At 41.4% G+C, this 72,089-nt stretch overlaps 1 protein-coding gene and 1 pseudogene across 1 annotated transcript; both read right to left on the reverse strand.

The window, feature by feature from the left end:
* Positions 1-383: 383 nt before the first annotated feature.
* On the reverse strand, positions 384-1,218 carry LOC136329475 (small ribosomal subunit protein uS2 pseudogene; annotated as a pseudogene).
* A 26,108-nt stretch (positions 1,219-27,326) lies between these two features.
* NRN1 (neuritin 1) lies at positions 27,327-36,470 on the reverse strand. Its single transcript, XM_066268424.1, has 3 exons — positions 36,148-36,470; positions 31,809-31,953; positions 27,327-28,527 (listed from the first exon to the last, which is right to left on the reverse strand). The coding sequence occupies exons 1-3, from the start codon at positions 36,200-36,202 to the stop codon at positions 28,299-28,301; spliced, it is 429 nt and encodes a 142-aa protein (XP_066124521.1). The 5' UTR covers positions 36,203-36,470; the 3' UTR covers positions 27,327-28,298.
* Between the last annotated feature and the right edge of the window lie 35,619 nt (positions 36,471-72,089).

Here is a 72,089-nt window from a genome sequence, read left to right on the forward strand (position 1 = left end):
GACCTTGCATTTTCTCTTCCACACCATCCAGCCAACACCTGGACCAGAGACCTGGGAGGGGTCTTGACAGTCACCCCTCTCTCATGTGTACTTCATACTTTTGCAATAGTTCCTCACTTCTCACCTAATCCATTCTTGCCTCCTCAATTCTGCTCTCCTCTACTTCATGCAATCTGAAAAATCATTTAAAAACAAAAAATAATATGACTGTCTTTTCTCTTTTTAAAAGTCTTCAATGTCTTTACTGTGCTTTTTGTTGTTGTTGTTTGGTTTGGGGCTGTGTGTGTGTGTGTGTGTGTGTGTGTGTATATATATATATATATATATATAAAATTATTTTCTATCAACCTTACTTCCATTTTAAAGGTTTGTGGAAAATCAGTTTAAGACCACTCAGTGGTTGTTCCCACTCACTCAGTGGCCTGAGCAGGTGGTGCAGACCAGTCTTTAGTGGTAGATTGAGCACTCCAGGCTTCAATAGAGAACTGCTGGACAGGCACAGGGCACCTGCACACCTTCAGACAAGTCTGTGACCTCAGGCTGAGCAGCAGTGAACGTGGGAGCTGAAGCGACCTGAAATTCCTCCTTGGTCACACCTTTTCAGCAGTGGCCTGCTCTTCCTTTCTGATCTCTTCAGGATCTTTATAGAAGTAGAGATCAGTCATGCCTCCCTGGGTATTCACAGGTGATGGGGCTATGCATGTGCAGAACTTTCCTGGGCCAGCATTCACTACATCAGACCCACCACATGAGCCTGCTTGATGGTCGTGTCCACACAGCACAGAGGAGAGCATATGTTACACAGAGCAATGATCAGCAAGTTAACATAAATGAGAGGCTGATGGTCAGCCCTGCGATCAATAACCACCAGGAGTCTCGCCTCCCAGAAGGAAGGCTGCCTGGATCTGATGAGTGAGGGTCCTCGGGGTGAACAGCCGGCAATAGGACTGGTGCCAGTGGCAGCAGCACACTTCAGCCCAGCTCACTGGCCAGCATTTCTGGACCAGACGACACTGGCATCAGTGGGGTTTTCAGTGGCAACAATGGCACTAGGTTTTCCCAGGTTATCTTCAGACTCATGATGTAGATGCCATCACTTTCCCTTTGGTAGATGGGCTTCCATTTGGAAATCAAGGTGGATGCCACCTAAGGGGGTTCCTGAGCAAGGAATTTGAGATCCTCCTCCTTCATTTGCAGGACATCAAGGGCTCTGGACATTGTGAAAGTTTTCCTTTAAGCATGGCATGTGAACGTCCCGGGTTTGATTCCTGGTCAGGGCACACAAGAGAAGTGACCATTTCCTGAGAGCAATTCTATACGGGTTCCTCTCTGGGTAGCACAGAAAGGCTGCATTTTGTTTTTATTATTATCATTATTGTTTTGGATAAAGATTGAAATCTTTGACACAGCTGCAGAATATAAATGTGTGCTTTGCCTGCTCACTTCCTGCTTTACTACAGTCACTTCTTCCTTCACTCTCTGACACCCAAGACCCTCCTGGGGCCCCAAATGCTCCTCATGTCAGGCCCCTCACAAACTGTTCTCTCCCAGCTGCCCCTATGCATCCTTCATAGTGTGGTTGAAACATTACTTCCTTAGAGGAGAGCTTTCTCTAACCCTCAGGAGAAGTTCTAGGCCCTGTCTTAGTCAGTTCAGGCTGCTTTCACAGGGTACAACAAACTGGGAGGCTTAAATAACAGAAATTTAATTCTCACAACTGTAGAGTCTGGAAGCTCATGATTCAGGTGCTGACAGAGCTGGTGTCAGATGAGAGCCCTCTTCCTGGATTACAGACAGTCATCTCCTTGTGTCCTTACATGACTGAGAGGAAGTGATTATCTCATATCTCTCTGTTTCTTTTTATAAGAGCACTATCCCATTCATGAGAGCTCCACCCTCATGACCTAGTCCTTTCTAGAGCCCTCATCTTTTAATTATATCTCATTAGAGGCCAGCATCTGTGGGGGACATGAACATTTAGTCCATAATGGTCTATACTATAGACTATCCTTAAACACTTCATTTCAGTGTGTGTGTGTGTGTGTGTGTGTGTATGCACTATTATTTAATATCCTGATTGACATTTTCATTCTAAGCCTCATTAGACAGAAGTAGCATTTTGTTAATAGTTGAATTTCTAGCATTAACATAGTATATAACATAGAAAAAACTTAATAAATAGTTGATAAATAAAAGAAAGAAAAGAGAATAAGGAAAGCAAGTGAGAAGAAAGAAGCTAATAATCTCAATCAAGCTCATTCACTATGGTGAAGTTTGTAGGACATGGAAATATTTTGTTATATCAAACTTTTTAGCCCTGGCAAGTTGGCTCAGTGGTAGAGCATTGGCTCAGCATGTAGATGTCCTGGGTTCTATTCCTGGTCAGGGGGCCATCTGCTTCTCCACCCCTCCCCCTTCCCTTTCTCTCTCTCTCTCTCTCTTCCTCTCCTGCAGCCATGGCTTGATTGGTTTGAGGGCATTGGTCCCAGGGGCTGAGGATTGCTTCAGGAACCTCTGCCTCAGGCATGAAAAGTAGCTAGATTGCAAGCAGGACCCCAGATGGGCAGAGCATCAGCTCTAGATGGGGGTTGCTGGGTGGATCCTGTTTAGGACACATGTGAGAGTCTGTCTATCTACCCTCTTCTCACTAGGAAAAGAAGAAAAAAAACAAAATAACAACAACCAACAAAAAAATCTATTTATTATATACTTGACTACGATTCTAAACCTGCGTGGCCACAATGCACAACTGACTGGTGTCTGAAGAATGTGATTCACACACATAGCATAGCTATAACTTAAGCATAGACTTATTTTAAAAATTGAAACATTAAATTTAGAAGTTGGGTTTAACCAGACAAAGTCTAACAAACAAGCTAACCAAAATATTTATAAATGCAGCTACCAGCTGCCCAACTGAGATCATTTAATATCTCTTAGTTTGGGCCAGGCAAAGCATTCAGTACACAGAAAAAGATCAACAATCAAGAAAAACAAAGAAAATTGTGTTTCACAGAATTTGTGTTCTTTCTTTCACTCCACAAAAGGCATAAAATGGTTGCACAGTCCAGCCTGGGAGAATGTTGAGTGGCACTCAGGGAATGTCATGCATCCAAGCTTCAGAGCAAATTGGACTCTATTTTCAGCAGAGGTTCCATTTAAAAATTTAGTCTTCCCACAAAACAAACAAACAAAAAGGAACAGTATATAACCTATGTGTGGGCAGAAGTCTTGTTTGCAGAGACATCTGAAGTGGTGACATTCAAACACTGGATTGCTAAGACCCCATGAACAGAGAGAAATCCTTGTTTGTGACCTAGTCAGAGGCAAATGCAGGGCCACCAACATCTTCAAATCAAATTTTGCCTTTGAATCATGACCCACGATAAATTCTTTTTCAGTTTTAAAAGGTGCATTTTACTTCAAGACATTCATTCTGCATGTAAAAATTTCACATTTCAAATATTTGATCTTATCTGGGCCTACATGGTAGGGAATATCTGATAAGAGTTGTATTCATTTTCTATTGCTTCCATAGCAAATTACCACAACACAGATTTGTTCCCAGTTCTGTAGGTCAGAAAACCCATCTGGGTCTTTCTGACCTAAAATCAAGGTGTTGGCAGACTGCATTCTTCCTGAGGCTCTCAGGGAGAATCCGTTCCTATTCATTTGGCTTGTTGGCAGAACTCCATTCCTTGCGATTGTAGAACTAGGTCCCAGTTTCCTTGCTGGCTGTTAGTTCAGGGCCATGCCCAGCTTTTAGAGGTCCCTCTCTTCCTTGGCTCAGGGCCTCTTTTCTACATCTTTAAAGCCTATAATGGTGGATTGAGTTACTTTTATGTTTTGAATCTTTCCTCCTTGTCCCCTCTCATCTGACTGCAGCTGGAACATGTTCTACATTTTTTAGGATTCATCTGATTAGATTGAGCCCAGCTGTATAACCTAGGATAGTCTCCTGACCTCAAGGTCTTTAACCTTATCTGCAAAGTAAGGTATCACATTCCAAGGAGGTAAACACCTTTGAGGGTCCATTATCTTGCTTATCTCAAAAGAATTTATTTGATTTAGGTATGGTGGATGTTAAACAGATTTTCTTTCTTTTTTTTGTTTGGTAATTTGCCTCTTTGTCTTTTTTAATTCTTTTTTTTTAATTAACTGAATTTATTGGAATGACATTGGTTCAAAAAACCATACAGATTTCAAGTGTACAACTCAGACCTGGACAAATAGCTCAGTTGGTCAGAGCATCATCCCAAGATGCCAAGGTTGCAGGTTCAATCCCCAGTTAGAGCACATACAAAATCCAACCAACAAATACATAAGTAAGTGAACAATAAGTTGATGTTTCTCTTTCTCTCTCTCCCTTCTCTCTAAAAAATATCAGTCAATTTAAAAAAATGTGTACAACTCAATAAACGCATCTGTACACCATATGGTGCACCCTCTGCCCCAAGCAAAGTCTTTTTTCCCTTTCTATTTTCTCCCCTTTTGCCCAACTCCACCTTACCCTCATCCCCCTTTCCCTGTGGCTGTTGTCTGTGTGTGTGTGTGTGTGTGTGTGTTGACAAGACTTTCACTATTTTTCATGCAGTCTCCTCAACCTCCTTCTCCTCTGACAGCTGTCTACCTGTTTCATATGACCCTGCCTCTCTTTCTATTTTTTACCACAGTTTATTGTGTTCATTAGATTCCATATGTAAGTGAGATGATATGTTATTTGTGTTTCTCTGACTGGTTTATTTCACCTACCATAATATTAGGGTCTAGGTCCACCTATGCTGTAAGATTTCCTTCTTTTCTATAACCACATAGTATTTCATTGTGTAAATGTATCACAGGGTTTTTATCCACTCATCCACTGATGGGCACTTGGGCTGTTTCCAGATCTTGGTTATTGTAAAGAACACTGCAATGAATACAGGGGTGCATATATTTCAAATTAGTGTTTTGAGATTCTTAGGATATACTCCCAAAAGTGGGATCACTAGGTCAAAAGGCAGATCCATTTTAAATTTTTTTTAAACATTTTTTTTTTTTTTTACAGAGGAGAGGGAGAGACAGAGAGAGGAGAGACAGAGAGAGAGAAGGGGGGAGGAGCTGGAAGCATCAACTCCCATATGTGCCTTGACCAAGCAAGCCCAGGGTTTCGAACCAGTGACCTCAGCATTTCCAGGTCGACGCTTTATCCACTGCGCCACCACAGGTCAGGCCCATTTTAAATTTTTTGATTAAACTCAAAAAAATTCTGTGAACAGATTTTCTTTAGAATTTTGAGTGGGCTTCTCTGTGAACCAAAAATATATATTACTAAGTCTGTAGCATTATATTTCTGCTATTTAAGAGACTTTTCTATCCCTAATTCTTGAAGAATGAGTTTATACTTTAATAAACTCTCAAAATACATTATTTCCCTGCCCTCTCTGAGCTTTGCACAGAGTCGCAATATCATTATCTTATTCCCTGAATTCTATGTTTTCCCTTAGTCAAGTATAAATGAGTTACTTTTCTTTGTTGTATATGTTTACTTTCCTTCTGTTAGGTTATTTGGAGAGGGCCCAGATCACAAATTTTTCCAGAGGGAAAGGAAGAGTCCAGGAGAGGGGGAAGATTTCTTACTTGTCCTCCATATTGTTTTTCTGGACTTTTGAATTTGTATACAGTCTTTGGAATCTGATTTTTCCATAGCAATAGTTTTAATTAAATTTTTTTTATTAATTTTACTAGGGTGACATCAATAAATCAGGGTACATATGTTCAAAGAAAACATGTCCAGGTTATCTTGTCAATCAATTATGTTGCATACCCATCACCCAAAGTCAGATTGTCCTCTGTCACCTTCTGTCTAGTTTTCTTTGTGCCCCTCCCCCTCCCCCTTTTCCTCTCCCTCTCCCCCCCTGTAATGACCACACTCTTATCAATGTCTCTTAGTCGCGTTTTTATGTCCCACTTACGTATGGAATAATGCAGTTCTTGGTTTTTTCTGATTTACTTATTTCACTTCGTATCATGTTATCAAGATCCCACCATTTTGTTGTAAATGATCCGATGTCATCATTTCTTATGGCTGAGTAGTATTCCATAGTGTATATGTGCCACATCTTCTTTATCCAGTCATCTATTGACGGGCTTTTTGGTTGTTTCCATGTCCTGGCCACTGTGAACAATGCTGCAGTGAACATGGGGCTGCATGTGTCTTTACGTATCAATGTTTCTGAGTTTTGGGGGTATATACTCAGTAGAGGGATTGCTGGGTCATAAGGTAGTTCTATTTTCAGTTTTTTGAGGAACCATCATACTTCTTCCATAATGGTTGTACTACTTTACATTCCCACCAACAGTGAATGAGGGTTCCTTTTTCACCACAGCCTCTCCAACATTTGCTATTACCTATCTTGTTAATAATAGCTAATCTAACAGGTGTGAGGTGGTATCTCATTGCAGTTTAGATTTGCATTTCTCTAATAACTAATGAAGATGAGCATCTTTTCATATATCTGTTGGCGGAATAGTTTTAAACAAAACCATTTGTATAATGTCCTTGCATCTTCACTTCATATTATGGGTATGACCATGGATTTCTTAAAAATACCCAAGAATATATTTTTCCAATTATATTCACTGAATTCTTGTAGTCAATATCATTCAGCCATTCAGACACTAAAATAACTGGACTTCAAACCAGCCGAGTTAAGAAATACATCAATAATCTGATCAATATTTTGGTTGTGTGATTTGGACATTTTAAGATGTGACATTAAAGAAATAAAAAGAGTACATGTAACATGTATCAGTTTAGTTAATTAATAGACCCTGAATTTTACTTCTTATATCTGGTCATGTTCTAAATTTACCTATGGTATTGTCTCTCATTTATATTTGGAAAAAAAGTTGAAGGAAGTGTTTAAAGTATAATGCCAAGTGAAAAAGAGACTACAAAATAACTCATACAATGTTATTTTTAAATATATATAATTTTGGGGGAGGGGAGGGGCACAAAGAAAATTAGATAGAAGGTAACAGAGGACAATCTGACTTTGGGTGATGGGTATGCAACATAATTGAACGACAAGATAACCTGGACATGTTATCTTTGAATATATGTATCCTGATTTATTGATGTCGCCCCATTAAAAAAATAAAATTATTAGATTATTGAATAAAAAGAAATATATATATATAATTTTTTTTGACAGAGACAGAGAGTCAGAGAAAGGGACAGACAGGAAGGGAGAGAGATAAGAAGCATCAATTCTTCGGTGCAGCATCTTAGTTGTTCGTTGTTTGTTTGTTCATTGATTGTTTTCTCATATGTGCCTTGACTGGGGGGCTACAGCAGAGTGACTGAACCCTTGCTCAAGCCAGTGACCTTGGTCTCAAACCAGCAACCTTGGGCTTCAAACCAGCAACCTTTGGGCTCATGTCAGAGACCACGGGGTCATGTATATGATCCCACACTCAAGCCAGTGACCCCACACGCAAGCTGGTGAGCCCAAGCTCAAGCCAGTGATCTCAGGGTTTCAATCCTTGACCGTTTGCATCCTAGTTCAGTGCTCTATCCACTGCACCACAACCTGGTCAAGCTCAAAATATAATTTTCTATGCATATAAAAATTAAAATAATAAACAGGTACATGTACATATATGCCCACAACACACATAAATGATACTTTATCAAGATGACAAACTGAACCTAATTTTTCACTTTCCCTCCAATCCTGAAGCTATTAAATTTTTAAAAAGCTACATTTAAAACAACATAAATTTACAATAGCCAAAGTAAACACAAAATGAAGCTATCATCAAAAGACCAGAATGTTGAGACATTATTGGAGAAAAAAATAAAAAATAGGTAAAATTAGTAAAAATTAGTTTGATAACAGCTGTGACAGAAAACCACAGCCCAAAACACCTCTAAGAGAAGAAACAATTCAGAAACATTCCAAGCTCAGAGAGAACAAATGGAAGACAAAGCCAGGAGCCAGTCTTGGTGAGTAACAAACAAGCGCATTAGAGCCAAGAGGATGGCACAGCACCTACCCTCTCTTGGATTATGTAGCCAAAACCTGAGCTTGAGTGTAGGTTGAGAAAGTAAAATTCCTTCTGAAGAGAGATGTGCTGGCATAGGGAGCTGGCAGGGTAGAAAGCAGAGCTTGACATGGCTCCAGGCCTCCACAGCAATCAGGGAGGAAAAATCAGAAAAACAGCTCTGCCAGGTAGGACATCTATTAAAGGACTTTAGTGCAACATGATGAGAATACTGCTATCTGTTCCTGTAACAACAGTGTTGCCATGTAAGATGTGGTACTAATTTGTTTCTCTTTTTGGCTATCTTGTCAATATCTGAATAGTCAAATAGAGCAGTGGTCCCCAACCCCCGGGCCGCAGACCAGTACTGGTCCGTGGGCCATTTGATACCGATCCACAGAGAAAGAATAAATAACTTACATTATTTCCGTTTTATTTATATTTAAGTCTGAACGATGTTTTATTTTTTTTAAATGACGAGATTCCCTCTGTTATATCCGTCTAAGACTCACTCTTGACGCTTGTCTCAGTCATGTGATACATTTATCCATCCCACCCTAAAAGCCAGTCCCTGAAAATATTTTCTGATATTAAACCGGTCCGTGGCCCAAAAAAGGTTAGAGACCACTGAAATAGAGGAAAGCATTCTGGATGTAACTCAGGGTGAAAAATCTTAAGTGCTTTATATGTTAAAATTCCATTATTAGGTGATGTATAAATAAATATTATTTCAAGAGGAAATTGCTACATTACTAATAATTCTTTTGGACACTCTTAATTTTATGTACAAAAATGATTATTAAAATTTTTTCAGTTAACCAGGCTGATATGCCTTGAGTGTGCAATTATAGTAAGTCCTCACATAATGTCCATAGATTCTGTGACCTTAAGCAAAATGGTGTGCTGTATAACAAAACCAAGTCTACCATAAGGTATTTGACATAAACAAGAGTTAAGTTCCTATAGCATCTCATCAGCAATGAATGGAATGACATTGAATGAAATGACATTCTTTAAGAACCTGTTGTATTTGAGATTAGAGGAGACTAAATAAAATGACAACTAGATGCAATGAGTAATTCTGTGTTGCATCCTGGCTTAGAAAATAAATACTATAAGAGACATTACTGGGATAATTTGCAAAATTAGTTTTTAGTTCTCATCAGAAGCTGTTGAATTCTTCTTTGCTGGAACTTTCAGGATGACTTTAATTCCTAATTAGAGATTTGCTAATCATGCAAATGTTTATCACAGACAAAAAAAGCAAGGCTGAATTACTGCTCACAGGAGAGGCATTGGAGAACTACAAAATGATAGTAATGCTTGACACTGATCCAACACTCTCAAAACAAGTTTATAAAGTATTAACAGCTTTTAGAAATCAACAAGTTAGATTTTACACACACACACACACACACACACTCTATAGAACTAAACAAATTAGTAAAATAGCAGGATACAAATAAATGTTCAGAAGAAGGCTGCATTTTTATACACCAATAATGAACTATTAGAAAGGGAAATTAAGAAAACAATCCCATTTATAATTGCATCAAAAATAAAATAAAATACCTAAGAACAAATTTAACCAAGGAGATAAAACACTTGTACTCAGAAAATTATAAGACATTGAAGAAAGAAATTGCCTGACCTGTGGTAGCATAGTTGATAAAGCTTTGACTTGGAATACTGAGGTCCCCAGTTCGAAACCCTAAATTTACCTGGTCAAGAGACTTGATGTTTCCTGCTCCTCTCCCTTTCTCTCTCTCTCTCTCTCCTCTCTAAAATAAAAATAAATAATTTTTTAAAAAAAGAAGAAGAAAGAAATGGAAAGATACAAATAAATGAAACATTTACCATGCTCTTAGATAGGAAGAATAAATGTCATTAAAATGTCCATCCTTCCCAAAGTGATCTATAAATTCAATGCAATCCTTATCAAAATACCAATGGTATTTTTTACTGAACTGGAACAAATAATTGGAAGATTTATATGGAACCACAAAAGACCCTAAATAGTCACAGCAATCCTGAGAAAGAAGAACAAAGTTGGAAGTATCATGCTACCTGATAAGCTGTACTACAAGGTTATATATAGTAATCAAACCAGCATGGTACTAGCATAGAAACACACATAAATCAATGGAACAGAATAAAGAGCCTAGAAATAAGCCCACAAAAATGTGGCCAAATAATATATGACAAAAGAAGCAAGAACATAAACAGGGTAGAGAAAATCTATTCAATAAATGGTGTTGAGACAATTGGATAGATACACACAAATTTTTTTTTAAAAAAGACAGAAAGAAAAAGAAAGAAAAAATAAAAGAACAAAAAAAAACACCATTCTACTGAATGAGAGAACATATTTACCAATGATAGATCCAATAAAGGGTCAATACCTAAAATTTATAAAGACAACTCAACACCAAGAACAAATAAAATTCCAATTAAAAAATGGGCAGAGGTCCTGAATAGGCATTTCTCCAACGAGGACATACAAATGGCCAATTGACATGTGAAAATATGATCAATGTAACTAATCATCTGAAAAATGCAAATTAAAACCACAATAAGATACTGCCTTACACCTGTCAGAATGGCTACCATCAATAAATCAACAAAGTGTTGGCCAGGAAGTGGAGAAAAGGGAACCCTCATGAACTGTAAGTGGGAATGCAAGTTGGTATAGCTTCTGTAGAAAAACAGTGTGGAAGTTCCTTTAAAAATTAAAAATAGAACTGCCTTATGACCCAGTGATTCTTCTAGAAAATATCTGAAAAAACCCAAAACATTGATCTGAAAAATAAGTAAATCAGAAAAAGCTAAGAACTATATGATTTCATACATAGATGGGATATAAAACTGAGACCCATGGACGTAGATAAAAGTGAAGGGGTTACCAAGGGAGGGAATTAGGGGAAGTGGCAGGGGAGGGCAGTAAAAAGGGACAAATATATGGTGATGGAAAATGATTTGACTTTTATGGTGATGAGTACACAACATAATCAATATTTCAAATGCTATAGAGATATTTACCTGAAACCTATATACTCTTATAGATCAATGATACCTGATTAAATTTAATTTTCTAAATAAAATTATTTTTAAAAATTCCTTTAAAAAAGATATATGCACCCTTATGTTTACTGCAGTGTTATTTATAAGAGTTAAGATATGGAAGCCACCCAAGTGTCCATCAATAAATGAGTGGATATAAAAGGTGGTACATATATATAATGGAATATTACTTAGTGATAAAAAGGAATGAAATCTTATTATTTGCAAGCACATGAATAAAACTAGAGGGTATTAAGTTAAGTGAAATAAGTCAAATAATGAAAGACAAATGAAATGAAAGACCATATGATTTCACTTAACATGTGGAATCCAAAGAACAAATTAAATGAACAACAACAACAAAACCAAACAGACTCGTAGATGCAGAGAACAAACTGAGAGCTGTCAGATGGGATGAGGCATGGTGGGGGCTAGGTGAAAAAGGTGAAAGGATTAAGAATAGAAATTGATCATTTCCAAATAGCCATGGGAATGTAAAGCACAGCATAGGGAATATAGTCAATAATAGTGTGATATAATTGTAATAATCTGTACAGTGCCAGATGGGTACTTCGACTATCAAGGGAATCACTTTGTAAATCATATAAATGTTTAACCACCTGAAACTAACATAAAATAATATTAAATGTCATCTGTAATTGAAAAATAAAATTTAAAAATGAACTTGTTATCCATAAAAAGAATAAGAAAGAGAAGACTGTGTCAAAAAGACTTTTTTTACTTTTTATTTCTGCCTACTCAGAGACATCTGAAACAACAGATTTCCTTTATTACTAATGTATACCACATGAGGCACTTCTCCTTTGATGGCAGAAATCCAAAACATTCTTGGAAAGTGGTTTGGAAGGGAGAGGAGTTACCACTTTCTTGGTTCAGGCTTGCAGTTCTGCTAAGAACCAATGACTTTAGCAGTCATTCTACACTCTTCCCCTGCCTTCCTGAGAGGAAGTTCTCATGTGAACCTGAACCTCCAGCCCAGAGCAGAAAGTTCACCATGTGTTTGCAAATATCCTCTAAAGTAACATTCATGTTTATTCACTTTACACAGCAGGACACAGAGGTAAATTAATACTGTTTGCCCATTCATTCAGTCATTCACATTCATGAATTCACTCACATTCATTCGTTTATGCACTCAACAATCAGTACTAAGTCTCTTTTATATGCAAAGATCCTGGCCAGGTGCTGTAAATATGGAAACATGCAAGGTGGCCTTTGCTTATAAGAACAACCAGGTAGTCCCCAACTGTCTGAATTCATTAACTCAGCAAATATCACTTGTTTACTCTAAATGAGGCAATGTTCTAGTAGCTTACATCCTAGTTGGGGCAGATAGTCAGCAATTAAACAAACAAATTAAAGACGTTTACTTCATGAAGAAAATGAACCTACTATGTATGAGCTATGCAATTGCTATTATTTGACCAAGTGGAGCTGAAAATACACTATGTTGTAGAGATATTTTCAGAAATATTCAACTTAACCTGTAAACCTATTTAAGCAACTGTGCCTGAGTTATTAAACAAAATTATCGAATTACCAACCAAATTGCCAAAGACATCATTGGTCTATGGCAGAGATTTTCCACCTCGGCACTGTTGTCATTTTAGCAGAGATAATTCTTTGCTATGGGCTGTCCTGGGCACTGCAGGATGTTTAACGGTTTCTTTGTTCTAGAATTCAGTAGCAGTCCTTCCTCAAATGTGACAATCAAAAATGACTACATACCTTGCCAAATGTCTCCTGGGAAAGAAATTGTTCCTGGTCAAGAATCACTGATTTCTAGAAAAAGTATTTCAGATTTCAACTAGGAACCCTAGAAACACATATCCACCCCTCCCCCAATGTCCTCACCCAATAATCTCAGGAAGCTCCTTTTCCTCCCTGTTCTCTGTTTTTCTCTGATCTCTGCTCTGTGTCATCTCCCTTTGGGGAGAAGACAGAAAGAGAACTCAGGAGAAGATGCTTTCCAATGGGGCAAGTCATCTAGATGGGAGGAGGGGAAACTGAGGGGTGCTGCCGTATGGAACCTTTGCTCCTCTCCTTTTTGCCAAGAATCTGGACTACTGCTGGTAGTACTCCCTGGAGTCATAGACTGGTGAGCTGACGGCCGGCCATGAGAGGGCAGTTTATGTTGGCTTACTTTCTGCTCTTCTAGATGAATCAGTTAATTGCTCTAATTTTATATTTTAAGGCAAAGACCTCATTGCTACTCTCTGTTTCTATCTATTGAAGATATTTTAGTTTTATGTTATAGAATTCTGATTTGGTGGCCTGTGGAGTGGCCCTGGGTTTAGGGGTAGGTTTTCTCAGAAGAGAATGATCAGCCCAAAGAGAAGGAAGCTCCTTGGCAACTAGCTGGGCCTAGTGGGGCTGCGACACTTTCATGTTGCTCCCTGACCTTTTGTTATAGGGTTCCGATGGGGGCATGCATTTAGAAAACTATGGGTTAAACAACTCCAATGGATTTCTTTACTGGAGACTCGTAGAAGACTTCAAAATGTAATGTACATGGTGACCAGCAAGACTGGGAGCAAGTGAGTGAGCATCCCAAACTTCCTTGATGGGGGAACTTCTCTTGTGCTTTGACTTTAACAGAGCTTCTTTCTAAATCCCTGCCCTTTCCATCACTGCTATAGGGGACCCCAGAGCAGGAAGTTGTGCTCCTGCTCCTCCATTTGGATACTACTCTCTGTGTTCATTTTCCTCTTCCCAGGTCTTTCATAACATCTTTTAAAAATGATCTTGTTTTGTCTGTGCTGTTTAATAGAACCTAAGGATGAGTTAAAGGGCTGTATCTCCACATTTAAGTGAGAGTCGACCTCCACTCTGGCTCTGGCCCAGAATCTTTTGCTAAATCTATGACCTGCACTGGATTCAGTAGTACTGTAATGGGATAGTAGTGCCTAGGCCAGGATCAAAATATGATCCATATTTTGAAAAGTCAAATAAAACATGCCCCAGGAAATTATGCGGTGTAACCAAGTTAAGAACTCGCCAGGGACCAAGTTGTCAAAGAGGAGACAGCTTCCCTTCTCACTCCAGGCCAGCTTGATTGTGGCCGAAACACTTCCCCATAGACCTTCACAGGTTCAGTGAATCTCTGGGAACAGAAGTCAGGTAGATGAAGTCATTCTCAAGTGGCCATTCTCTCTCCACTGCCAGCTCTGAAGTGGAAGGGTTTGATTTTACTTAGGAAAGTGGCCATTTGTTATAGCACATTAAAAAGAGATCCCTAATTGGACTGTCATGTGTTAAAAATAATCATTTGAGTTATTTTTAAGATAGTATGGTTTTCCACAGAATGATACTGTATATAAATGCCACCTTATCCTTGACACTCTCTGCGTTTGTGCAGATGGCAGCCTAACAGGGGCTCTGGGTCTGTGGAAATTTAGGCTGAGCATAGTCTGGATCATTCTACTACAATCAGACATCGATTTCTGGGGTTGTGATTTCTGGGATGCAGTCATCAATACCCAAGGTGGTCAGACACCCACCTGTGCCCCTAGCAACGAGTGTACCCAGAAGAGATCAAACCAGCCTACCATTGTTGATCATTTACTATGTGTCAAGGTCTCAGGGAAGCCACACCTGATTCTCTGGGGAGTGCCCAGTACTCATCCCTTCATGTTATACTAAGACCTACCTTTTGTTAAAACCAAGAGAGACTGAGCTGTGAGCTGAGTGGTAGATATAAAATCTAGATGTTAAACTGCTGAGGGGAGGCCTGGAGGTGAAGCACAGGACCTTTAAGAGGGAAATAACTACACAGATCATCTGTGTGCCTAAGACCTAGGGCCTAGCTTGGCCCAAAGAATCGAAGCTTAAAGGCTACAACAGTGTTAGGTAGGAACTTATTAAATCGTGTAAATGTTAAGTGCTATAAATAAGACACAACCAGGCAATATGATAGTTTACTTGGGAGGGTTGCTATCACTTTGCAGAGGAAGGTCAGAGAAGGTATCTCTGAAGAGGTGACATTGAAGTTGAAACTAAATGACAGGAAGGAACCTTCAATGCAAAGATTTGGGAAGAGGCAGAGGAAATTGTGTGTACAAATACATTAAAGCTGATAAGCTTGGGGCATCAGGGCAGAGAAAGATCTGATAGGAAGTGAGGTCGGAGAACATGGCAGATGTTGGGTCAAGCAGAGACACACATTTTATAGAAATAGTGAATGAAGATCCAAACCCTGACGGGTCCTTTCTTCTCTTTGCTTTTTTTTTTCTGTAGCAGACCTTCATTGGTGACTTGGTCTTTTCTCCCTAGTTTCTTAATGCTGCACCCGCTGAGAAGCCACAGTCTGTCTTAGTGAGCTCTTGGTGTTCACTGGCCCGGTACCACTTCTTTCTTTTCATGTTCACAGCTCTATCATAGAAAGAGCCTAATGGGAGAGAGACAAAGCCCAAAAGGGCTACTCTAGGGTATGTAAGTGTGAGCTTTGGAGTTACCACCTTCTTGAGTTGGATGTTTGGAGGGAAGAGTTTATACCCTGCATGGCCTTTGAACAAGCAAAATGGCTCATTCCTGCTGGGGGGTAAGTCAATGGCAAAGATGGTTGCTTTTTTGTAGCAGCTCTGTACTTGCAAGAGAGAAACATTTTTTTAAATCAGCATTTCTTTTGTGAGGAAATCTTTTCTTTATTATCAATTGTTCTTTATTCGTGCCTTTGTTCATAACCACACACAAGCACATGGCTATCAAGATAATAGGTAATTTTTCTTTTTCCTTTTTTACCCAATTTTTCTCCTCTGACTGTGAAGCAAAGGGGAAATTGGGATGACTATAAAACAATGAGCATTTTTTCTCCATAAACTGCATGGAAACCAGCCTTGTGCATCACAGGCTCAGCCATGTCATCCTTTGTGAGTGTCTCCATTTCAGTGATGTCTGCTTCAGATGCCTCTCTAAAGCTCAGGAATTAGGATTATTTTTGGCTACTTGTACAGGGCAACTTAACACACAAGGATAAAGGCCTGGTGACAACCCTGGGGTCAAGTGAAACCTGCCCTCCCATCCTCCAAGACCATTTACATTAGTTCAGAAGTATGAGTGCTCTTGGTATTATTAGGTTCAGCAGGACTCATGACTGCTGTCTACCACCTAACATTATTTTGGAATCCATTCATTCCACTGCTGTTCTTCTGCTCCTTTTAAAAGCACTTGGTCTTACTAGGTAGGACCAAAGTGTGGTCTCAAAGAAAGAAACAGCATCTTCAGAAAATAAGGGTAGTAGGCAGAAGGGGCTGGTGTCGACCGTGATGTATTCCATCCTCGGGTCTCTTATCATTTAGCCTAGTCTCTCTCAAAGTATGATGAGCACATCACTGATTATTTCAAAAAGCTATGAGCCACCAGATGTTTAAAGACAAATTCCCAAAACATGAATATATGAAGTTGTCATAGATGTTGGGATAAAATTTCTGAAAAACTAATTTGGTTTTTGTTTTCTGGGCGATTTTTTTTATAGATCTTATCTTTGTTTCTTCGACCATTGTTATTCTGAATATTTGGGGCATCAGTGTGAGCAGCAGTAAGTAGCTCTCTTATCTCAGGCAAGGTCGTGGAAGCACGAGGGGCAATGTAGTGCAATGGTTAAGTGTATAACCTGTGAAGCAAAGCTACCATGCTGGAGCCCTGACTCCTCTGATTGTGTCACTTGCTCCGCTGAGAATGAGTTTGCCCACCTGTAGAATGGATCACAGTAGGTCCAACTTCATGGAGCTGTGGCAGGAGAAGAGGTGGTAAATGAATTACAATTGAAAAGCAGTTGAAACAGTGCCTGGCCCATACTCTGTGCTCCTTGTGTTAGCTCTTCTTAATAGATGTGCTCTCCTACAGTTAATAAAGAGGGCTTTGGTGGGCAGCTCTTTTGAAGAATTTGAATTTTGAACCTATGGCTACTAGTATATGTCTTGAATGGTGAATGTGGAAGCACCAACATTTCTCTGACTCTTTCGTCAAAAATCACTATCATATGTTGGATATTTTATTTTTGAGTAGAGCTTTGTCAGATACATTGCCGTATGTCTTTTCTCTATTACCAGGGCAGGAAGCTTGCAAACTACATTTCCAGACTCCTTTGCCTACTGTTTCCTGTTAGTTTCTGCCAATATGAAGCTCTCACAGGAGACTAAAGGGTGGGAGTAAAGTGAACAAACATTTCCCTTGCAACTTCTAGGGTGTGTCCAGTTGTGCAACAGCAGCCTCAGTGTCACAGTGGCCATAGGCTCTGGGAAATGTCGTTTTCCCTTTTGCTCTTTCAGATCTAAGCATTGCAGTGCTTTTTTACTAATCTTTGGGTTAAATTACTTTTCCCCCATTTTTACAGAGTTTCTAACGCATTTTAACCAATCCCTTGTATTAAATAACTTCTGTTTGAAATACCTAGATTGTTTTCTATTTTACTGTTTGGACACTTATTGATATATTCCCAAACCACATCATAGTAATTATAGTTTAAAGTATTTAGAGACTCAAACCCCCCTTGAGTGTATTTTGCTATTCACAATACAGTTGTTAAATAAAGTCATTTCTTGTTTGTATATTATAAAAAAATTATAAAATTCACATGGACATATGGACAAATGAACAAACACTGAAGAATAAAGTAAAAGAAAATACTAGATACATTTTATTACCTGTCAGTTGTTGAATAACAAATCCTCCTTAAATGACAATAATCAGTTATTATCCTTCATAGTTTCTGTGGATAAGGAAATTGAGAGCAGCTTGGTGAGATGGTCCTTGCTCAGGATCTTCATGAAGTTGCAGTCAGGTATCAGCTGGGGCTGTGATTACCTGTGGTTTGTGGTGAGAGGATCTACTTTTCAAGGTGGCTCGCTTGTGGCTAGCAAGTCAGTGCTATCTGCTGGGAGGAGGGCGCAGTTCCTGTCTACATTGGCTTCCCCGCAGGGCTGCTTAGGAGTCTTCATGGATGACAACTGACTTCCCCAAAGAAAGTAACCCAAGAGACCAAAGAGGAAGCTGCAGTATCATTTATGACCAGCCTTCGGAGTCCCACCATGATTTCATTTATATTCTACTGGTTACACAGGGCCAGCTGTGGTTTGTTGTACAAAGTAACTATACACAGATATGTAGGCCAGGGGTCGAGGATCATTGGAGGCCAACTTGGGAGCTGGCTACCCTATACATAGTAGCTGTGTACACATGAGGTGATAAATGCATAAGCTGAGTGAAGATGAGGCATGGAAAATTCTCTTCTTCAAAAAGGGAGCAGGAAAATTATTTATTTCAAGAGTTCCTTGAATGACAAGGAGGAAATAAGGGGAGATATAGGAGTCTTTCAGGCTTCCCTGCAGCTTACAAAAAAATATAACAAGCTAAAGAAATGTTGAAAAAGCCATTTTGAGAGGCATGAACAGTATATATCCTAAGGAGGGTTGCTCCTTTTCTTTTTCCACTGTTGTGTTTTGGCTCTCACTCGTTCATTCATTCCTTTTAATCATCATTGCTATGGTTGTATTAATTCCTTTTATTCTGACCACTGAAAGGCACTTCACAGCATGCATCCAGGGATTTTATGCCTCTGCTCTCCCAGGGACAAACACTCCGGCTGCTGAGGTGGAGTTTTTGAGAGAGAAGAGGCATTATCAAGAAGCAGCTTAGCCTGACTGACAGGGCACAGTGGAGAGAGCATCGACCTGGGACTCTGAAGACCCTGGTTGGAAACCTCAAGGTCTCACCTAGAGCATGGGCTCATTGGTTTGAGTGCAGACTTGCCAGCTTTAGCATGGGTCTTGGCTTGAGTACAGGGTCATCAAAGCAATCCCAAAATCACTGGCTTGAGCCCAAAGGTTGCTGGCTTAAGCAAGGGGTCACTGGCTCTATTTGAGGCCTCCTACCCCACCCCATTCAGAGCACATATGAGAAATAATCAATAAAAAATTTAAAGTGAAACAACTAAAAGTTGGTGCTTCTTATTTTTCTCCTCCCCTCTCATTTTCTATTTCTCTCTCTTAAAAAAAAAAAAAAAGAGGAAGAAGAAGAAGAAGCCCATAGAAGGGTTAGTATCAACAATACTTTCTTTATCCTTTCAAAATTAAAATGTATAGCATGACCAGGTGGTGGTCAGGGGATAGACCATCAGACTAGGATGCAGAGGACCCAGGTTTGAAATCCCAAGGTTGCCAGCTTGAGTGTGGGCTCATCTAGTTTGAACATGGGCTGACCAGCTTGAGCGAGGGTTGCTGGCTTGAGCCTGGGATCATAAACATGACCCCATGGTCACTGGCTTGAAGCCCAAGGTCACTGGCTTGACCCCAAGGTTGCTGGCTTAAGTAAAGGGTCATTCACTCTGCTGTAGCCCCCCCCCCCAGTCAAGTGAGAAAGCAATCAATGAACAACTAAGGTGCCACAATGAAGAATAGATGTTTCTCATTTCTCTCCCTTCTTGTCTGTCCCTATCTGTCCCTCTCTCTGTCTCTCTCTGTTTCTGTCACAAAAAATTAAATAAATAAAAAAAATGTACAGCTACATATGTGTGAGAAAAAAGGGGCTGAAGATGTTCTTTTTCTTTGTGGCAGAGATGAAGAGAGTGACAGGCAGACAGGACAAGAGAGAGATGAGAAACATCAATTCTTCGTTGTGGTTTCTTAGTTGTCCATTGATTGATTTTTCATATGTGCCTTGCCTTGACTAGGGAGCTACAGCAGACTGAATAACCCTTTGCTCGATCCAGCGACCTTGGGTCCAAGCTGGTGAGCTTTGCTCAAACCAGTTGAGCCCGTGCTCAAACTGGCAACCTCAGGGTCTTGAACCTGGGTCCTCTGCATCCCAGTCCAACACTCTATCCACTGCACCACCGCCTGGTTAGGTTGGAGATGTTCTTTATTTCATAAATATATGTGCCAAGTACAATGCTAAGCATTGTGGAAGATTCAAAAATTAATGAGACATAGTCCCTGACCTCAAGAAACTTGTAGTTTAAAGACAAAAATGGATCAGCAGACAGTTAATTTTAATACAGGATTAAAAACAACAAGGATCAATAGAGGCAAAACCTAATAATTAGGACCAAGGGGTCAGGTAAGGAGTCGGGAAAGGTTGAGCTGAACAAGTCTTAAAGAAAAAGTAGGATCTCCAAAGATGGAGGGAAGTCAATGGATGGAAGTGCACTATATTTTATCCTGAAAAAACTGAGTAAGCAGAGGTATTAAATAGGAAGAGGATGTGTCAGTTCAAGGAGGAGCAATAGATTTTAGATGATTGCAGTGAATGGGTGGTGATGTGGAGTGCTGTGGATAGGGAGGAGTTTGGCAAGATTAGAGACCATATCTTGGTGAGTCTTCAGTGCCATGCAGGAAGCCTAAACTACTCAGCAATGATTCACACCCATGCAGAAAGGAGAGAATTAATAGAAAAGACTCTGAGACCAAAATGCATATTGCTGGTTCAAGAAATTATGGCTAAATTTCTCCCTTTTGAGTCACCTGCATTTGCTAATTTTCCTAAAGTTAATATAGATCTTTGGTAAAATTTAAAACATAATACATAAAATAACTTGTATAGGGAAACATACAAATGGTATCAAAGGCGGGGGCCAATGAGAGTAGTGTCCGCAATGGGTAGGGAGGAGCCTGGTCCTTCAGTGCCTGGGCTGGGCAGTTTGGGGAAGAGGCCAAGAAGGGAAGGAAAACCCTCATTCACATGTTCTTCAATATCTACTGACTGTTTCCTCCAGCCTGGGCGCTGTGCCAGGAGTTTGATGGGGACACAGTTCAGCAGTGAGGGGACAGTAGGATGGACAAAGAAAAGGGGTCATCTTTAAGGCTACAGGAGTTTTGGGTGTGTTTGTAAGTGAATGGGGAAGCAACATTTGGAGAATGAAACACAAGATGGCAGAGACAGTTCAGTAGATAAGAGGCAAGGTCCAAGAGCAAATCAAAGGGAATAAGGTCAAAGCTCCAAGTGCATGTGCATGAGTGCTTGACTCTGCATACGTCTATCTCTGTGTGTCCTAGAGAGGACATATATAAATTAGAGACTCTATGAACTAGAGAATATGTAATTATGAATATCAGTGGGTATACATAAATAAATATATTTTGAATTTGACTTTATAGCTATTCCTGAATATAAAGATTTGGGCAGAGCCATTTTTCTCTGTTAACGAGAAAGGTGCTAAGGGTTATTCAAAGAGAGAGAAAAAATGTACAGCAAATTCTAACAACAAAGCAATTGAAGATAGGCAGTTTGCCCTGTCCTTGTGTTCAAAAGGGAAGGGAAATGTACACAGGGAAGCATCGGAGGCTGCTCTAGAGGTTGCTCTGTGGGAGGTGCTAGGTGTGGGTGGGGCAAACCCAACAGCCCCTCCTACTCTGGGTAAATATAAAACCTAGGAAAGGCCTGGCTGGCACACAGGCTGGCTCTGCCCTGATAGATGTGCCTCCCACGTGCCCTGATGCTTTTCATCCCCTTCAAAGTTGCCTATTTTGAAGAATTTGTGTTTGGCCAGAGTTAAATGAACCACTTTGCTTGGGTTTTCTTTCCCTGCCTAAGGGACAGCACAGTTCAACATATTTCAGGAGAAAGCCTGCGGAGGCAGCCAGAGGACTAGGGGGTCCCAGAGCCATTTTTCACAGTCAGTCCCCAAAGCTCAGCAGCTGTCTCAGAGGGAAAGGAAAGACCCAGAAAGCACAGGCACAGGAATCTCTGGAGACAGGGACTGTCAATCAGGCTGAAGCTAATTGTCCCTGTCTGCCATCACCCACCAGCTTGCTTGCTTAGTTCTTCTTTCTTAATCAAGAAGAGACTCCTACCATGGTACCGCAATGTAAACAAAGCAATTTAAGACTTGATTAACCCAGATGGACAAGAGTGTCTTTCCTCCCTTTTCCTCTTTACCAGGTTTGGACTGTTTTCAGTTTTTCTCCTTGTGGAAGGCAGTGTCTGTCTATGGTTAGTTTGGCTTGACTTTTTCCTGTGTTTCTCACACTTAACCTCTTTCCCTTTAATACTCACAGCAAGTGATTCATTCCAGGCATTCCATGGAGATTGGACCCATTCCCTTTGGTGTTCTAGGTAGTGTGCAAGTTGCAAGTACCACTACCATTAAAAATCTACTTAGTTCATGCATGTGATAAAGTAGCCAATATCAGCTGCTGTGATTTATCAAGAGAATAACTACCTGGTAATACATTTCATAAATATACCATCAAACCATCTATCACATTAGCAATGAACTTTTCATATCCGAACGGGCCCGTGACTAGGTCAGAAACAAAGAACTCACTTGCATGTCTATTAAATGACTGGAGGGAAAGGAGGCAAATAAAAGGCTCCTGCAGTCAAAAGGGGCAGAAAATGGGGGAGAAAATAATTAAAAAGGTTATGTGCCAACACACCGTAAAACATAGCACAATGTTTTTGGTCTGCTTGTTCTTTTGCAATTTATTCCATAATGTCTTCTTTCTTCCTGCTTAAATGAAGCTGGCACCTACCCCCAAAACAGTCAGAGAAAGGCCTTGAGCAAACTCTAGCAAACGTATACATCCTGAATATCAGGGCTCTCTGGATGTACCTATTTCTCAGCTAAAATTGGTATTTCTATTATTTTTTCATTTGCAACTGTAACAAATTAACACAAACTTGGCGGCTTAAACAATGTAAATTTATTATATAACCCGTTAGTTTTGAAGGTCAGAAGTCAGCCTTGGGTTTCATTGGGCTAACCAAACTCACTGGGCTGCATTCCTTTCTGAAGACTCCAGGGAAGAATCTATTTCCTTATCTTCTCCCATTTCTAGAGGCTGCCTGGATTCCTTGTGGACATTCCTCCACCTTCAAAGTCAACAGATGTTAGTCCTTGTTGTATCCCTTCACTCTGACCTCTTCTGCCTCTGTCTCCCACCTTTAAGGAACTTGTGATTATACTGGGCCCTCCAGCGCTACCAGGACAATCTTCCTGTTTTAACGTCAGCCCATGAGCAACCTAATTCCATCTGCAACCTTAATTCCCCTTTGCCATGTAACTAACACATTTAAAATTTCGGGGATTAGGACATGACATCGTAATGAGGCCATTATTCTGCCTATCACAGGGCTTACATTCCCTTACTGTTGTTTTTCAACTTGTGATCTTTTTCTTTGGGTTCAAAATAGTATCAGGTCAAGCAAAGGAGTCTTAAAACAGATTCCTGACACAGATCAGTGCTCAAATTTCAGCTCTGCACTTTATGATATGCTGATTCGGAGGAAGTGACTGACTCTCCAAACCTGTGTCTCACATGTAAAGTGGGGATAATACAATCTCCTCAAAAATGAGTGCAGAAAATGGGATGATGTTCACAAAGCTTCAGCATAATGCTTAACATGTAGCTAAGTGCTCAATAAGCTAGGCAGAATAAAGGTGGGGAGACAGAAGAGACAGAGTGTAACCCGTTACACTGCACACAGAATCCCCACATTTGGTTCAGTTCTCCCCCCACCCCCTGCTGAGCCTTTTGGTCTAACTGGGAGAGAAAAAGAAAGGTTTAGCCGTCATTTTTGCTGCCCCTCCTTGGAGGCTGTGATTTTCTTTTCCTTTGCTGCCTCTTTCTTTTGCTTGCTCTCCACTGAGGACAAACCAGGGGATCGCAGCCTCCATACTGACCCCCCCAGCCATTGTGGCCTCCTCTGGCCTTGCGGAAAGTGCCCCAACAGAAGTGGCAGGAGTTGTAGGGAACCCCTGGCTGAGCCCCATCTCTGCCCAAACACAATCACTCATCCATCATCATCCAGGGCCTCTGCTCTAGAGCAGTGGTCCCCAACCCTTTTTGGGCCACGAACTGGTTTAATGTCAGAAAATATTTTCACGGACCAGCCTTTAGGGTGGGACGGATAAATGTATCATTGACTGAGACAAGCATCAAGAGTGAGTCTTAGATGGATGTAACAGAGGGAATCTGGTCATTTTTAAAAAATAAAACATCATTCAGACTTAAATATAAATAAAACAGAAATAATGTAAGTTATTTATTCTTTCTCTGCGGACCGGTACCAAATGGCCCACAGACCGGTACCAGTCTGCTGCCGGGGGGTTGGGGACCACTGCTCTAGAGGCCTGTGGGTTATATTAGTGCCAAAGTCAGGGTTTTCCAGGGCTACTTACACCCCACTACGCATAAAAGTCGAAGGTTGCATGGTCTGGTTTGTAGTGCTGCTCAGAGAAGGGAAACCCAAAGTCTAGCTGGACCTCCCTTGCCAGCTCTGGTGTCGATCATGGATAGAGAGAGGCCTAAAAAGCACAATGTGGGTGCTTAGAAAGGCTGGCTTTCCAGAAAGCTGCTAGGTTACCTGCTGAGCTGTCAAAGACAAATATGTAAATAAATAAATAAATAAACTATTAACAGTGTTGAAGAGGATGGGGAGGGAGGGCACTTTAACTACTTTGGGAAAAGAATCCAATAATATATACATTTTTAGCTTCTGAGATATCCATTTTTAAATAAAAACTACACTTATATTTAAAACAAAAATAAGCACACATACTTTTCTTTTTCCTGCAGTCCAATTTTGAGGAATCTATTCTATTGAAGAAATAAAAATACTAGTACATAATGCTGTTTAAATAGGAGTATTTATTGCGGCAGTATTGGAGGGACACACACATACACACACACACACATATAGATACACAAACACAGAAAAATCTAAATGTCCATCAATGGGTAGAAAGTAAATAAACTGTAGTATGGCCATCTGAGAAATATTGTGTTATGATTTTAAAAAAGGAGTTATTTGTTTAGCTACTGACATTGAAGAATTTGATAGAAAAGAAATGTATATCATAATTTTATAAAAACGAAACAAAAACCCCACCCTCTATATGAGCATGCTTTTAGGAAGGAGAAAGGTCAATCTATCAATATTAATTCATGCAGGCTGGGTTTATCCCCCACTCCCAAAGTATTATTGTATTGCTTCACTAGTTACAATAAATACATTACTTTTGAAAATGTGGCAGAGCAATTTCATATAAATGGTAAGGAGAGGAGAGAACGAGAGAAACTTTGGGAAAACTCCAGGAGGAACTCCGTCAGTGCTGGGATAACCTGGTCAGTCCAGAATGGAGGTCACAGGCACTGAAAGCCAGGCATCTGGCCTGGGCTCTAGTCCCTGGTGGGGTGGGGTAGGGTCTGGGATCATAGTTGCTGTCCAGTGGCTGACTCAATTCAAAGCTTATTTAGAACATCCTCCGAGAAGGTCAGAGCTGGGTGGAGCCCTGTGGAGCCTATCGCAAGAGGAATTTAACAGATCTAAACAAACACCACAACGAAAAGAAACGTTCTCCAACTGTGTTTCTGAAACTGGTTACCCTGCTTTCCTGGGGCTTTCTCCCAGCGCAGGTGAGCGTGGTCCCCGCCCTACGATACAACTAGGGAACCCCAAACAAGGCGCCAAGTTTTCTCTAGGCTCCCCCGGGAGATCTGGGACTGGATGGAGTGGGGGCGCGGAAAGACCCGGCGGCAGGGTACCTTCCCTCTGAGGCAGCCCCACTTGGGGACAGTTGAAGCCGAAGGAGGACGGGATTCCTACAAAAGAACCCTTTAGGGAGAGAGGCTGAGCCGGCTCTTCCAATCCCCGCCCCTCATCGCCTCTGCCCCCTCCCTGATGTGGAAGAGATGGATTTCTAAGTGGGAAGCCCACGCAGAGAGGGAAGGGGCGTCCTCAGGGTGTCGTGGGAGTCTTTCCCGTCCTCTCCCCCCCCCCAAAAAAGCTTGGAGAACCACGCGTGAGTTTTCTTTTGGCAAGCAAGGGGCCTAGGTGTACACACTGGTTCTCCACCAGTTTGCGGAGGGAATGATTCCGACAGGAGGCAGAGCGCTATTCAAGAAAAAAGAAAAAAAAAAAAAAAAAAAGATGGGAGAAGACCTTCCCTCTTTTTCCTTCTTTTCCGCCCCCTCGTTAAGTAGATTCGTATTTTAAATAGTTTCAGATATTTTAATTTGAATTCTAGGGGTTGAGCTCCGGTTAGAATTGTCCTATTTATATATAGACAAAAATAATCATCCAAACAAAACGATGAAAACAAATAGCTTTCCCGGTGGGCGAACACTCCGCGCAGGCTGCAAGGATCTCGTTGGGTTTTGACTAAGAATCAGGGGTGGACTAAGGAGTGGGCAGCGGGTGGAGCTATTCTCCAGAGTGGCTGGGCGCGGCGCGTGTGTGAACTGGCTGCGGTAATATATGCTGCCATTAAGAATCTGGGCAGCTTCTAGTGCTCCAGGCGCAAGGGACGCATGTGTTGCTGGAATTCAATCCGTTGGGGAAATGTAGACTGGGCTGTGACCTACTGGGTTTGATTTATGAACGGTTACACTCGCGATTGTTACGCATTGCATTTCCCGCAAGCTCCTGGGCGCGGGAAACCTCTGAAGCCTTCTCTGCCTCGCCCAACATTCCTCTTCCCCACCCCCACCCCAGGAGATCCCCGCAGCTCCCTCCCACCCACACCTTCTCCAAGAAATCAGATTTCGATTTCATTGAACCGAGACACATATATTCGGTTCTCCCTTTCCCCACCTGCTCGGGTCCTGCGGCCCTAGACTCCGGTGTCCTGTGCTCCTGTTTACTCTCTCGAATGTTTACTTCTCTGTACAGCCAGGCGGGGCCGCCTATAAATAGGAGAGGTGGAAGCAGCTCTACTGCCTGATCAATAGGGCCGCGTCTCCTCGCCATTTCGGCTGAGCTGTCTTATTAATTATGAAAGGATTCACCTGATCCCTGCCAGGGACCACAGCCTCTCCGCCCCTCTGTTAGAGCCCTTAATGGCGGTTCCTTCGCAAGCTGCCACGGGCCACCGCAGAGGAAGAGGCGAATCGTGGTTAGGGCTCGGCCTGCAGTGACCGTGGTTAGGGCTCCCACCCGCCTGACACCGGGGCCGTGGACCGGCCACTGGCATTCCGCCTGCTATGCTTTCTCATCTGAGCGCAAACTCACTTCTCTCAAACCTTACCTAGAAAGGATCTCTGTTTTTTAGTTTATTTATTTATTTTAAAAAAATCCCCCCCCCTTTCTCTTCTTTTAGTAAACAAAATTTTAGGGAAAGGGCAGTGGCCTAGTTGAAGAGGGTCTGCTTGAAGGTGATAGGTTATCAAGCATCATGTGAACAGGTGAACTTATCACCTGGCTTCATGTGTCCCTTCAGGTACTTCTGAGAACTCGGCCAAGAATTCAGGCTTGTGGCAGAAAACAGACGACACCCCCACTTCAAACAATAACTTTTATTTTATACTTCTCTATACTTTGTAGCAAATTTTTTTTTGCTGAATTTAATTTATAATAAACTTTTGAAATTACATCTCTCTCTTTATTTTTATTTTTTTTAAATCAAGGCTCTCTATGTCAAAATCTTTTTAAACTATATTTTAGATTAACATTTAACACCTCCCCCCTTGTGATCTACACCGTTGGATATTCAGGTATTATTGTATGTGTAACAGCTAAAACAAGAGAGAAGAGAACAGAAAGGCAGTGGGCTTGGAAAGATGCATCAGTAACAGCAGGTAAAGCTGAATGTCTCAGTGATTTTAGCAGCATTTCTTCCCGTGGCCTTCACCTCTTACCAGAGATTTCCCCAGCCCTTTTTCTCTCTCCCTCCTACCCTTAAAACACAAAGCCAACAACCTGTCCCTTCACTTTTCTTGAGGAGAAACGTGCAGTGGAAATGATCAAAACAAGATACTGTGGAAGAACGACGTGAGCGTGAATTATTCACCAGATGCTTCCCTCGCGGTCATCTCTCCTGAATTCATTTCCCTGGCCTTCTCCTCTCCTCTTTCCTATTAGGAGGAGCCCGTCATTGGTCATGTATTAACATGATTAGTATAGTAGGTGGCCCAGGGCCGTTCCTGAGATTCTTTTTGCCAAAAAAATAAAAAATTTAAAAATGGAGTGGGTTTGCCATTTTCTTATTTGAATGTGAAGAGGGACTAAAGCTGAGGTCCGATTTTGGCTGTGCTTGCTTGCTCACTGACTGATTGGTAACATTTGGCAAATACAACACAAGAGATCAAACGAAATCAAAGAGAATCAGGATTTCCCACAATCCTATGAGTGTTTTCAGCATCACAGAGAATCACGACATCCCCAAAGAACGAATGGATCATCCTCTTGATTTCCGGGAGCATGGAGTGAGTGTGGGTGGACGCGCGGGGGGGGGGGGGGGGTCGGCCCCGCGCTCAGAAGGAGAGCCAGGTCGCTAAAGCTGCCGAGAGAGACGCCAGGAGCACTGGGAGCGCCGGGAGCAGGGACCCCGCCGCTCCGTTGCCGCCGCCGCAGAGTTCGAATAAGCTGCCTTGGATGTTGAGGTTTTTGGATTCTTTTCTCAGTTTATCCCATATATCTTTCGCCCCTTCCTGGCAATCCGTAAGGGCTGTGACGGTGCAGCTGTGGAAATCTTCCCAATATCTGGCGAGGAACAGAACAAACAGAAGAAGCCGGTTCACTTTGGGCGCGGGGGGAGGACCCTGGGCCCTCCCCCGTGGCATCGCCAACCTCCGCGGGCTCCCCCTTCTCTACCTTCTCTCTACCGCCCAGGCACCGGGGCCCTCGGAGGTCAAGCTACACTCGGACCTAGCCCACCCTAGAATCTGCAGTCCGAGCAGAGGATCGCCCTTTTTCTGGGTCTGTTTTCTCTCCCCGGGTGACGGGCGGGGACCCAGCAGCCAGGAGCCGGGCCTCACCGGCTGCGCCGAGCTGGCACCTCGGCCTGCGCAAACAGATTGCTCGCCCTCCTCGGGGAAAGCTAGGAAAACAGTACTAAGCCTTGCAAGCTGCCGCCCATTAATGCCTCTTAGCTTGCAAGATGAGTTACTGGCTCCGAGCGGCCCTGCCCACTGGGTTTCTCCCTTTCTCCTCACCCCCCCGCCCCCGACGCCTCAGTACTCTCACGTCCGCCTTCGCCCTCTCTCTCCCCACCCCCTTCCTTTTGTTTCCTATTTTCCCTTTCTTTCTTCTTCCCTTCTTTGTCTTCCTCCTTTCCCCCTTCCCTCGATTTTCCTCTTTTGGGTCTCCCACTTCTTGCCCATTCTCACTTGCTTCGGATCTCCGTGCCTTTCTCTCCACAGTGCCCCAGCTCAGATTCGATCAGGAAGCTACTGCTTGCTTTGCCCCTCCCCGGGGCCAGGGTTGTTAGTACCAGAGCCCCTGGGGCCAGCTTTATAAGCCTGCTTTGTGCATGTGGTGCCTCCTCTTATCCCTTGCCCTCAGTCTTCTTCGTAGGCTTTGACCCAATGTGGCCTTCTCCCCAGAGCCTTGGGAGATAATGCCCAGCCCCCCAAGCCAGGGCTCCAAGGCTAGTGCGGGCTGCCCCACCGATGCCAGCCTTTAGGGCACCCGGCTCCCCCTCCTACCTTCCCGCCTCTACCGGTGCCCTGCGCCTCCCTCTGCCGTTTCCTCCCCCCGGGCTCAGCTCTTAGCTCCGCCTCCACAACCTTCCTCCAACCTGCCCTTTTTTATTATCCCTCTTTCTTCTGAAAACCCAAAATAGATCCCGAGACTAAATATAATTCCAACCCGTGATCGATTCCTGGGGCGCTGTCTCCTTTCGGTGCTGGGTCGATCTGTGTGTCTGTCTCAGTACTGCCGGCTGGCTTCCACCTCACCTGGCCCTGAGCGCCAGGTCACCAGTGACTGCTCTCCACGCAATATGGCTGCATTGTCTCCTATCTCTCCTTTCTGCTCGCTAGCCTTGACTGTAAGCACGATGAAGGCAGACACCATGTTTGATTTATCCTTATTTCCACTCACCACAGTTTCTGGCTAATAATAAAGTTAAAATGCTTGTTGGATTGCCTGGAGCTCTGGTAGTTTTCTAATGACCTCCCTGAGCCTCTAATTTATGAGTACTGGGGGTCCTGAGGTGTAAGACTTCCAGGTTTCTTAATAGAAAATAAATAGCAAGATTTAGAGAAACTGAAGAGGTGAAGGGAGAGGTCTCCGCCTAATTGCGCCTCCCAAAAGACATCTAAATCCCTCTTCTTTATGCATGCCCTGAGGGGAACAGGACCATCCTGGAAAGAGAGACCGGGCTGGCAGAAAGGGACAGACATCCAGGTAAGACTAAAAGGAGGTGAGCTTCAGCAGACCGTTGATCAGACAGCCCAGCAACCCAGTGGCAGCCTCAACCCAGCTGTAGCCTTCCACCTCTGGGAGGGGCCCTCCTTATTTCCATTATTTATAGGACCAAAACATTGCTAAAAAATGAAAATAACTTGGAATAACCAAGTTGTGGCAAATGGTGCAGGATTTGGGAGCTGACATATATTTAAACTTTTGTTGCACTTTATGATGAATTCTTATATTTGTACAGTAATTACAGTTGGTAGGTATGCATCCCAGACTCAAACTTTTGTTCCTTTCCTGTTAGGAAGGTACCAGCTACTTAGCAGCTGTGGTTCCTGGTGGGTACCTGGATATTTAGGAAAATGTGTAGCAAAATTGATGCCTCTTTAATTATTCATAATTTAAAGAAATAAGCACCCCAACCCACCCCCAGGCATTAGAGAGAGAGGAAGGAATTTACAGCGTAAAAAATGTGATGCAGCAAATGGTCACTCCAACTTCTAGAGCAGCAATTTTCAACTGGTAAGCTGAAAGAATTTTTGAAACATGCAACACTTGACTGTTTAGTCAGGGGCACTGACCTTTTTTCCCTTAGGCTGTAAATAAATAAATAAATAAACAAATAATAACAGCAGCCAACATAATAGTTACCCAGTGTGAATAAATCAAAATTATACCTATTTTTGTCAGATCAGCAAAAATGAAATGTATTTTTTGGTGAGCTGCAGAATTAGTTTTCCTAATTAGTTTATGTGTGCCATGAGATGAAAAAGGTTGACAATCGGAGCTCTGGAGTACAAGGAACACCTCTTGCCTTGACTTTATGGAAAGAATCATTAAGAGGGGAATATCACAGCTGATTTGGAAAGATAAAATAAAATGTGTATTATTGCAGAGGATAGGAGTATCTCAAAGGTCTGTGGCAGCTAAAAGGTCACCTGGCCTGGCCATGAACTCCTTCTTGGCCCCCTCCTTGGACCCTTAGCTGCCCTGGCCTGCCAGTATGTGTAGACAAAGAAAGAGAGGAAAGCCAAAAAGCAAGGAAGGTGACTACCCTAAACCTAGGAAGTGACTACAAACTCAGCAGTCACTGAATCAGAATATGCTCTTTCTGGGCAAAGCCATTGGCAGGGAACAAAATATTCTTTCAGCCTCTTTCCTAAAAGGGGAGAAGGAGAACTGTGCTTCCTTGTATGCACTTCAACTTTCTTGATGTGTACTTGAGGAGAGTTTTATTCAAGAGAAGTGGACAAAATAAAAGACTTTCCTTTTAGGCAAACTTAACATTGCCTAAAAACCAAACCAAAACAAAAAGACGCTCCTCAAGCCAAAATCAACTATTCTTCGGAGAGTATTGAGAGTCCTCTCAATCCACGCAGGAGCAAAGAATGAGGAACTGCTGCTCCAAGCACAGCGAGCTCTCCCTGTCCTTGACCTGGGTCCCAGCGCATTGAAGAAGGAGCTCACCTTGGCTCCCATTCCAGGCTACAGCATCCCCCTGGGCAGTGCCTGAAGCTAGGGGCCAGGAGATGAGGACTTGCAAATTCGTGCTGGCGCGATTTCCCACCTCATTAGCGCTCCCTCCCCCCCAAACGAGAACCTAGCAAGCCAGAGAGGACCCTTACCTGCACACAGTCTTGATGTTTGTATTGTCGTCAAGGCCCTGCGGGTAGTTGGCCACGTTGTCGCCCAGCTTGAGCAAACAGTCGGAAAAACCCTTAAAGACTGCATCGCACTTGCCCGCTGCTCTCACGGCCTGCACCAGGTACGCTGCGGGAAGGAGGGGACACATGGGTCAGCAGCTCCTGGTTCCTGCCTAGCATACAGCCCCACTTCCCGTAAGCCCTGCGCTGCCCAACCCCGCCCGCCTTCGCCCACCGAGCTGGTGTCCAGACTCCTGGTGGGCCAGAATCAAAGGCGAATGAAAGATATGGTGCCGGAATGAAAGACCCGCACCCACCTACTTGTCTCCTGCAGATTGTCGGGTTCTGAGCAGGTGTGGGTGGCCCGGACGAGTGAGTCTATTCCGGTCCTGCAGCTCCCTCCCTGCCTTTTCTGTTTCCATTGTCCACTCTTCTCTCCTCCCTTTTCTCCATTTTTCTCTTTCTAGTTCCTCCCAGCTTCCTTACACTTCCCCAGCAAGCCCGGTCAAGGCTCTGGGAGTGCAATCTTCGATTTCCGTGGTGATGGGGGGGGGGGGGGTAGAGTCTGGAGGGGGCGGGAGGTGTCTCACAGCAGAGTGTGAGACAGGGTAGGGAGGCGACAAAGCATGTGGCCATGAAGCTGAATCTAAAGTCACAGTGTGAAAAAAGCCTCAACTTGGCGCCCAAGCCATCCGCAGCCACCAGAATGAATTGGTTCCTTATAAAACCGATTGCCTACCGTGCAGTCTGGGTTCCCAGTGAGATCCTTCATGCATCCTCCCCGCCCCACTGGAGAGAGCAACCTAGGTGTTTCAGGACCAGGGCAAGGGCGACACTGGTGGGCCTGGCAGGGTCACAAATGTGTTTGTGCGGGTGACTCTGGGTCACCTCCACGGAGGCTAAATCCGTGATTCTCAGGTCCCCTGCTTCCTTCGTTTGTTCGCGGCTCAGCTCCTCTCACACTCTTAATCCCTCGAAAAACGGGCCACCACTCCCACCAGTAGCATGGAGGGACCTTTCTCCTCCAGTCTAAGTTCCTGGGCTGAGGACACAGGTGGGCCTACGGCTACAGTCTGGGGCTCTTGGCTTCTAGCTCGGGGCTCCCTCAAGCCAGGGTGGGGGAGATAGCAGCCCGGGTGGTGGGAGGGGGTGGTAGTGGTGATGGAGGAGGAGGAGACCCAGGCCACACAGAGGTCCACGCTCCTGGCCTGTCAGGTCGGTCAAACACTGCAGCGCGAGGCGAGAGAGAGAGAGAGAGAGAGAGAGAGAGAGAGAGAGAGAGAGAGAGGCTCCAGACCGCTGACGCGCTGAAGAACCGGGATAAACGTTCGATGGCGAAAGGCCAAAAGCACTCTGGGCTCCAGGAGGGCGCGCTAGAAGCGTAGATCTTCGCTCTTGGAACGAGGAGAGAAGGGGCGAATCTCCTCAGAATCAAAATTGATGTTTCAAAGCCTATGATCCTGAGCGTCAGCCCCTTCCTGGGCAACGTTCACGCCGCCCGCAGCTAGTGTGTAAATGTCTCCTAGGAGAACAGTACCCTTCACTTTTCCCCAGCCTCCCGGTGAGCCCGGGTAGACGCAGGCAAGGGGGAAGGTGACCGAACCTGCAGCAGCGTCCCAGAGCGCAGTTTGTAAATTGCTGCAGAAGGAACGAGGCGGGCCTTGCGCTTTCTAATCCGGAACGGGAAGTTCTGGGGAAGGGACTAACGTTAACTTTGACCTCCGCTCGGGCTATAGGTAAACCTTGACAACCACCCCCACCCCCAAGCGAAATATTAAAAGTCCTTTCGACTGCAATATTAAATAGAACACTGATACAGAATGAATGAATGCTCTCATAGAAACGCGGTGACAATCAATCAAATCCTACCCGTTGTCCTCTAGAATGTATGTCACAAATGCAGCTTTGCAGGGAAGATACGAGATAAAATACCCATTCTCCAGTTCCCGTCTCTCCTTGTCCGTTACCTCCACCCCCAAAACTGGGTAGCGGAAAAGTGGCCCCTAGGACGTATTGACAATTTTTTGAAAGGGAACTGGGGTTTGCTGGGGGCGGGAAGCTCTCCTGTCACGTTATCTTTTCAGGCGCTGCTGGAGAAGACCCTCCATACCGCGCATGTGTTGAGTGTGTGCGTGTGTAAAATAAGTCGTGAAATTTTCTTTTTTTGCAACTATGACTCCTTGGTCTTTAGTTGGCTCGGAGATATTGGGAGCTTGCGCTCGGGACATATTTCGCAGGTTCACGCATTCGTGCAGGTCGCAGTCCGCACGACCCTCTCTAGTGTTCCTGAACCCGATTTCAGAGAGGCTCGAGCGGGCAACCCGGGCTTCTTCCCTCTCCTGTCCCGTGTTTGCACCTTGTACATTTTCATCCGTTCATTCATTCGTTCGACCTCTCATTCATTCCAAGTCTTCATCTGCATTCACCACCCTTTCCACGTCCCCGTCCCTCCCCAACCCCCACTCTTCTTGCCAAATGTCAATGATTTGGGACAACTCCCAGACATGAATTAATAAAGATCGAGAGGCTCTGGTGCATGAAAGGGCAGACATTCGGGAAAAAAATTGCTCAATTTTAATTCTGCAGCCAAAAAATGGTCATTTTCGGCTGCAGAGGTTAGTTTGTTCCAAGAGTATCCCGCATGCACAATAGCTGTATTTTTTACCCGCAAGTAATGTTACTTCCCAGCGGGAAAACAGAGCCTGAAACAGTCTCTTATTAAAATTCCCATATCAAAATAACGGCTGTCTCCTGCTCTCTAAAAAGGTGAGGCTAATTGCAAAATGCCACATTCACTTATTTTCAATATTTAAGGGATTTGCTGCAATTAGACATGTTCTCTATTGCAGTTCTCTGTGCTTAAGTAAAAAATTCAGAATAACCAGATTCAAAACATCAAGTCATTTCTCAGAATTAAAGGAAAACGCCAACATCCTGCATCCACACACTCTAAAATTTCTATAATGTTCACACAAGAATTCAGATACTCAAAATTATGTTAAATGCAAAATAATATTAATAATAATAATAAAACCAACAAAAACCCCACCCACAGCAAATCATCTATTTTATTGTCTAGGTTACCACAAACATTTTTTCCTTCACATTTCTCATGAAGAAGAATGTTATGCATTTTATCTCTTGCTCCAAACCAATTCCCTGAAGTTCCCCCCTAACACTGCAAGGATTTGTCTGCAAAGAATGCTACGGCCTGAAATGACAGGAGGCAACAATTCCCTGGTACCCAAAAACAAAACAAAACAAAACAAAAAAACAAAAAACCCCCAACCGCTTGAAGAGTTTCTATTTTTTCTCTTGTCCATTCTATTAATAATCTGCTTCACTTTCACTTTTAGGCCACTTTAATTAATACTCCGACTCACATGAGAGAAGAGGATTATCTAGCGGTCCCTTCTGTAACCTCTTCATTTCTGGATGGGAAACGTGAACTTTTTCAAACCCTACGATAGCATAACTAGGACTCAACATTCCTTAACATAAAATGGGGACTACATAAATCTGTCTGTAATCAAACTCAAAGAAACAAAAACAACAAACACATATTGCAAACATTCCTTAATTCTTTCCTGTATATAAAATACAAATGCCTATGTGGAAAGTACCTGGCAAATGTTCTTAGAAAATTATATCCACATATATTTGGCTGAATTCAACCTCCTCAATGATAAGCAAATGAAAAGATGTAGTCTGGGGTTCACTATCATTTTCAATTTGCCCCCCCGCCAGCCGGTCTGCGGTACCTGGTGCAAACGCTGCAGCTAGGGTGTAAGGGGGGTTGGGGTGGTGGGAGAATGACAAAGTTCTAAATGCAGCAGTCTGAGCCCCCAAATACCTTTGCTTTCTGCACATAAACTTTACAGTTATAGCTGCCTAGCCATCTTGTCCCTGCTTTTACCTTAAGACCCTTCAAAATAATATCTTGCAGTATCGCAGGGGCCAATATCTTGCTCCAGAACGTACCAAACCTGGTCTAACCTAGCGAGGGAAGAAAAAATGGACGTGCCGTGCGCTTTGGAAAAAAACGGGAGTAAACTCCCTCCTGAAACGGCTAGCCTTCACATTTCCTGGATAACGTTTGTACTCTCTCTCTCTCTCTCTCTCTCTCTCTCTCTCTCTCTCTCCTTTTAGAAAAGCCAACCTGGGACTTGCGAGTCCCTAGGAACCGATGCCCCCACCCTTGGGGGTATGCGGGCTCTCCGCACCCTGGGGCGACTGCGGACCAGTCGGACTCCTTTAGCACCTCGGGCCGGGCCGGCTGCCTATTGCTGCCCGCCGCGAGTCTGGCCGGGCGGCCACTTACCTATTTGCACCGCGAGGATCAGTGAAATATATCTGCCGTTCAACTTAAGTCCCATCCTACGTTTAGTCAAACCATTTGCGACCGCAGACCTTTAAATAGTTAGTTTAGAGAACGCGGGGGAAAGCTGAAAAATAGGCATTGCCAACAAGTTCCAGGAGCGACGGAGACTTTCTGCACAAGGAAGGCAGCGGGAGGAGAGAGAGGGAGCGAGGGAGAGAGAGAGAGAGAGAGAGAGAAAAGGAGAGGGGGGGAGAGGGGGAGAGAGAGAGAGAAAGAGAGAAAGAGAGAGAGAATAAGGGAGAGAGGGGGGAAGAGCTGGGAATGGTTCACTCCGTTAGGAGGGGGCGGAGGAAGTACAGCCTCACGCCCACGAGCAGGCCTGACGTGGGGGATGACACGGAATGATTTTTTTTTTTAAAATAGAGACACCTTGGTAGAGAATCGCCATTTATAGTCATCAGAGGCTGGAATTAATCAGATATCTCCAATTAATGTGCGATCCGAATGAAGTCTTGCCTCGGGGGTGACCACTTGCCCACCGCTGCAGCCACCCCCACGCCTTGCTGTTCCCGGGTCTCCCAACCCCGCCCCCTTCCAGCGCTGCAGCAGAACGGGGGCCCCCTTTCTCTCCCTGCTTGGAGCTCGGGAGTCCTGGCGCGCCCACTGGATTGTTTCAACCTGCTCCCCCCCGTCCTCCTCCAGCTCAACAGCGAATCCAACCCCTTCCCTACGGTGCAGTAAGGTTTAAAGGAGCGGAAAAGCAGGAAAGCAGCTAAACTAGGTCTGCTAATTCGAATCCCCGCGCCCCTCATCCGCAGCTTGCCTCTAGCACTTGCCTACCCTCTTTTTCTCCAACCCAGCCGCCGAGCTCTGGGTGCAACCTGGATCGCGTGAGCACACACTCACTCACACACAAGTACCCGCGAGACCAGCCTAGCACCCCACCGTGTCTGCCGGTACACACTGCACACGATCGCGCACACACACCCAGGCCGCCGGGGTTTGGTTTGCACCTCTGCCGGCCCTGAAATATACATCTCGTGTCCTGTGCGAATTTCACCAGCTCTGAAGGCCCGAGCCTGAGAGAGTCCGCTTCAAGACACACAGCGACACCTGTTTTTGACGGTGGGGAAAGCACAGAGGAAGGTGCTTTTTGTAAAGACAATTTTCGGATAACTCTCAGAACGTTAGGAAATTTCCGAAGTAATCTGTAGGGTGCGAGCTGCTTTCTGATTCTGATGTATCTCTTCAGGTTGTTGCGTGCATACACTCGTACACACACACGTACATCACGTACGCACACGCACACCCAGACCCCTCCCCCCGCACTATTTTTTGATTTTTTGATGCTCAGGAACAAACCTTGTGTAAAGCAGCCTATTTTGCAACGTAGTGTTTCTGCAGCTGCGTCTGTGCTCTGTGCAAGGTGTTATCTACGACAGCTTGAGTTGAGAATGAAAATACAAGGTTACTTTCTTTCTAAACGCCGTTAGGCTTTGGTTTCCTTCCTTCCTTTAGCGCCAAAAGAAGCCTAAATCCTAGCTTCTACAATATAATGAAATCCTAAAGAAGGCATCGGTCAACTTTAAGCCTGTTAAGGGAGAAAAAGAGAAATGAAAACGACTCCCCAAAATCTTCCAAAAAATATACAAGAAAACACCAAGATATTAAATAAGCAGTGGAAATGCAAAACGGATTAAGGAAATATCGAATCGAATTTACTTCTCCAGGCAGCGTGCCATCTGCGTGCCTGTGTCCGTGTCACCACACTTACCCTTTGGAGATGCGTAGTGAAAAGGATAGAAAGTGGAAAATGAGGGGTGGGACAGGCTGTGGACCAGGGGTCCCCAAACTTTTTACACAGGGGGCCAGTTCACTGTCCCTCAGACCGTTGGAGGACCGCCACATACAGTGCTCCTCTCACTGACCACCAATGAAAGAGGTGCCCCTTCCGGAAGTGCGGTGAGGGCTGGATAAATGGCCTCAGGGGGCCGCATGCGGCCCGCGGGAGTGTGGACAGTGAAGGGCTGGCTAAAGGGAGCACGGGAGTCCTGACTGCAGCACTTTGTGACCTGTAGCGTGTGCACAGCTGAGTACCCTTTCCCTAAATTTTAAGGGAGCATCAAAACCGCGGTGGGAGCCAGGGGCTCCCGGCCAGGGGCGGGACCACGTAGCTCTCCTTTCCAGCGTCAAGGGCCTCAAGCAGCCCGGGGTGTTTCCCCCCGCCGCATTCAGAGGCTCCTGGAAAAGCCGAAAACCTGGGCCGAAACGGGAGGGGCGGGGGCCCGTGGTGAGAAGGGGGCGTCCCTCAGACCCGCCTCCGACGCCCTCCAATGGCTGGGAGGTTGGTCGACCAGCCGACCCCGACGGAGTCATTGTACGGCCCCGCCCACAGAGCAGCCCCGCCTCTCGGGGCTGGCGCTCTGGGCCCGCCCATCTTTCCCCTCCTCCGCCCGGAGCTGGGCTGAGGGCTCCACTCTTGGGAGAGCAACGGACTGAAGGCTGTTTTAAGATTCTTTGCCCTTAACATCCTTGACTTCCTTTGGCTTACCCACCCACTCACCCACCTTGGGATTCCCCCCCATCCCATCCCATGTCATCCCGATCTTGGGGCGTTGGGAGTGGGAGGAGGCAGCATTAAAGGGCTAAATAAAGCAGAGTGCAGCGAAGTGAGGAGAGCAGCCGCCCCCAGACACACGAGCGTGAGCAGACCGCCCGCCTTCGGGCTCCCGGGCAGTCTCTCCCCGGCGGGCGGGCGGCGCCGCCACCCCTGGAACACATGCTAGTCTTTTCTTCTCCATTTTTCGCCCCTTGCGTCCCAGTTTCTCCTCGAGTCATGGGCTGTTCTGAAAGCAAAGATTTGAGAGAGCAGGATTAGCACTGTACATGAATGATACTGAGGTGAAAGCAGATGCTAATGATTAAAATAAATAAATAAATAAATAAATTTTAATTCTTATTTTAAAAAGTACAAGTCGTTTTGCAGCTGGAGTTCCATGTGAGATTGGTTCTTTCTAGTTCCATACTTACAGGCTCATCAAATCCATGGTTGCCAATGCTAATTATTTGGGAACACTGGAGCAACATCCATATTGAATGTAGCCTTGAAGAACCTTTCCTCCAACCTTTTAATTCGAAAAGCCCACCCTAGATCATATTTGAGGTGAAAGAGCAGTGAATGAGAATGAACAAACCCAGGTCCTAGGCCCTGAGTTGTCAGTATAGCAATGACCTTGGTTTGTTCCCACATTGGTTGCAGTCCCATAATCTGAAAAAAAATGGAGCAAACAGGACTATGATGCACTCTCTAAGGGGGATTTCACCTTTGTAATTTTTGAGCCAGAGGGGTTTTCTAGAATACTATGGAAGGATGAGATGGAGAGTGGGGATGTGCAGCCCAAAGAACAGAAAAAAGTCTGTGCAAGAACACTTGTTACAGGTCAATTTGTTGCAAAGAGCATGTTTCCTTTTGATAAGCTATTATGTTTAAGGTTGAAGAAACAAATACAGTTCAGGATAGAAAACAAACAAACAAACAAACAAACATGGTGCTGTTTGGGTCCACAGAGTACCTTGAGCCAAAGGCACTCTTGAAACCAGGTCTGCGTAATTAAGATACATAAACATGCCAAATTTCTTATCCCTCTGTTGGGCAGACAAGTTTGTAAACTGTAATTTTTATGCTCACTTTATTAAAGATGGCGCTACCCACATGAATAACAGTCACCTAGGTGATAATATTAATTACCTTCTTCTTGGGAAGGGGCTTGGTTATGCTAATGTGTGCTTGGGGAGGGATTGTCCTGCCAAAAAGTTTTAAAAAGAGGAGCTAGGGGGCCATTTTGGAGAGAAGGAGACCACAGTTGCTGTAGGGGAAAGAGGCCACATGGTTGCAGAGGAGGCAGGGAGCAAGATGGTGGGACGCTGAAGCAGAAACCAGTTTGTGCAGAGAGAAGGAGATGAGGAACAGGGGTGAATAAGACTGGTGGGGCCTTTATTCTAGGAAAAAGATGGAAAGAATGGGTTTTGGTGCCTGTGTGTTTATTTTTACTCATTGGCCAGTGCAAGTCTAGAATAAAGGAAACTAGCCCACCATTTCTTGGCTCTGTTGATTCATTATCATTTGTCTGAATTCAATGAGAACCTGCATGTGAATGGCTACTATGGCAGTGGTGGCCCCTGACCTTACACCCTTTCTCAGTTCATATTTCCATAGATGTTGTCTCAGTAAGTGGGCATGCATATGTTCCACACACATGTGCACATCTGGTGTGTGTCAGGCCCTGCATTCTAAGTTCTTATTTTGGCAACAGGGCAAAGCATTGAACCAGCTGATTCCCCAACTCTCTCTACAAATCCATCATAAGTAAAATTTCCAGAAGCCACTATCTCCAAGAACACCCCTTTGAAATAAATTGAAGAGCAGTTGCCAGGGCCACTAGAAAATTCCACTTCTGTCTTCTTGGTCAGAAAAAAAAATCTACTGCTATGTTAGAATAGATCTATCTAGCAATACATCTCTCTCATAAATTTAGTCTGCCATTTTTTATACCTTCAACTAAAACCTTTAATTAAAATAGAAATGTAAATGTATATAGCATTTAATTTAAAATGATAATAATTACACCATATTTAAACAATGACATAAATTTGGATGGAGATAAAATTTTTGTGGAGCTAGTTTGGTAAGAGTCCTGATAAAAATCCACTTTGAGGCCCTGGCCGGTTGGCTCAGCGGTAGAGCGTCGGCCTGGCGTGCGGGGTACCCGGGTTCGATTCCCGGCAAGGGCACATAGGAGAAGCGCCCATTTGCTTCTCCAACCCCCCCCCCCCCTTCCTCTCTGTCTCTCTCTTCCCCTCCCGCAGCCAAGGCTCCATTGGAGCAAAGATGGCCCGGGCGCTGGGAATGGCTCCTTGGCCTCTGCCCCAGGCACTAGAGTGGCTCTGGTCGTGGCAGAGCGACTCCCCGGAGGGGCAGATCATCGGCCCCTGGTGGGCAGAGCGTCGCCCCTGGTGGGCGTGCCGGGTGGATCCCGGTCGGGCGCATGCGGGAGTCTGTCTGACTGTCTCTCCCCGTTTCCAGCTTCAGAAAAAAAAAAATCCACTTTGAGAGGCCTGGGTCTCCCTTTTCATTTGTTACTTGGTAAGGTGATTTTTCACTCTTTGATCATTGCTTCGAAATTAGTTGACACTTCTAGGCCTTAAATATATAACAGACTAAATAGACTTGATTTTAATGCAGAAAATTGAAATCTGGGAGCTAATACTATCTTTGAAATGTGTGAATGTGATTAGCTTTCTATTTAAAGATAAATATTTTATTAAAAGTAACATTTTATTATGACATATATACAAAGAACAGTGCACAAAGCAAAGATACCCAGCTCATTAATTTATCACAAAGTGAGAATGTGTGTGGTCCACTCACATTGAAACAGAACAGACATGACATCTAAACACAATGTGTATTCCAAGGTAAGATCCTCAACCAAAGGCTGAAGGAATTGTAAGAGTTAGCAGAATTTGAATGGGGTCCATGAATTAGACATTAATTTGTACCAATATCAATTTCCTAATTGGAGACTTGTATGCGGATTACAGAGGAGGATGTCCTTGTTTGGGGAGCAAACAGACTAGAGTGTTTAGGGGTAATAAGACGTATATCTACAGCTTGCTCTCAAAAGGTTCAGAAAAGGAATAGTGACAATGGGAATAGGTTACAGCAATGAAACAAACAGTAAAATCTTTATAATTGGGGAATCTCTGGGTAAAGGGGTATGAGAGTTCTTTGCAGTGTTCTAGCAATTTTTCTTTATGTTAGAAGTTATTTTGGCCCTGGCCGGTTGGCTCAGTGCTAGAGCGTTGGCCTGGTGTGCAGGAGTCCCGGGTTCAATTCCTGGCCAGGGCACACAGGAGAAGCACCCATCTGCTTCTCCACCTCTCCCCCTCTCCTTCCTCTCTGTCTCTCTTCCCCTCCCACAGCCAAGGCTCCATTGGAGCAAAGTTGGCCCGGGTGCTGAGGATGGCTCTATGGCCTCTGCCTCAGGCGCTAGAATGGCTCTGGTTGCAACAGAGCAACACCCCAGATGGGCAGAGCATCGTCCCCTGGTGGGTGTGCCAGGTGGATCCCGGCTGGGCGCATGCAGGAGTCTGTCTGACTGCCTCCCGGTTTCCAACTTCAGAAAAATACAAAAAAAAAAAGAAGTTATTTTAAAATAATTATTAAAAAAATCTACTCAATGTTCAAAACAAAGCTTTAAAATATTTAGTGGAATATGTAGCAGAATGTTCCTACACTTTAAATAAGCACAAAAAGCATAAAGTGGAAAAAACTAATAAATTTGACCATAGTAAATAAGAGATATTTGTTCATAAAGTAACGGCTTAAAAAAATGAAAGAGCACATTACAAACTGTCACAACAAATCAGCAGTGAGAACTAAAGAGTGTGCTCATGTATGTGTATGCACACACACACATCCTAAAAATAAAACTGGGAAAATACATGAAGAGGCATTTCCTAAAATAAAGCCTATTTGGTTTATTCCAGGAATACAAACAAAACTGGCTTAACATTCAAAATTCTCAGTGTCTTTCCATATTGGAGAGTTTTAAAGATTACAGGCCTTTTATTTTAGGTTGACCTCACCCTGGTGCATCTGCTGTTTTCTCATGACTAAACTCACACCATACAATTATGATGTCTCATGACTAAACATAGCCTCAGAAATGAAGCTGTGTTCTTTTCAATGCCTCTCATTAGGAGTAACACCATGTTGATGTGTTCCATCACTGGTGATGTTAACCTGGATTACATGGTCCTGTGCTGTCTATAAAGTATCTCTTTCTTAAATTCATCATTTTCATCTTTGTAACTAATTAGTATTTTGTGGGGAAGTATTCTGAGACTGCTCCAATTTCCTAGTTCTCATTATACTTCCATGCAATGGCCTTAGCATCCATTGATCACTCATGATAACTTTCTATTTTTCACATTTCTTCAAAATATGTTATTTGGAATTCTACTGTAAGCAAGAGCTTTCTTTTTCTCCTCCCCTCCCCCTCCCCTCCCCTCCCCTCCCCTCCCCTCCCTTCCTTTCTCTCCCTCCCTCACAGCCCTACAGGTCAATGTCCTTATCCCCTGAGTCACTGAACTGCACCTCCTGTGACATCTCAGTTTTCTCTTAACTCCCTCCCTCCCTCCCTCCCTCCCTCCCTCCCTCCCTCCCTCCCTCCCTCCCTCCCTCCTTCTCTCCTTCTCTTTCCTCCTTCTTCCATTTGTTTATGTCAGTATGAATTCATGGGTTTCTGCCTTATTTAATGTGCTGTAATCCCTTTCCTATCATTATTTTAATGCTCAATTTGTCTCCTATTTAGCTAGTGGGAGCCCCTTCAAGCTGAGTTTTGCATTCTTTCAGTATATTCTGATCATTTGTTGAGAATTCTTACTTTCTGACACAGATACTCTGGGCTTCTCTTATCTTCACTTAACCCTGGAATCAGTTATTTCTCCAAAAGCTCTGCTCCCTTTTAGTTTCAAAACTAAGATCTAGGCCCTGGCAGTGCTCATTGATGCTAGTGTGTCATTGCTTCTTGGCCTTCTCAGAAGATAGAGGTGGGATATGTGTGTGTCTGCATATACACACACATGCCTATATCTCCATTTCCATATCTGTAGAATCTGTATAAATATATTAGAAAACTATGACTGTATATTAATACTTTTAATACCAATTCAATAACTCAGGGCTCTTTCTAGCTTTCCCCCCTTTTTATATGTGTAAATATGCCTATTGAGAATCTTGACTCCCATTATCCTCCTCATATTCTTTAGTTGCTCAAACAAATTACTTATTCGTTCAGTGTACCAATCTTTAACCACACTGGCTGTCTCCCTCCCCTTGTTGCCCTGTGTCTTTGATGGCTCCTGCAGCTCCTCACCACCTTTCAGTCTTATCTGTGAAGCCTATCAGTGCATGTCCCAGCCCCTGGCTTCCTCACAGCCCACATGTCAATGTCTTTATCCTCTGAGTCATGAACCTGCACCCCTGGTGGCTCCTCAGCCCCCTTTTATCGCCTTATGCTCTTGGCCATAGTGGGATTCCTCCATTCTGGAGGAATGGAAAAGAAAAAACATGGGAAGGAAAGGGAAAGGAAACATGGGCAGGGTGGATTTTATATGTAGTCTGAGGAAGGAAATCCACAGCTTCACTTATTGACTAGCCACTGGTCTCAGTGAAATTACAAAACGGTCTCTGTGTATACCTGAGTTCCACACATGGTAGGATCTGTTTCTGTACTCTTCTGCTGGTCACTATGTTTATCCCTGGGTCAGTACCACACTATTGAATTACTATTCCTTCATAGTGAGTCCTGATATTGGATAGGGCAAGCATTCCTGTTCTGCCTGTCTTTGTCAGAAGTATCCTAGTTATTCATGGTCATTTTAAAGTACTTCTAAAAATGAGTACATCTTTAGAATTATTTCTTTACAAATACAGCTGGTATGGACATCTGTATACAGGCTTTCATGTGGACATAAGTTTTCATTTATTTAGAATAAATGCCCAGGCATGTAAATGCTGGGTTGTATGGCAGGTCTGTGTCTGATTTTAAAGGAACAGACTGATTTTAAGAAGTGCTGTGCCATTTTCCATTATCACCAGCTGTGTGTGAGAGAGCCAGTTTCTTTGCATCCCTACCAGTACTTTCAATTTTAGTTGTTTTAATAAATGTGTAGTAATATCTCACCAGGTTTTAATTTGCATTTTCCTAATGTTGCGTGATATTGAACATGTTTTCATGTTTATTGGCCATCCAATTTTCCCATTTGTTAATTGAATTGTTTTCTTGTGGTTGAATTTAGAGATTTCTTTGTGTATTCTGGATATGACTCCCTTGTTGAATTTGTGATTTGCAAACATTTTCCTCCAATTGGTGGCTTTAAAAAAATTCTCTGAACAGTTTTTTGCAGAACAAAAGCTTTTTGTTTTTATGAGACACAATTTACACCCCCCCTTTTTTATAGATCATAGTTTTGAAGACCTTTTCACCTAACCCTAGGTCACAAAGAATTTCTCCTATGTTCTTTCAAAAACTTTTCTAGTTTTTCACTTAGATATTATTTAGATTTTTAAAGTATAGAATTTTAATTTTTTATTATAATGGATATATTTGTCTTATTCTTAGCTTTTGTTGTTGTTAGTATGTTTTAAAATAACACAACTAAGAGAAATATTCAATTACCTTTAATTTACCTATGTCTTGAGCATTATTTTAATGATCTTTCCTCTACTTAAATTATTCATTCAAGACTTTTCACTGTGCAACTTACTAGGAAAAACTTCTAACGCTGTATGTTTCAGCATGTTTTTATTTTATTTGAATGATAGTTTGGCTTTTTTTTTCCACATGTGACTCCACTGTCTTCTGGTATTCAGTGTTACTGCTGAAAAATCTGATGCCCATGTATCTCAGGTACCTCATGTAGGTAAACTGCTATAAACTGCATATACTTTTATAATTTTCCCCAAAATTTTACTAAAATATGGTTAGGAAGTTTCCTTACTGTTTCTCTCATGAACCCTATTGCTTTCAGTCTGAAGTTTTCTTTTATAGTTTTTTTTTTTTAATTCTGGGAAATTCATTTTCATTTTTTTCCCTCTCTACTAAAAAGAAAATGTCTCTTTTTTTAGACATCTTATTATTCTGATGTTATGGAAATTGCTTTTACATTTTTTATTTACCAACCTTGGGGATTTTGAGGCAAAAGGATGGGAAAATGAATGTCCTCAGTTAGTTGGTCCCTTTGTGTTTTTCTAGTATAGAGTTCTGTGCTGCTCATACTTGACTGCAGGAGACAGCTGAACCAGAAATCTGCATCACAGCAGGTGAGACAAAGATATGTTTATTCCAAGGAAAGGTCAAGGGAGAAGCAAGATAGAACTCCAGTAGCCTTTTAAAAGTTTCGTTCTTCCTCAGTCTTGTCAGGATTTATGGTCCACTGGCCAAAGCCACTATCCAATCACCACACATTCAAAAGAGCCCTTGTCACTTCAAGGTTGCTGTTTCCCCTCTTTTGTCCTTAGAGTTGACTTTGGGGTTGTGGTCTGCAGCCTTGCTCATTCAGCACCTTCTTAGGAGGGGGGCATTCTGGTTACCTATTTGGTATTGATTGACAGATGACCTGCAACATATTTAGAGATTATATGCTGTATGATTTCAACCACATTTTGGGAAATTTTTTTTGTACTTTAAAAAATAGATTTTCTATTATTTTTGGTTTTAATATTTTATGAATGTCCATTAGGTAAATTTTCTGATTGTGTTTCTCAAATCTTCCATTTCTATAACATTTTATGTATTCATTTTATCAGTTATTGAGAGAGATTTGTTGACAATACATTTTGATGATTTTGGATTTTTCTTTTAATTTAGCAAAGTTTTGCTTTGTATTAGACTATGGTATAGATAGCTATAAATTTAGAATTTTTTATACCTTTCTAATGAATTGAACTTTTATTGTTAAGTTTATAGCTTAATTAATGCTTTTCACCTTAAAGTGTTCTTTTTCAAATGTCAATATAGTTATCCAGGTATTTTTAGGAGAGTGTTTACATGTATATCATTTTTGATCCTTTGGCTTTTATTTTACCTGCATCTTTTGATTTTCAGGTGTCTCTTGCAAACAACACATCCTTAAAAAAAATCCAGTCTGAAACTTTTGTCTTTGAATGAGAGCATTTACTTTATTTACATTTAGTATAACTATCAATATATTTGGGTTTAAATCTACCATATCACAATGTGCTTTCTATTTATCTCATCTGTGTTATGTTTCTTTTTATCTCCTCCAGTGCCTTCTTTTGGATTGATTATGTCATATCATTTTCTCCCTCTTTTACCTTGAGAGTCATATACTATTTTATGATTCTAGATCCCCTAGAGATTGAAACAGGTATTTTAAATTTATCAAAGTCTAATATAAATTATTCTGTTTTTGGATAATGCAAGAAGTTTTGAAACTTTAACTCCATTTGCAGCCTATCCCAACTTATATACTATCTTTTTGTGCATTTTAATTGTCTTTCCATTTAAAATAAATTTTTATTATTTTATACATTCAACATTTGTTTATATTTGTCTATATGTTTATTCATATACTTACCATTTTCACTGTTCTTCATTTCTCCCTGCTTCTCAGACTGTTCATCTGGGATCATTTTTGTTTAGTGCAGGTCTTCAAATGACAAATTATTTCAGTTTTTCTTTGTTTGAAGGTGTCTTTATTTTACTTTTGTTCTTCAAGGATATTTTCCTATGGCATATAATTCTAGCTTGTTACTTTCTTTAGCACTTTACAAATATTTCCTAATCTATTGACTTCTGTTGTTTCTGTTGAGAAGTCATCACTCTTAATTGTTATTCTTTTAAAGACAATTAGTCTTTATTTTTAAGCTGATTTTACAATTTTTCTTTATTTTTCAGCTTTGGTGTGGATTGTTAAATAATTTATTCTGCTTGGGGTCCTTAAGATTTCTTGAAACTGTGTTTTATTGCCAGTATTTTTTCTGTATATTTTGTTTTCCATTTAATAACTTCTTTTTTTTTTAACTGTATCTATGTTATTTTTAAACAGATCCATTAAAATTTCAATTTCAATTATTATTCTGGAAGACAATTATAGAGGATCTTCTGGAAATATCTTCTTTTGAATAAACTTTTAATTTTATAACAATTTTATTTTTGAATGGATTGATAGCAACGTTGTGAAAAATAGTGAAGAGAGTTCCCACACTCTCCACACCCATTTCTCCTATTGTTAACATCTTACATAAATATGGTATAGTGGCCCTGGCCGGTTGGCTCAGTGGTAGAGCGTCGGCCTGGCGCGCAGAGGTTCCTGGTTGGATTCCTGGCCAGGGCACACAGGAGAAGCGCCCATCTGCTTCTCCACCCCTCCCCCTCCTTCCTCTCTGTCTCTCTCTTCCCCTCCCGCAGCCGAGGCTCCATTGGAGCAGAGATGGCCGGGGCGCTGGGGATGGCTCCTTGGCCTCTGCCCCAGGTGCTAGAGTGGCTCTGGTTGCGGCAGAACGACGCCCTGGAGGGGCAGAGCATCACTCCCTGATGGGCGTGCCAGGTGGATCCCCTCGGGTGCATGCGGGAGTCTGACTGTCTCTCCCCGTTTCCAGCTTCAGAAAAATTCAAAAAAAAAAAAAAATGGTATACTTGTTACAATTACTAAAGTTTATACCTTATTTTTATTTTCTGTGATTTTTACCTCATGCCTTTTGCTGTTCCAGAATGCCATCACAAAGACCACATTACATTGAGTTGTCATGTCTCTCTAGGATCCTTGCGGCTATGGCTGTTTTTCAGACTTCCCTTGTTTTTGATAATCTTGACAGTTTTGAGGAGCTCTGGCCAGGTATTTTGGACACTGTCCTTCAATTGGGAGTTGTCTTATGTTTTCCTCATGACTAGACTATGTTTATGAACTTTTGGGAATAAGACCATGAAGGTAAATTGTCATTCTAATTACATTGTATCAAGGAATACTATCAACATGACTCTAGTAAATGGAATGTTTGTGTTTCCTAAAATTCATATACCAAAGCTCTAACCCCAATGTGGTAATATTTGGAGATGGGCCTCTGGGAAATAATTAGGGTTAGATGAGTTAAAGAAAGTAGGTTTCTCATGATTATATTAACACCTTAAGAAGAGAGACACTAGAAATCCTGCTCTTTTTTCTCTGTGAGCATGCACAAAGAAGAGGCCATGTGAGCACACAGCAGGAAGGCAGCTTCCTACAAGCCAGGAGAGGTGGCTTCAACATGAAAATACCTGTGGGCCTATTTTGTTTTCCTGGAGCACTTTTTGACTTTATGGTACTATACCGTGTGCCAGGTGCATCTTATGTATTTTTTACCTCAGTCCTAGAATCAGCTATTTTTTCCTAGGAGCTCTGGTTCCTTTTATTGGAGAATGGTATTAGAAGTCAAGATCTGGCAATAGGTATGCTCATGGCTGAAGTATTATTGCTTCTATGTCCTTTCATAAGATTTAACAGGAAAATATATGTATATGTAATATATGTGAATATGCACATATCTATAAATATTTTGCTATCATGTGTGTCTATATTAAAATAAACAGTAGTTTATACTAATGTCTCTAACTCTAATCTATTGACATAATGTTGATTCTAGCCTCCTTTTCTTGCTTCTTTCTCTGTAACCTCTTGCTCTAATAGTGAGAAACCTGACTTCCACCATCTGCCACCCACTTTCCTAACTCTTCAGCTCTAGTATATGAGTATAGTGATTTCAGAATAGTTAACCTGTTCTTTCATGGGAAAGAATGAACTTATATACCATTTCCTGAGTACAGTGCTTATGTACAATTTCTTTTGCTTTTAATCTTACAGACTCCATTCAGTTCAAAGTCATTTAGGTGAGCATCTTCCCGCCCCATCCTACTTCCTTCAGTGAGATTATTTTATAGATTTGTAATAAAATTAGACTCTTGTCACATTCTTCATCCCATCCTGGAGTCCACAATCTCCTAAATAATACTTTAAAATGTGTACACATGAAGGGTCACACTTTGTGTGGTAAAGTTCTATGTGTTTTGACAAATGCGAATTGAAACCGACTTTTGTGCAGCTTTAGAATCCTTGAAAAAAAAAAGTGATAAACTCCTCTTAACCAGCTCTTAACTCAAGGCACATCGTGAAAACCTGAGGTCCTCCGAGCAGCATTTAAAGCAGTGCTGTCTGGTGGAAATACAATGTGAACCACCTATGTAATTTCACATTTTCTAGTAGCCACAAATTAAAAAAATAAAAAGAAACAGGTGAAATTAGTTTCAATAATATATTTTATTTAACTTAATACATCCAAAATATTACTATTTCAACAGGTAATAAATGTGAAAACTTATTAATAGGCTATTTTACATTTTTTAATACTAACTTTTCAAAAACCCAGGACACATTTTGTATTCCTTTTATTTTTTTAAATGTACTATTTTATTTCAACCTTTTTTTTTTTTTTTTTTTTTTACAGAGACAGAGAGTCAGAGAGAGAGATAGATAGGGACAGACAGACAGGAACGGAGAGAGATGAGAAGCATCAATCATCAGTTTTTCATTGTGATACCTTAGTTTTTCACTGATTGCTTTCTCATATGTGCCTTGACCGTGGGCCTTCTGCAGACCGAGTAACCCCTTGATTGAGCCAGTGACCTTGGATCCAAGCTGATGAGCTTTGCTCAGACCAGATGAGCCTGCGTTCAAGCTGGCAACCTCTGGGTCTTGAACCTGGGTCCTCTGCATCCCAGTCTGATGCCCTATCCACTGCGCCACCACCTGGTCAGGCCACATTTTTGTATTTCTATCATATTTTTGTTTGGAATAGACACATTTTAAGTCCTCATTAGACACATGTAGCTAGTGGCTCCCAGATTGGATAGTTGAATATTTATAAGAACTCTTTTATTTGCAGCCTCATTGCAGATTGTGCTGAAAATGAAGTTCAAGTTTTCATTTTAAGGGTATCAGAGCTAGCAGAATGAACACATAGGCTTGAACAATCTCATGTGAAATTTAGGATCTTGATATATAGAAAGAGTGGTACCCTGACACCTAAAATGATACATTTTATGGATGAGCCTGGTAACATTTAACCTGAAATTACCCTAAACTCAGCAGGCCAGCAGAAGCATCTCCCTTCCTGTGCAGTAAGAGAGTAGCTTCCCTTTAACAACCTTAGAGACCGCAAAAACCTCAGCCAAAGCAGGTATATTATTCTTAACCTTTAGACCTGTCTTGCTTCATTGCCTTCTTAACAATAATCTAGGGCCAAGGAGCAACAAAGTTTCATTGGGAAATATAGTTCTTGTGCTAGGATGAAGAATGTACGCATCCAAGAAATCACATGACCTGGGAAATATAGAACAGTGTGAACTGCCAATACATATGTGGAAGTGGATCTTGAATGAAAGTGAAATATGAAGCTAGTGAGGGGTGAATTTACTACCATGGGAATCCCATGACTAGGCATTTGAATGTACTAGCAAAGAGTTCTAGAGCCAGTGCTGATGTGCCATGTAGATGGCTCCCTGAAACTTGTACACAATGTTGGTCTATTGGATAGAGTCAAAGATGCCAGAATTACCTTGTTAGAATAGTGAGGGAGGAATCAGAAGGCTCAAGGAGGTATGCATAGTAGAAGGGACTTATTATGTAAGCAAGACCAGAGACCCCACTGCCTGACTGTGTTCTCTAGGCAAGTCTAGTAGACCTATTCTTTACTGAGGCAAATGCACTTTCAATATAAACTTTATGTTTTATATATATATTTCTAATATTTTCCCACATCTACTATTTTATTTTATTTTTTATTTTATTTTTTTTTTAATTTATTCATTTTAGAGAGGAGAGAGAGAGACAGAGAGAGAGAAGGGGGGAGGAGCTGGAAGCATCAACTCCCATATGTGCCTTGACCAGGCAAGCCCAGGGTTTCGAACTGGCGACCTCAGCATTTCCAGGTTGATGCTTTATCCACTGCGCCACCACAGGTCAGGCCTATTTTATTTTTTTAACTTTGTTTATAATATCTTCACTATAAGGAAGTTGTAAATTTTTAAGGACTCAAAATTGCTCATATCTTCACATTTGACTTCTGGATTTTGTAAATAAGCTTCCCAGCAAAGATTATAAAATAATCAATGTTTAGTATTTAAAATGGATTTGTATTTGATATGAGAACTCATAACAACTAATAACAATTACGCTTACATAGGATCCCTTTTTTTATCCTTCTATCCATTTATTCAAAACTTAAGAATTGTCATCTTGGTTCTCTTTTCTAAAGTTGACCTGATTTCACTGGAGACACAGGCATCTGTCTCTTTTTGCTATTTTGCATTCGATGACCTATATATTCAATGTGTCCTAATGAAGACCTATATGGTGTGGACTATATTATTACACATCTCTCCATGTTTGCTTGACTGTGTGGTGGTTTTCTCCAATGACTGTGATCATGTTTGAACAATGATAATGACAGAGCATGCTCAGTCTGGATATAGTTCACAAAGGGGCAAGATTTTGTTTTGTGATTCATTCCAGGACACATTGTACTTAAAAATGGGGACTCTTTGAGCATATCTCCATATTCTAATACTTACATATTTTATGCATGAAATCTTTGATGTTGTGTTGAAAGTGTTTTTATCCAAAACGTACTTGTGTTATTTGTGTTGTTTTCCCCTGTCGATTAGGCAAAACCAACCTGTGGCCACTTTTAGTGAACTATGCACTTGAAAGTTTCTAGAGGTCATAGGGGGTGCAAATTCTGGCTGCAAGATTGCTTGAGGTCTGACTTGAGATCTCAGATTCTCTGGGAATATTATTTTCCCTCCCATCTAACCCTCCTTGTATTGAAGAAGCAAATCTATGCTTATGTTGTAAAGTTTATAATCAACCTATTTCTGTGATCAAAGAGAGATGTGACATTCATGTGACTGAAATAAGCATGGGGTGCACATGCACATTCCCCCAGGGGTCGCGATTTCTCAGTGGATCATGAATCTGTTGGTGGGGACTGGCCTTGGCATCATGCTCTCTAGATATAAAATATGGTTGAGCTCATGGTATAATTTTCTGATGAAGACTTTTCTAAAAAAATAAAAGAAAGCATTACACTAATAAAATAAACATTCATTAAATGAGAATTATCTATTTCTATATTTGTGAAATAAAATTTAAAGAAAAATAATTTGGAATAAGATTTTAAAAAAATAACAAGGCAATGAAAGGTTTCTTAAGCACATATCTAAATAGCTTCTCAGACATCTCGTCTTCAACACTACTTGTGAAGTTTCGAAAGTATGCTGGGTTACTTTTGTATATATTTATAATTAAAGAGAGGTTATCTTTTTGCTTTTAATGAATTATTTAAACAATTTCTTAAATACTCAGGAAAGGCTGAATTATGAAACTTTAGGTAGCTCCTATAGTTTTTCATTTTCACTTTGTTTTTGTGGTATTTGCTGGCTCACCAGGTCCTGTGCTGTTTTTTGGGTGGGGAGCTGGATTTCACTTTGTCTATTGTCGCTGTGGAATGCGCAGCCCAGATTTCGCACTGTCTCATTGCAGACTGCTAAAGCCACAGCATGAAGGCAGCCCCTCATTGACAGAGATGACAGCCCGAGGTGTCAACAGTTACTGTTCCTAGTCCTTTTACAGCTGCATGACCTGATTAGCTGTTTTGGGGGGGAACTTATTAAATTTGACAGATCTTCCTCTTTTATTTCAATGAAATATGGTTTGATTCCATCGTTTTCTTTTGCACCTAGAAGAAGGTATAAAAGTGGTATTTATAAAGTAGCTCTTTGTCACCAGGGAGTGAAAACTTTACCTGCTTGTCAAAATCATGTGGCCACACAAGGAAAGAGCAGCCATATCTCACAACAGAGCTTCCTGGGAGTCATCGTTCTTGGTTTTAAAGTGATTTTTAAATAAATTTAACTGATTCATCTGTTTTAAGTGCCATTTTACCAGATATATATATTTTCTTACTATAATTTTCAAAGGTGTGGTTATATTTCAAGAACACATATTGCTCGAACACTTAGATGGTCCTGAGATGGAGGCCAGGCTGGACAGAAATGCCTCAATTATTTTTGAAGACACTGAACTTGACTGACAGCATGGCAGCTGCCACATGAGTATGTCCTCTCCTCCATCTCCATCCTGGTTGAGGCTGGGCTCCAGGACAACCTAATGAAAATTGTTTGGATTGATTTCCTTTCCATTTGTGGTATACCTTGATAATAGACTTTTGGAAATCAATCTGTCTACTTTTGACAAACCTCAACATCCAACCTCACCAAATCACAACCAGTAAATTCCTGGTCACCATGAAACATTTATTAGCACAGACTAGAAATGATTATACTCCAGGTTACTGATTGGAGTCCTACTGACTGACGGTTGGGATTGGAGTTCTGGCTTCCTCTCTAAACCTACGGGTTATACAGACACAGCCCAATTATTTACTTCTCCAGGCTTCAGTTCCCTTATCTATAAAACAGACGTAAAATATTTACCACATGAGAGCTGTTGAGAAGAGAAAGCATGATGTTGTTTCCAGACCACAGAGGGTTCTCAGCCCCTTGTTCAGGTACCATTACTCTTTTCTCTCTGCCACTCAGTTCTTTGAGCTTGTTTTTGTTGTTATTGTTTTGTTTTTTAGCTGCTTCTCCCAAATGAATCAGATCACTAGGATATTAGTCAGCTCTTATGCTGGGTGATCTTTTATTGTGTTTCCAGAAGACTTTGAGGTTGGCCTGTAGTCCACTTCTGAACTTGGAATCTACTCTGCAGGCTGCTTATCTTTCTCTCTCTCTTTCTAGAGACAGGTGGGTGTAGACTATTGGTCTCAAGGTCTAAATTTGGAGCAGAAGTGGGAGGTCCACTTAGACTTCAAGATTAAGCCATCTTCTCCACTCCAGTTTCTGTGAGAGGTTTGTTGTGAGATGTTGTTTGTCCAGACTGATGATCTTTTCTGTCCCATCAGTTCTGTGTCTATGTGAGCACTCCGTTCATAACCTTGGACAAAAGGAAGGAGGAATAGCACCCCAAACTCCTGGTATACAACACAGAGTCACTGCTCAACCTGTTGTGTGTGTGTGTGTGTGTGTGTGTGTAAAACATGTAACCCTGGGTGAATCTAGTTGAGCTCGAAATAGTCAAACCTGGATTGGATAAAGCACTGTTTAAAAATAAATAATCCAGACATTGAGAAAACAGATTGATGTTAAGTGATGATAGTGTTATTGTCTCATTGAGGTTATAGGGTGTTATGGACTGAACTGTGTCCCTCTAGAAAGATATGTTGAAGTCCTAATTCAAATACCTCAGCATGGAACCTTAATTGGAAATAGGATCTTTACAATCAAGTTAAAATGATATCATTAGAGTAAATAAAAATGTACTATCACCTGTGTTTTTATAAGAAGAGGAAACTTGGACTCTGAGACAGATGGGCAGAGAGGGAAGATAATTTGGAGATGGCTAACAAAAATGGAGTCAGAATTAGAGTGGTGCAGCTATACACCAAGGCTTGCCAAAAATGGCAGCAGACCAGTGGAAGCTAGAGAGGGACATCTGGAACAGATTCTCCCTTATGGCTTCAGAGGAGCCTTAGACCTTGGTCTAAGACTTCAAACCCTAGGAACTTTGAAACAATACATTTCTGTCTTTTAAGCCACCTAGTTTGTGGCACTTTTAATGGCAGCCCTAGCAGACTAATCCACAGGGCCAGATGACACTGGTGAAGGTGGGGATAGAGCAAGTGAATTTACTGCCATGGGAATCCCATGGGAAGGCAGACAGGTGGAGGCAGAGCCTCGACTAGTTGCAGACTGGGGCCATAGTTGTATAGTTTCTGTGTTGTATTTCCCTTCCACTATTCCATTAGTTTCTTCAGGAAAGGCTCACTGAAAGTTTATAGTTTAGTATCTACTTTGTTGTGAGAAATGATGCCCCACATTCAGGGTAAAGTAGAGAGGAGGTGAACAGAAGGCACCAGAAGAGGCACAAGGTTCATCCTGGGACCACCACAGGCTCAGCTAGTTTCCAGGGCAGTGCTTGAGCAGGGGAATCTGAGGGGCACGTTCCTGGTCCATTGGACGTGGTCCTTTGGGAAATGCTCAGAAATATCTGGGGGAATTTTTTGGGAGTGGCTATTACATAATTCACAGTGATAAATTTTACTACATTTAAAGAGTATATAAATTGAGACTCCATTAAGTGAGGCAATGATATTGCTCAGATGCTATTTAAGGAGGGCACATCTAGGTTTAAGCTGATTTTATTTTAATTAAACAGAAATACCACTGAACAGTGACTGGCTGCCATGAGCTATGTGCTTTTTTTCTGCATGTGCAGGAAAGCCACCTTCAGATCCTTAGGCAAGGCTGTCACAGCCAATCTAGGGCAGTTGTTCAGAAGCAGGAATCTACTGACAGCTGGTAGCATATGCAGAAGGCACAACTTTCACATATGAAAAACGAGTGGAGGCTACTGGTGGTGAGCTGAGTGATTTCTAAGATTCTTTCCAGCACTATAATTCCATGATTCTGGAAGGACAGAAGAACCAGTAAGTTTCAGACAGGCAATCTGAGACTACCTAGTTTTAGAATAAACCACCACATACATAAAGAGCCCTAAAGAGTATGAAGTATTAAAGCATCATGTGTAGAAGTAAATGAACTTTAGTTGAGCATCTTCTATAAAACAGGTGTGATCTAGGTAGATGGAGGTGAAGAAATGAACCTGGTTTCTGATCTCATACCTTTTATGGACTAGTGGGAGAGGCACAGGTACATATACCTATGAATAGTTACAAACTGTGAAGGGGCTCACACTTCCTTCAGGTGTGAGAAAGAACTAACTGGAGGAAATTACTTTGCACCGGCTGCTAGAGAAAGAAGAGCTAACAGCAGGATCTTACTTTATTGGCCAATTGCATCAGTTTCTTAGAGCTGCTGTAACAAATGTATTTTCTCACAGTTCTGGAGGGTAGAACCCTAAAATGAAGGTGCCACAAAGCCACTCTTTCCCTGAAGGTTTTAGACAAGAGTCTTTCCTTATTTTCTAGTCTGTTGGATATTCTTAACATTTCTGGGCTTGTAGTTGCTTCCAATTTCTGCCTCTGTCTTTACGTGGTCATATTTCCTCTGTGTGCGTTCTATGCCTCCAAATCTCTTTTTATAAAGACACCAGTCATTGGATTTGGGGCATACCCTCATTCAGCATAACCTCAATTTACCTTGATTGTATTTGCAAGAATAAGTTTACATTCATAGGTATTTAGGGTTAAGACTTCAACATATCATTTTGGGGGACACAATTCTACTCACAACAGTGATCATGGATGTTATTCTATAGAGTTGATACTCAAGTTGAGATTTAAAAGACAAAATGAGTCAGCTAAACAAAGTGCTAAGGAAAGAACATCCAGGAAAGAAAGAAAACTTGCTCTTCATCTAGCATAGTCCCTTATTTAACTTTACCTGCCTGGCCCCTGTGGGGCTTGAGTGTGTCCTCTGCCTAATTCTGATACACAGTGTGGTCTGCTTTGTGTGGCTCTCTGCTTATTTCCCTGTGAGCTTGTGTGGCTGAGGGTGGGTCCTGGAGTATTTGGGAGTCAGACTATAAGCATCTTTCTCTCAAGGGACTTTATAAACTTGAACCAGAAGTAGTATAACAAATCCAAAAGCTGGTCTGAGTGATTCCTACATTAGGGTTCAAGTATGGAATTCAATCAATCTCTTTTCTCTACCAGGTTTTAGTCATTCACCCTGGAACTATCTGGAATTAGTCATGGCTGCCTTTCAAATAACTGTGGACAGTACTTTGTGCACATATTTTGTTTAAGAAATCAGGCAAATGCATAATATATTTATGGTGGGCTTTTAACAAATACGATGAAACTTTTTTAAAAAGCTGTTTTAACTCTAGTTCAAGGAAATTGATCTTTGCAGAATATGGTATTTCCTAGTATTGCTGGAAAGACAAGGCATTTCAGTAATTATAAGTGCCTTAGAAAATTGATTTAGGTTCTTCCTGAACTGTTTGCAAAATTATGAAACAATGGGGAACTCTAAATTGCATAAACCTTTAGCTACAGAAATAACATTTTCTTATCAAAAGCTGCTCGAAGTCTAATATTTATTTCTTTGGATATATGACTAAAGATAAAATAATGTAATCTCCTGCCCAGACTTTCAGAATCATACTGGTTTCATATTTAAGTGAGGTTTTATTCACAAGCAAGCAGCTGAAAGGAAATTCTTGTTTCTGTTCATGAAGCAGTAACTACCACTTCTAGGATAGTCACAGAAAGGAAATTGCTGCTTCACTTACATCTTCTCCAGATAACAATAAATTATTTATTAGCAGCAAAATAAAAGGACAGGCTACTCTTTCGACTCCTAGAGCTGTATTGAACTTTACCTTCCTGTAGCCTTTGGTCTGTTTGGTGTTTTGTTTCAAAACTATAAATTAGGACAGATTGTCCTTAGCTATAACCTATCTTGAATGGAGCCTGAAGTTGAGCTGACATTTATAGTCCCCATTACATGATGGCATTTTAATGGGAAAGTAAAAAGGTAGTTTTGTTAATGTATGTGTTTCATTTTTAGTTTAAAGTCAAACTCCTTAATAATGTTGGTGTTGGAAAATGGAATCTGCCTCATCTGAATCCCTTAGGATTTTTTGAGGAGTCAAGTGGAGAGAAGGCAGGGATGATACAGCTTAGCCAGCAGTTTATCCAAGTCTCTATCATTCTGTGGAATCCAATGAATTGTTGATGACGCTCCTTCAGCCTGATTTTGGTCATAAGGAAGCATCTTTTTATCCTTCTTTCCTTTAAAATAATGCTAATACTATTATAGTAAACACAGCACAGATGAATAAATAAATACCAGCTATCAAGAGAACTGGTTGTGTCCTCAAAATACATATTAAATCATATGTCATAAAGTTGGATGCCCAAGAAACAATTTCATATGGTGCTGACCAGTCAGTGAAAGTGCCACTTCAGGTTAGGCAGGTAAGAAAACATTCTTGTCCTCATTGCCAAAACGTCAATGTCAACTTGACATTTAAACCAAAAGACCCACTTTGGACTCCTACATGCACTTGGAAGCCCAGAGACAGTTCTGCAGCAGAGCATGCTCCCTTCTGCTAGAAAGCTGCTTGTGCTCCAAGCAAGCTGCAAAAGCATGGTTGCAGCTTGCATTTCCTGCTGTCTGAAGTTCTGTATCACACCAAATTTAATTGAACAAGAGATAGTATCCATTTTAACCCTGCCTAGTGGTTGGAGAATAAATAGCCTTTGAAATTAGTTAGCAAGCCAATTAGTGTAGCATTGGAGCAGCAGATTGGAGGTGGAGGCAGAAAAGTGGCGGTGAGTGTAACAAGCAGTTTTCTTTTTGACAGCTGAAGACAAATAGTGTTTACCTCCACTTGATGAGGCATGTGTATAAACGTGTTGGATAGGTAAGTGACATTTTGAGATACATACTGGGAAGCCTACTAAATGAACCTGTAGTTCCCTCTACTCTCTTTTAATCAGAAATAGAAATGTCTGCCTGCTTACCCGAAAGTATTGACTTACACTATTGCCCCACTACTGTGCATTTGTTGAAAGGTTCTTACAGAATAATTTAAAAATGGGAGCACCTCCTCCCCCCTCTAGGAGCATAGGATTGCTTAAACAACATGCATTTATTGTGTTCTTATTTTCTTCTCCTTTTTAATTTAAAATTAAAAAGAAATTAATTGATTTTTAGAGAGAAGTGAGGGGGGGGAGAGAGAGAGAGGGAAAGAGAAACATCAAATTGTCATTCCACTTATTTATGTATTCATTGGTTGATTTGTGTACGTGCCCTGACCTGGGATTAATCAATGGTTGATTTGTGTATGTGCCCTGACCTGAGATTAAACCCACAACCTTGGCATATTGGGATGATGCTCTAACCCAGTGGTCCCCAACCTCCGGGCCGCGGACTGGTACTGGTCCGTGGGCCATTTGGTACCAGTCCGCAGAGAAAGAATAAATAATTTACATTATTTCCATTTTATTTATATTTAAGTCTGAACAATGTTTTATTTTTTTAAAAATGACCAGATTCCCTCTGTTACATCATCTAAGACTCACTCTTGATGCTTGTCTCGGTCACATGATACATTTATCCGTCCCACCCTAAAGGCTGGTCCGTGAAAATATTTTCTGACATTAAACTGATCCATGGCCCAAAAAAGGTTGGGGACCACTGCTCTAACCAACTGAGCTAATGGGCCAAGGCCATCTTCTTCTTTTCTTCACCTCCTCTTCCCTTCTCCTCCTCCTTTTGTGGTATCTCTCACACTGCTCAGCATTTTGAAAGATAGTAGAAGTTTTTTTTTCTTTTCTCCTTTAGATGATATAAAAGATTGACATTTTTTATTTTTTTTACTCTTTGTGAACATAAGAAAAACTTAACAAGTAACATGATACAGGATGTAATTTAGTTCTTAACAGGTGATATAAGCTGTTTAATTCAGAAAAGTGATAGTTCATTATAAGTCCATGTAGTTGGAGAGACCTTTTCTTCTCCAGACTTTTTCTTCTCTCTTGCTGCTCACAAGTAAGATACTCATCCTCTGGGCCCACTGATAGTCTGAGCCCCTCTCACGCTTTCACTTGCTACATTTGAGGTTCTTAATGGAGGATGATTTTGTCCCCCTAGAAATACTTGGCGATGTCTAGAAATAAATTTGGTTGTCAAAACTGGGGAAAGATGCTAATGGCATCTAATAGGTAGAGCCCAAGGATGTTAATAAATTTCTACAATGCCTGGGTCAACCCTTCAACAAATAATTATCCAGTTGAAAATGTTGATAGTGACAATGTTGAGAAATGTTGGTCTACAGTTTAACAACCCATGACTTCTTCCGTTGGAGAGTGAGCAGAGTTGCAGCATGGATAAATGTTGGCTCCCATTCATCAGGTAGTATTTTCCTATGCAGTGAGCTAGAAACACTGCAAAATGTGCTCATTAGGTTCTCTCTGGTTTTCACACATATCTTGAGGATTCTTTTTTTTTTCCTTTAAAGCATCTTTGAAGTCAGTAAAACTGGTTAAGAAATGCAATAGGCAATAAAGACAAACTCATTCTTTGAATTTGTTTGAAACCTGCTTCTGGCTGCTCTCCAGGAGGCTCTGCAGAGTGCAGTCTTCTGCTTATCATACTTCCTGGAGGGAACTGACTTCCTTTCTGGCTGAAGATGAATGAAGAGGATTTAGATTTTATGGATTTTTCTTGGTAACAGGGTCATTTCCTTATTTTGTATGTGGCTCACAAATAGTTAAGTTGATCATATGTCCAGGTTTGTCTGAATCGGTCATGGTTTGCCCATATTTTGTATTAGAATGATTAATAATACATCCTTCACCATCAAAAGTATCCTGGTTTAGACAATAAAATATATGATTACCCCACTATTAATTGGCCAGAGGGCATTTTGATGAAACATTTATATAATTTAAAAATAGCTGACCTGTAGTGGCGCAGTGGATAAAGCGTCGACCTGGAAATGCTGAGGTCGCCGGTTCGAAACCCTGGGCTTGCCTGGTCAAGGCACATATGGGAGTTGATGCTTCCTGCCCCTTCTCTCTCTGTCTCTCTCCTCTCTCTCTCTCTCTCCCTTCTAAAATGAATAAATAAAATAAAAATTAAAAAAAATAGTATGTATTTACTATAGTGCTATCAGCTTAAAGATAATTTCCCAGTAGTAGTTAACGTGATTCATCAATTGCCACCATCATCATAATTACTCATTTGAATAACTTGTCAAAGTAGTGATGATGTCCGTTTCTCAAGCCACTCCTTGGCCAAGGTCCTTCTGTGGTTTCCCATGTTTGTGACTTGCTTATTGTAGACCATCCAACTGAATCTGTGGCCACAGTCAGTCACTTACAGAGGGCTGTGTTAACCTTGCTCGGATCCACTGTCCAATTCAGAAACACATTTATATAAGATAAACAGCTCTTTCCTAACCTTGCATGCAAATTCTTTCTGAATCATGACCAATTCTATATTAATGTTTGCATCACAATTTGTCTTTTCTATCCAGCTCTCAACTCCATTTCCTAAACCACTGTCCTTTTTTAAACTTTAATACCCAAGGAGCAGAGGAGGATTAAGGTTGGTTGAGGTCATAGGCACAGAAGAAAATATTAGACCCCTTAAAAAAAAGAGACAGGGAAAATAAAAATACATGTTAAACATATTTTTAAATAAATAAAAAATATTATGTACTATTAGTGTTAAAATTGCACATACGAAACCAAATTTGGTGTCATTAGAAAAAAGTGTAATTTTGGAGTTTTGCAGACCCTTTAGAAGTTTGGGGCCCAGGGTGTGGGCCCGGTGTGCCTGCTGTTAAATCCGCCTCTGCCAAGAAGCTGATTTTGAAACATAAGTTCATTGGTTTTCTGAAGCACATAAAAATGATAGGTCTGATTATATTAAATTCAGAACTTACAAATACAATGCATAGAGTCTCATCATTGACTACAGATAAGGCATTTCTCAGAGACGGTGTGGGTTTGGTTCCAGAACACCACAATAAAGGGAGGATCACAATAAAGCACATTGTGATATTTTTGCTTGTGGGTGGTCTTGCCTTCAATTTATATATATATAAAATGCAACATCTGTGAGAAGCATAATAAAGTGAAGTGCAATAAAATGAGTTCTGCTTGTACTTTAAATAGAGAATAATATCTGTTCTATAAAGTTTTCTGATGACAAAGACCACAGGCTAGTTCCTATTTGTCTACTCTAGATTATGTTTTTCCTGTATTGTCTTCTTCTATACTGTATTCTTCTTAGCTCTTTGGAGGAGGGAGTTGTTTGTTTAGCAGATGCTATGTATAGTAAATTGGCACATACATTTATGTTACTATATAAATAATGAACATTTCTGCATCCACAGACACTTTGATAGCTACAATGATAATATATCTCCCTTATTTTGGGGAAAAAATGTGCATAAGCATTTTACATTGCTTCATCAGATAAGACATATCAGGTTGGCACATGACCTTATTTTTTGTTTTAAAATCGGAGTATAGCAGTTCTTGAGATTGCTCATAAAAAATATACCAATGGCTTAGAATGCAAAATAATTTGATGTTTGCTGTACTCAGAAATCATCCTGTTTTCTCCTCCCAGTTGACTCCCCAAACTTGGGATTTGTATGTTGAATAATTAGGAGGGTCTTTTCCTGCTTCTCTCTGCCCTCTCAGCTGCATATGTGATGATAGCACATGTGTAGTCAGAAGTAGGGCCTTGGGAATCCATCATGAGTTAGAAAAATCAGAGTAGTTCTGTGACCTTGGGCAAGTTATCTAATCTTTCTGGGCTTCATTTGCCTCATATGCTTTAGGGGGATAAAAAGGTTCATCTGATAGGGTTGTTGTGCCAATTAAATGAGGTGGTGTACATACATCTCTAGGCAATCTCTAGCACCTGGAACAGAGTAGCACACAAAATAAGGCAGCAACTCTTCTTTATAATTTCTCCCATGTCTCTACCATTGCACATCCTATAACTCAACTGTCATTATCTGTTCAAATGCCTGTTCTCTGCACTTAGTGGTGAGCAGCTCAGGGCAGGGGCAAGGCTTATTTATCTATATAGCTTCAAAGTCTAGCTTAGCATAGGTTAGTCACTCAGTACATATTATCTGAATCAGTAAAACAATGGAAGAGTTTTAGAGTTTCCATGGATGTAAATGTATTGTTATTCTCTCTCTTTACATTCAAAAAATTCCCCCTGAAAATGTCAAACAATGGCATGTTCAGGCCCTCCCATGGCTCTGAGCAGTGTCTCATATGGCTTTGGGGATAGATGTCCCTCTATTCCCCAGCACCCTAAGCAGTCATTGGCTGCATCTGCAGAGTAGATGCTTTGGTGCTGTGCCCATCTCACTCATGTTAACTGGGCAAGTGCCTCCAGCCAGTGCTGTCCATTAGCTGTGAACAGCTGCAGCTTTTTCTGGAGGTTTTTCAGCCCTTAATCCATAGATGTTGGAAAGTTATGCCTACCTTCACTGCCAGGTAACCTGTTGAAGCTAGTGACTGGCCAACACAGGGATATAGAAGCCTGGCTCCTTTGAGACCATAGTTATCCTAAAACCAAATCATATTGGTAGTATTGTGGATCTGATCAACTATGAGGCCTTCAGTGTTGGGGCTGTGTCTGAGACTTCAAACAATGCACACAGATAAGACAAAATCAAGGCCATTGTGCAGTTTTTCTTATATAGTCCCAGACATGAGTCTTCAGACCCATTGTAACCTTTGATAGGTCCCTTCCCCTGGCCTGGCTTTTTGTATTTTGCTCACATTTAGGAAAGATAGGTCATATTTTATTATTTCAGATTTGAAGGTTATTAGACTTATCAAGACCTATCAGTTTATAGCAAAGGTTCAAAATGAGCATCGTATGAATGTTTAATAATTCTTGACATTTGGTTCAGGAAAAAAATATTTAAAAAAAAAGTATTCTTAAAAACATAAGTCTAGTATACCAGAATATTCTAATTGTATCACTAACAGAAGTACAGCTTAGCTTATTTGTGGTAAACTATATCTGTTTTCCATAATGTTTAGATGATAACATTTTGGTAAGATAGGGAGAGAGATGACAAAATTGACTTGCCAAAGATTATATTCATGTATATCAAAACTAAATTGAGAATATATTCCTTCTGACAATATCAAGATTTTGTAGTGCAAATTGGAAATTATGGATATCTGTTAACGTAGCATTGGAGACAAAAAAATTAATAATAGAGATAATGTATTACAAAGTATTATAACAGAGAGCTTGTAGTCAATGCATAAACTGTGTTGACTTGATTAGTTTGCAGATGGTCAGTAGGTTTCCAGAAATGGGTTCCATCGCCATCCATGGTATCTCTACTCAGAACCTTTCGGTATGATTGGTGCTGGAAATGATGTGAAAGACCATTTTTTTCTCATATTCTCCCTGTTTTATCTTGTAGATGAAGAACTGCTTCAGCAGATAAGACATGTCAGGCTGGCACATGAATTTTTTTTTTCAAAGCCGTAGTGTAGCAGTACATGAGGTTGCTTATGAACTATTGCTCAGGAAATAGAACGACTAAAATTGTACATTAAAAAAAAAAACCATGCAGCCCTGGCCGGTTGGCTCAGCGGTAGAGCGTCGGCCTGGCGTACGGGGGACCCGGGTTCGATTCCCGGCCAGGGCACATAGGAGAAGCGCCCATTTGCTTCTCCATCCCCCCCTCCTTCCTCTCTGTCTCTCTCTTCCCCTCCCGCAGCCAAGGCTCCATTGGAGCAAAGATGGCCCGGGCGCTGGGGATGGTTCCTTGGCCTCTGCCCCAGGCACTAGAGTGGCTCTGGTCGCGGCAGAGCAACACCCCAGAGGGGCAGAGCATCACCCCCTGGTGGGCAGAGCTTCGCCCCTGGTGGGCGTGCTGGGTGGATCCCGGTCGGGCGCATGTGGGAGTCTGTCTGACTGTCTCTCCCCGTTTCCAGCTTCAGAAAAATACAAACAAACAAACAAACAAACAAAAAACAAAAACCATGCAATAATCCTTTCTTTGTGCTCTGGAGCTAGAAAAGCTCCAAGTAGCCCTTGCTGAGTTGTACTGCACTGAGCAGAGTATGACTGAGCTGGTGGGGAGCGCATGCAGGAGAGAGGTGAAGGGTTTGTTTCTTTCTATCCTCTGCAGCTTCAGGGAACAAGTTTCTTTATTGTCATGGCTGGAGAGATGAGAAGGGAAGTGAGCTGTGACTGTCCACCAGCACAGTGGCATCCCTTCTTGCACATGTGCACTTTGTGTTTCTTCTAGATTTTCTAGGACCACCTGTGGCAACACTGGGGCTGACAGTAGTCCATGCGGCCACTGGAGTAGCGGGAGAGATTTGCATTTTGGGTTTTATCATGAGTGCCTCTGGGAGGATGTACTGATTTTAGATTCTCTCTTCCTTTTAGTCTCAGGGAAGTCTATCAGAGATAAGGGAATGTGGAAGAGGTTGAGAATTTGGATTTTAAGGGTCCAGGTGCAAGGATACTGAATATTATGTGTGGGTCCATATGACATCACAACAGACTGTCTTGAAGATGTAGGGACCGAAGTTGGTTGGCATTCACAGGACCGTGTGGGTAGATCCTGAGCAGAGTATGAGGGCTGGAGTGTCATTGCCCCATGCAGTAGATCACCAGGTGCTGTCTCCAGCCTGTTTATGCCCTGCCAGCACCAATGACCAAAATATTCTGGAACATTCAGAGGTCACTAAAAGAGGTCTGATCCAGAGAAGGCAGTAAGACTGAGTAAGATATTGAATACAAAGGAAGTATAGTATGAGTCTGTCTGTAGAGCAAATCCAAAGATTGGGGATTGCCTTATTTGCATTTATTATCAGGGCGTGGCTGCTGATTGGAGTTCACAGAGCACGGAATTTTAGACCGATACAGAGGGCTAGCTGTTAGTATAAGCAATATGTGTCGAAGGGGAGTGAAGAGAATGGGCAAAAGAGTATGCAATATACATATGTAAACCATAATCCAACAAACAAAAGCCCCCACGTTTGATGCTTGAAGTGGTCTCATTTTTAAAAATAACATACACAGAAGTAAAAAAAACAAAACAAAACGACTATATTCTCTCTCAGGAATTATACGTAGCTGGAGGAGATGAAAAATAGATTGTGTTAGCAACAAAACAATTGCCTATGACATTTTTCATGGAGAATGGAATATGAGCTGAGGAATAATACACACAGCTGTGAGATGTGAGGAAACATAATGCTTAACCCATGTATTTCACAAACTTATTTTTCATACGAGCAGATAGCGATTTAAACAAATGACTCTGTGCCCTTCTTAAGCTCTGATCATATTACATAGGATTGATGGTAATGAACAGGAAGGACAACCATCATCATCATTGTAGGTGTTCAGAAAGTTGGACAAGTGGAATCAGAGTCCATAAAGCAAACATCTACAGTACCTGTCCCACATCACCTAGAGGGAGCTGCTCCACCACAAGGCTCTTAACGGAGGTCAGATCAAGAGTCCCTTTCTGGGCATGGCCATCCCATTTCTCTTTAAGTAATTATCTGACATGTCTTTTTTTTTAATTATTAATTTATTGTGTTAACATAGATTCTAGTGTCCCCTCGAATTCATTCTCCCCTCCCCTGTGTTCCCCAGTACAGCCCCCTGGCCCCCTCGCCATAATGCCCCCACCTTCCCTCCAGGATTTGCTTTTCTGCTCTCATCCCATCCTATCACCCTATCATTCTCTTTCCCTCTGTCCACTTTCCCTCTGGATCCTTTGATTCCGCCTCTGTCTCTATTCCACTCCTCAGTTCATACCGTTCATCAGAATCCTCAGATGAGTGAGGTCATATGATATTTTTCTTTCTCTGCCTGGTTTGTTTCACTTATGTAATAGTTTCCAGTTCCATTCATGTTGTCACAAAAAAATAATATTTCCTTTTTTTTCATGGCCCCATAGTATTCCATTATGTATATGTACCACAGCTTTTTAATCCACTCGTCCACTGATGGGCACTTGGGCTATTTCCAGATCTTGGCTATTGTAAACAATGCTGCCATAAACATGGGGGTGCCTTTTTCCTTTTGAATTGTTGATATGGTGTTCTTGGGATATATTCCTAAAACTGGGATGGCTGGGTCCAAAGGCAGTTCCATTTTTAATTTTTTGAAGAATCTTCATACTGCTTTTCACAGTGGCTGCACCGGTCTGCATTCCCACCAGCAGTGCAGGAGGGTTTCCTTTTCTCCACATCCTCGCCAGCACTTATTCTGTGTTGTTTTGTTGAATAGCGCCATGCCATTCTGACTTGTGTGAGGTGGTATCTCATTGTGGTTTTAATTTGCATTTCTCTAATGATTAGTGATGTTGAGCATTTTTTCACATGCCTATTGGCTATCTCTATGTCCTCTTTGGAGAAGTGTCTATTCATTTCTTTTGCCCATTTTTTGATTGGACTGTTTATCTTCCTGGTGTTGAGTTTTACAAGTTCTTTATAAATTTTGGTTATTAATCCCTTATCAGACATATTGTTGAATATATTCTCCCATTGTGTGGTTTGCTTTTTTAATTTGTTCATATTGGCTTTAGCTGTGCAAAAGCTTTTTTAGTTTGATATAGTCCCATTTGTTTATCCTGTCTTTTGTTTCCCTTGCCTGTGGAAATAAATCAACAAATATATTGCTGCGAGTGATGTCAGAGAACTTACTGCCTATGTTTTCCTCTAGGATGCTTATGGTTTCATGACTTACATTTAAGTCTTTTATCCATTTTGAGTTTATCTTGTGCATGGTGTATGTTGGTGGTCTAGTTTCTTTTTTCTCTTTTTTTTTTTTTTGCAGGTAGCTGTTTAATTTTCCCAACATCATTTGTTAAAGAGACTGTCTTTACTCCATTGTATGCTATTACCACTCTTGTCAAATATCAATTGTTCATAAAGGTGCGGGTTTATTTCTGGGTTCTCTGTTCTGTTACATTGATCTATATGCCTGTTCTTATGCCAGTACCAAGCTGTTTTGAGTACAATGGCTTTGTAGTATAACTTGATATAAGGAAGTGTAATACCACCCATTTTATTATTCTTTTTCAAGTTTGCTGAGGCTATTCATGTTCTTTTTTGGTTCCATATGAATTTTTGGAATATGTGTTCTATATCTTTGAAGTATGTCTTTGGTATTTTCATAGGAATTGCATTAAATTTATAGATTGTTTTGGGTAATATGGACATTTTAATGATGTTTTTTCTTCCTAGCCATGAACACGGTATATGCTTCTCCTTGTTTGTCTCTTCCTTGATTTCTTTTATCAATGTTTTATAATTTTCTGAGTACAAGTCTTTAACCTCCTTGGTTAAATTTACTCCTAGGTATTTTATTATTATTTTTGTTGCAATAGTGAAGGGGATTGTTTTCTTAATTTCTCTTTCAGACAGATCATTGTTGGTGTATAAAAATGCCTCTGATTTCTGAGTATTAATTTTATATCATGACACCTTGCTGAATTCATTTATCAGGTCCAGTAATTTTTGACTGCAACTTTAGGGTTTTCTATGTACAGTATCATATCATCTGCAAATAATGATAGTTTTACTTCTTCTTTTCCAATTTGGATGCCTTTTATTTCTTCTTCTTGTCTGATTGCTGTGGCTAGGACTTCCAGTACTATGTTGAATAAGAGTGGTGAAAGAGGGCACCACTGCCTTGTTCCTGATCTTAAGGGGATAGCTTTTAATTTTTGCCCATTGAGTATGATGTTGGCTGTGGGTTTGTCATAGATGGCCTTTATCATGTTGAGGTATGTTTCCTGTATTTCCACTTTGCTGAGAGTTTTGATCATGAATGGGTGCTGGATTTTATCAAATGCTTTTTCTGCATTTATTGATCTTATCATATGGTGTTTGTTCTTCCTTTTGTTTATGTGATGAATCACATCGATTGATTTGTGAATATTGTACCAGCCTTGCTCCCAAGATAAATCCCACTTTATCATGATGTATGATTTTTTTTCATGTATTGCTGGATCTAGTTTGCTAATATTTTGCTGAGAATTTTAGCATCTAAATTCATTAGGGATATTGGCCTATAGTTTTCTTTCTTTGTGTTGTCTTTGCCTGACTTTGGAACCAGAATTATGCTCGCCTCATAAAAGAGCTTGGAATTTTTTTCCTCTTCTTGAATTTTTTTTTAAATAGCTTGAGAAGGATAGGAGTTAGTTTTTCTTTGAATGTTTGGTAGAATTCGCCTGTGAAGCCATTAGGCCCAGGGTTTTTGTTTGTTGAGAGTTTTTTGATAACTGTTTCGATCTCCTTTGTTGTAGTCAGTATATTTTGGTTTTCTGATTCTTCCAGATTGATTTTTTAAAGATTGTATTTTTCAAAACTATATTTTTCAAGGAATTTATCTGTTTCACCTAGGTTGTCTAATTTTCTGGCATACAGTTCTTCATAGTATTTTCTTACAATCCTTTGTATTTCTGCTGTGTCTGTTGTTACTTCTCCACTCTCATTTCTAATTTTATTTGAGTTCTTTCTCTTTTTTCTATTTTTTATTTAATTAATTGTGTTTACAAAGATTCTAGGGTCACCCCGAATTCATTCCCTCAACATCTCCCTTGTCCCCCTCCCTACAGCGCCCTCCCCCTTCACTTCAGGTTTATCCCATCCTATCATCCCTCTTTTCCTCTGGTCCCTTTGATCCTTCCTCAGTCTCAATTCCATTACTCAGTTCTCATTATTTCTTGGATTCCTCAAATGAGTGAGGTCATATGATATTTTTCTTTCTCTGCCAGGCTTATTTCACTCAACATAATAGTTTCCAGGTCCCTCCATATTGTTGAAAAAGGTAATATTTTCTTCTTTTTCATGGCCCCATAGTATTCCATTGTATATATGTACCAGAGCTTTTTAATCCACTCATCCACTGATGGACACTTGGGCTGTTTTCAGATCTTCGCTATTGTGAACCATGCTGCCATAAACATGGGGGTGCATTTCTTTTTTTCAGTCGGTGATATGGTGTCCTTAAGATATATTCCTATATAAAGTGGGATGGCTGGGTCAAAGGGCAGTTCCATTTCTAATTTTTTGAGGAATCTCCATATTGTTTTCCACAGTGGCTACACCAGTCTGCATTCCCACCAGCAGTGTAGGAGGGTTCTCCTTTCTCCACATCCTCGCCAGCACCTATCCTGTGTTGTTTTGTTAATGAGCGCCATTCTGACATGTGTGAGGTGGTATCCATTGTGGTTTTAATTTGCATTTCTCTAATGATTAGTCGTGTTGAACATTTTTTTATTTGTCTATTGGCCATCTGTATGTCCTCTTTGGAGAAGTGTCTATTCATTTCTTGTGCCCATTTTTTTAAAAAATAATTTTATTTTTTTAATGGGGCAACATCAATAAATCAGGATACATACATTCAAAGATAACAAGTCAGGTTATCTTGTCGTTCAATTATGTTGCATACCCATCACCCAAAGTCAGATTGTCCTCTGTCACCTTCTATCTAGTTTTCTTTGTGCCCCTCCCCCTCCCCTTTCCCTCTCTCTTTCCCCCCTTCCCCCCCCGTAACCACCACACTCTTATCAATGTCTCTTAGTTTCACTTTTATGTCCCACCTACGTATGGAATAATGCAGTTTCTGGTTTTTTCTGATTTACTTATTTCGCTTCGTATCATGTTATCAAGATCCCACCATTTTGCTGTGAATGTTCCGATGTCATCATTTCTTATGGCTGAGTAGTATTCCATAGTGTATATGTGCCACATCTTCTTTATCCAGTCATCTATTGATGGGCTTTTTGGTTGTTTCCATGTCCTGGCCACTGTGAACAATGCTGCAATGAACATGGGGCTGCATGTGTTTTTACATATCAATGTTTCTGAGTTTTGGGGGTATATACCCAGTAGAGGGATTGCTGGGTCATAAGGTAGTTCTATTTGCAGTTTTTTGAGGTACAACCATACTTTCTTCCATAATGGTTATACTACTTTACATTCCCACCAACAGTGGATGAGGGTTCCTTTTTCTCCACAGCCTCTCCAACATTTGATATTACCTGTCTAGTGGATAATAGCTAATCTAACAGGTGTGAGGTGGTATCTCATTGCAGTTTAGATTTGCATTTCTCTAATAATTAATGAAGATGAGCATCTTTTCATATATCTGTTGGCCATTTGTATTTCTTCCTGGGAGAAGTGTCTGTTCATGTCCTCTTCCCATTTTTTTATTGGCTTGTTTGTTTGTTTGTTGGTGAGTTTTATGAGTTCTCTGTATATTTTGGATATTAAGCCCTTATCTGAGCTGTTGTTTGAAAATATCATTTCCCATTTAGTTGGCTGTCTGTTTATTTTGTTATCAGTTTCTCTTGCTGAGCAAAAACTTTTTAGTCTGATGTAGTCCCATTCATTAATTTTTGCCTTCACTTCTCTTGCCTTTGGAGTCAAATTCATAAAATGCTCGTTAAAACCCAGGTCCATGAGTTTAGTACCTATGTCTTCTTCTATGTACTTAATTGTTTCAGGTCTTATGTTTAGATCTTTGATCCATTTTGAGTTAATTTTTGTACAGGGGGACAGACTGTAGTCCAGTTTCATTCTTTTGCATGTGGCTTTCCAGTTTTCCCAGCACCATTTATTGAAGAGGCTTTCTTTTCTCCATTGTGTGTTGTTGGCCCCTTTATCAAAAATTATTTGACTATATATATGTGGTTTTATTTCTGGACTTTCTATTCTGTTCCATTGGTCTGAGTGTCTATTTTTCTGC

The sequence above is a fragment of the Saccopteryx bilineata genome, chromosome 3 (genome assembly GCF_036850765.1).
Source record: "Saccopteryx bilineata isolate mSacBil1 chromosome 3, mSacBil1_pri_phased_curated, whole genome shotgun sequence".
Classification (NCBI taxonomy): domain Eukaryota; kingdom Metazoa; phylum Chordata; class Mammalia; order Chiroptera; family Emballonuridae; genus Saccopteryx; species Saccopteryx bilineata.

Excerpts from the sequence above, each read along its gene's own strand:
- NRN1 (XM_066268424.1), bottom strand. The coding sequence starts at position 36,202 with ATGGGACTTAAGTTGAACGGCAGATATATTTCACTGATCCTCGCGGTG. Across the intron at positions 31,954-36,147 it reads GATCCTCGCGGTGCAAATAG|CGTACCTGGTGCAGGCCGTG; the intron begins GTAAGTGGCCGC and ends TCCTTCCCGCAG. Across the intron at positions 28,528-31,808 it reads AACATCAAGACTGTGTGCAG|ATATTGGGAAGATTTCCACA; the intron begins GTAAGGGTCCTC and ends GTTCCTCGCCAG.